Source organism: Dendrobates tinctorius, unplaced genomic scaffold (assembly GCF_039654945.1).
Source record: "Dendrobates tinctorius isolate UK_male_01 unplaced genomic scaffold, ASM3965494v1 ptg000007l, whole genome shotgun sequence".
NCBI classification, from domain to species: domain Eukaryota; kingdom Metazoa; phylum Chordata; class Amphibia; order Anura; family Dendrobatidae; genus Dendrobates; species Dendrobates tinctorius.
In genome coordinates, this window is record NW_027361675.1 from 43,283,265 (window position 1) to 43,355,353 (window position 72,089).

Sequence of the window (72,089 nt, forward strand, 5' to 3'; positions counted from 1 at the left end):
CTGGGGCTCCACACAAGATCTCACAATGTGGGGTCAAAATGATCACAAGAACGGTGAGCAAAAATCCCAGAACCATATGGGGGGACCTAGTGAATGACCTGCATAGAGCAGGGACCACTGTAACAAAGGCTACCATCAGTAACACACTACGCCGCCAGGGTCTCAGATCCTGCAGTGCCAGACGGGTCCCCCTGCTTAAGCCAGTACATGTCCGGGCCCGTCTGAAGTTTGCTAGAGAGCATTTGCATTATCCAGAATAGCATTGGGAGAATGTCATATGGTCTGATGGAACCAAAGTAGAATTGTTTGGTAGAAACGAAACTCGTCGTGTTTGGAGGAGACACAATGCTGAGTTGCATCCAAAGAACACCATAACACAAAGGGACCAGGACGACTGATCCGTGTACATGAAGGAATGAATGGGGCCATGTATCGTGAGATTTTGAGTGCAAACCTCCTTCCATCAGCAAAGGCATTGAAAATGAAACATGGATGGGTCTTTCAGCATAATAATAATCCCAAGAACACTGCCAGGGCAACAAAGGAGTGGCTTCGTAAGAAGCATATGAAGGTCCTGGAGTGGACTAGCCAGTGTCCAGATCTCAACCCCATACAAAACCTTTTTTAGGGATTTGAAAGTCTGTGTTGCCCAGTGACAGGCCCAAAATATCACTGCTCTAGAGGAGATCTGCATGGAGGAACGAGCCAACATACTACCAACAGTATGTGCCAACCTTGGGAAGACTTACAGAAAGCATTTGACCTTGCCAACAAAGGATATACAGTACAGACCAAAAGTTTGGACACACCTTCTTATTCAAAGAGTTTTCCTTATTTTCATGACTATGAAAATTGTAGATTCACTCTGAAGGCATCAAAACTATGAATTAACACATGTGGAATTATGTAATTAATAAAAAGTGTGACACAACTGAAAATATGTCTTATATTCTAGGTTCTTCAAAGTAGCTACCTTTTGCTTTGATTACTGCTTTGCACACTCTTGGCCTTCTCTTGATGAGCTTCAAGAGGTAGTCACCGGAAATGGTTTTCACTTCACAGGTGTGCCCTGTCAGGTATAATAAGTGGGATTTCTTGCCTTATAAATGGGGTTGGGACCATCAGTTGTGTTGTGCAGAAGTCTGGTGGATACACAGCTGATAGTCCTACCGAATAGACTGTTAGAATTTGTATTATGGCAACAAAAAAGCAGCTAAGTAAAGAAAAACGAGTGGCCATCATTACTTTAAGAAATGAAGATCAGTCAGTCCGAAAAATTGGGAAAACTTTGAAAGTGTCCCCAAGTGCAGTGGCAAAAACCATCAAGCACTACAAAGAAACAGGCTCACATGAGGACCGCCCCAGGAAAGGAAGACCAAGAGTCACCTCTGCTGCGGAGGGTAAGTTCATCCGAGTCACCAGCCTCAGAAATCGCAGGTTAACAGCAGCTCAGGTTAGAGACCAGGTCAATGCCACACAGAGTTCTAGCAGCAGACTCATCTCTACAATAACTGTTAAGAGGAGACTTTGTGCAGCAGGCCTTCATGGTAAAATAGCTGCTAGGAAACCACTGCTAAGGACAGGCAACAGGCAGAAGAGACTTGTTTGGGCTAAAGAACACAAGGAATGGACATTAGACCAGTGGAAATCTGTGCCTTGGTCTGATGAGTCCAAATTTGAGATCTTTGGTTCCAAAGCCCGTGTCTTTGTGCGACACAGAAGAGGTGAACGAATGGACGCTACATGCCTGGTTTCCACCGTGAAGCATGGAGGAGGAGGTGTGATGGTGTGGGGGTGTTTTGCTGGTGACACTGTTGGGGATTTATTCAAAATTGAAGGCATACTGAACTAGCATGGCTACCAAAGCATCTTGCAGCGGCATGCTTTTCCATCCGGTTTGCGTTTAGTTGCACCATCATTTATTTTTAAACAGGACAATGACCCCAAACACACCTCCAGGCTGTGTAAGGGCTATTTGACCAAGAAGGAGAGTGATGGGGTGCTACGCCAGATGACCTGGCCTCCACAGTCACCAGACCTGAACCCAATCGAGATGGTTTGGGGTGAGCTGGACCGCAGAGTGAAAGCAAAAGGGCCAACAAGTGCTTAGCATCTCTGGGAACTCCTTCAAGACTGTTGGAAGACCATTTCTGGTGACTACTTCTTGAAGCTCATCAAGAGAATGCCAAGAGTGTGCAAAGCAGTAATCAAAGCAAAATTTGGCTACTTTGAAGAACCTAGAATATAAGACATATTTTCAGTTGTTTCACACTTTTTGTTAATTATATAATTCCACATGTGTTAATTTATAGTTTTGATGCCTTCAGAGTGAATTTATAATTTTCATAGTCATGAAAATAAAGAAAACTCTTTGAGAAGGTGTGTCCAAACTTTTGGTCTGTACTGTATAACAAAATATTGAGATGAACTTTTGTTAATGACCAAATACTTAAGTTCCACCATAATTTTGAAAAATAAATCTTGCCAAATCAGACAAGGCGATTTTCAGGATTTGTTTTCTCATTTTGACTCTCGTAGTTGTGGTCTACCTATGATTTCATATACAGGCCTCTGTCATCTTTTAAAGTGGGAGAACATGCACAATTGGTGGCTGACTAAATACTTTTTTCCCCACTGTAAATCCTTGGTGATATATTGGGGGCAATGACAGTCAGCAAAAGCATACCACGATGAATCCATGCCATGTGAAGTTAGTGTCAGTTGTGCACTTCAGCTGACACTCTGGAACAATGGCTGGGATCAGAAAAGTAACTGATCTTGACCCTTTACCTCTTCACTTCCCCCCCAAGCCTTTTTTACCTTCATGACCAAGTGACATTTTACAATTCTTACCAGTGTCATGTCAATTTATGTGGTAATAACTGTGCAATGCTTCAACCAATCCCATTGATTCTGAAATTGTTTTTTTGTGACATAGTGACATTTCAAGATAGTAGGAAAATTTGTACGATATGACTTGCATTTATTTGTGAAAACATCAGAAATTTGGTGAAAATTTAGCAATTTTCAAACATTTAATTTTTATGCCCTTAAATCAGAGAGTTATTTCACACAAAATAGATAAATAAATAACATTTCCCACATGTCTACTTTACATCACAGACCCAATTTTCTTAATATTTACAAGGGTAACAAGAGAAATGTTGCCCGTTCAGTGAGTTTTTCACTCTATGTTCACCTGCTTATTTATATGCTATTCCAATAAAGGACACTTCTTAGATGGTGAGTGCCATTTTTGCCATAATCTCTCTCAATACTACAGATATTAACAGAGAAAATAGACTCAAAAATCCAGAAACTGTTGTGCAATTTCTTCTGAGTACTGTTTGGGCGCATGGCAGGGCTCAGAAGGGAAGAAGCTTCATTTGACTTTTTAAACGCAAAATTGTCTGGAATCATAAGCGGAGGCCATGTCACGTTTGTAGAGTCTCTGATGGGTCTAAAAAGTGGAAACTTCCCACAAGTGATCCCATTTTGGAAACTAAACCCTTAAAGTAATGTATCTAGATGTGTGGTGAGAACCTTGAACCCCAAGGTGTTTCACAGAAGTTTATGATGTTGACCTGTGAACATATAAAAAAATCATATTTTTCTCACAAAAATGTTTTTAGGCCCAATTTTTTATTTTCACAATGGTAACAGAAGAAAGTGCACCATTCCATTTGTTGTGAAATTTCTCCTGTGTACACTAATATCGTATATGAGGATGAAAACTACTTTTGAGGCACAGTACAGTACAGGTTTTGCTAGAATGGTTTGAGGGTGCCATGTCACATTCGCACTGCCTCCTGAGTTGCCAAAACATTAGAAATCCCTCATAAGTGTCGTCATTTTATAAAATACACTTCTCAATGAATTCATCTAAGAGTGCAGTGAGCATGTTGATCCCACATGTGGCTCACAGAAATTTATAACTGCGGTGGAGAAAGAGTAATTACATTTTTACTGCTAAATTATTTTAGCCCCAAAATGTTTAATTGTTATAAGGGCTAACAGGAAAAAATGGACCTATCAGTTTGTTGTGCAATTTCCCCTGAATACGCCTATATCCTACATGTAATCAGGAACTACTTTTGAGGCACAGAGCTAAACTCAGTAGTAAAGGAGCATAATATTATAGTGAACATTTTTCAATGGTTTGCAGGTGCTATGAAAAACTGGGAAAGCCCCTGAGGTGCCAGAAGAGCAGAACCCCCCATAACTGACCCCATTTTACAAACTCCACCTCTGGAGCAATGAATTAATCTAAGGATCTAGTGATCATATTGACACCATGGGTGTCACAGAATTTTATACCATTAGCGAGTGAAGAAAAAATAATACAATTTTTACCACAAAAAAATTTTTTAGCCACAGATTTGGGTAAAAAATGTCATCAAGATTTGTCACATAATTTCTGCCGAATGTGAAAATATCCCATATGTGGACATCGAGATTGAGGTTTCCAGTGACCTTGGGATCCAGACTGATGTTTATAGAAAAGAGTCATCTGTTAACGCATTGTTGCATGCTTCGTCGGCTCATCCCCGTTCTACAGTGCAGGCTATACTGATTAGTCAGTTCCTGAGGATCAGACGCTTATGTTCTACCATGGAGCGTTTTGAGACTCAGGCTGCTGACCTTCGGTCTAGGTTTCTTGTATGGGGATACAGTAGGCGTTGAATAAAACGCATTTACCAGCGTGCCAAAGCATCTGACCGCGGCCATCTTTTGTCCGGAAACAGGGGGAGACCTGATGACACCCACAATATCAGGTTTATTTCAACCTACAACAATAGGTGGAATACTATTAGAAGTATTTTAAACAAAGATTGGTAAGTTTTAAAGACCGATTCTGTATTGAGTTGGGCATTCCCGGAGAGACCCCTTTTGACAGCCAGAAAAAGTAACAATTTTAAAGATCTATTAGTGAAAATCCACTATGTTTCTCGTCCATCTTTACCTTTTTTATACGGGGAGACAACTTGTGGGTTGTTTTCCCTGTGGCTCGTGCATGTCTTGCAGGAATATTGAGAGCGCCTTTAGTTTTTGTTCTTCAGATGGGTCATATACTTATAAAATTCGCGAGTATATCTCTTGCACGAGTGACTATGTTGTATATTATGCAACTTGTCCATGCAATTTGATATATGTGATTCTGACATCTCGCGAATTGCGGGTACGTGTAAGAGAACACGTGAGGGACATCATGGCGGCTTTAACCATTAATGACGTGGCCTCCTTGAAGATCGTTCCACTCCATTTCAAGCTGAGACATGCATGCAACCCTGATCTACTTAGGGTATGGGGTATTGACCGTATCCATGGGGGTATCAGGGGTGGCAATTTAAAACGGAGACTGTCTCAGCTTGAATGTAAATGGATTGTAAGGTTGGGTGCAATGACCCCTTCTGGACTAAATGAAAAACTTTCTCATCCTTCTTGTGATCCACTATGTGATGCGTCCTTTGTTTTTGCGCTCTATTGTTTTCTATTTGAAAATTATATGTGTAAATTTTTTTTTCACTTTTAGCCTTGCATCTCATCATTTTTCCTGGTGTCTTTTATCCTTGATTTTAATTTTATATATTTTTTGTATTTTATGTTTGTAGTACTGCAGCTGATGATTTGTTCACTTGAACTGTGCCATTGCTGTTTGGATGGATGCCACTTTGACATCGCAGTGCCTGCAGCTTTACATCTTGAGCCGTTTCTGTCATATATATATGTTATTTTATTATTATTACTGTTTTGTCTTCTTTAGAATATTTTTCAGTGCGTCTAGTTATTATTTATCTTTCGTCTTTATTGTCTTATTGTTTTTGTATTGTCATTATTTTTTATTTATATTTTTTATTTTTATTATTTTTTCCTTATTTATTATGTATTTTTGTCATTATTCATTGTACTGTTTATTTTGTTTGTTTTCCCCCTTTTTTGAGGGTGTTAGCCTGAATCTAATTGGGCAAAGAGTTGGAATAGGTATTATTTTATATTTGTACCTGGATAGCCTATATATGATTCTATTTTGCCACAGGCTATATATATGCCCCTGGCTAATATGGCAATATACGGCTCTGCTTACTTTTCCTTTAAATCTGCCACTCTGTGTTGCTCACGTTGTCGGCGTCTCCTAGACGACCCTCGCCTCGGAAGGCGTCGGCACGATGTGATGCGTTCCATTGACGTCATTGGAGCCTTTGCTCCTGGAGCGCATTGCGTCCGTGACACCGGAAGTGACGACGTGCCGCCGGATACTCCACCCCGTGCGCTCTCTCCACACACTGCGGCTGATTGGTTACCTCCACACATGGCAGCCTATTTAAATGAGCTGATCATGAAGGATTACATCGCCCCCCGAGGAAGCAAGGTGCGAAATGCGCATCGGGGTGTTTATGTGGTGTGGGGACATCTTTACTATGGGTAATGGGACTCCTGTGGTTTATATATGTGGTGATTATAAGTGTTAAAGAAGTTTGGATGATTGTGTCCTGGTAGTCTCTCTTTACACAGGAAGCTTCTATTTCTACTCTTCTCCGGGCTTGATTGTATTTGTCCACTTCCATAGCTGGGTGGCACCCTTATGATTGACAATGTATCCACTTTTTTATGTATGTACATGGGAATTTCTGGCCCCTATTTTTTTACATAAGTCCCTGCTCTACTATCACGGCTGCATTACTGTTCGCCTGTTTTCTATGTATTTTACTTCTTGTAATTTTGCATTATCATGTCCTGTCTTTGATTGATTTTTTGAGTATTTAATAAAGTGAATTTTTCTATATATTTGATGGGACATATTTATAGCACTATTCTTCAAAGGGTGTTGTTTCTGATGGATTTAAACTCCCAGCTTTTCTTGATGTTTTGCCTGTGGCTGTACAGTACTGCTTATCCACACGGCGAGACTCGAGAGGGACAGAATGCTTTTTGCCTCTTTGAGCACAGATTTTCTTAGAATAGTTTGCAGACTCCATATACAGAGCCCCTAAGTGCTAGAAAAGTATAATCCCCCCCTCCAGTGCCCATACATTTGTAGTCCCTAGTAGGTTATGCCCCAGCTCATACTTCTGGAGATATGCACCTGTTAATTAAGTGGGCTTGTATTGCTATAGAAATGCCAAACATGTGAATGCTAAATGTGGTTTAGACACATTTTAGGGCTCAGAAAGGAGGGGGAACATTTGGATTTGGGAGAGCAGAATTCACTGGATTCCTTTTGGGGATTGAGAAGCCATAGTGCTTTTTCAGAGCCTTTGTGCTACCAATAACGTGGAAGCTCCCTATATTTTCATTCGCAGATGATAGGTCTTAGTGGAGATTTGCTTTTTTTTGTGGATTTATCCTGCGCTCTACACTAAGCACTTACCATATATCAGGGTTTCTATCTAAATCTCAATGATGTGATACAGCTGAAACCCCTGACGGATCCAATCACTAATGTATAATGAGACAGCAGAGTATATATACCGTATATACTCATGTATAAGCCGACCCCCCTAATTTTGCCACAAAAAACTGAGAAAACTTATTGACTCGCGTATAAGCCTAGAGTGGAAAATTCAGCAGCTACTAGTAAATTTCAAAAATAAAAATAGATACCAATAAAAGTAAAATTAATTAAGACACAGTAGGTTAAATGTTTTTGAATATTCATATTGAATCAAGAGCCCCATATAATGCTCCATACAGTTCATGATGGCCCCATAAGATGCTCCATAGATTATGCCCCCATATGCTGCCCCCATAAGATGCTCCATACATTATGCCCCCATAGGCTGCCCCATACATTATGCCCCCATAGGCTGCCCCATACATTATGCCCCCATAAGATGCTCCATAGATTATGCCCCCATATGCTGCCCCCATAGGATGCTCCTTATATTATGCCCCCATATGCTGCCCCCAGAAAATGCTCCATAGATTATGCCCCCATATGATGCCACTGCTGCAAATAAAATAAATGACATTCTCACCTCTCGTCGCTGGAGGTCAGGTGTCAGGTACTGAGCAGGCGGCGACACCGGCGCGCTATGGGGGGACCGGTGCCGGTGTCACCGCTTGCTCAGGACCCGGCACCTGAGATATTTACCTGTCCTGGGTCCATTGCTGCTCGCCGCTGTCTGCCATGTCATATGTCAGTGATGTTCAGGCAGCAGAGGGCGCAGCGCGCACTAACCACATCACCGCGCCCTCTGCTAGCTGAATGTCACTGACAGAGGATGCAGAAGACAGCGGCGAACAGCGATCGTCCGGGGACAGGTGAATATTGGATATGCTTACCCCCTCCTGGCGCGGTCTCTGCAGCCCCATTCTCCCACGGTCTCCCTTCCTTCCTTCAGCGGTCATGTGGTACCGCTCATTAAACTCATGAAGTTGCGCATATCTCTCTCTCTCCATGCGGTTTCTGCCAAGCGATGCAGATTTTTCCACGGAATCTGCAGAATCCGCAGGTAAAATGACCTGCTTTATACCTGCGGAATTTCTGTGGATTTGGCCAGCATTTTTACACCTGCGTATTCCTATAATGGAATGGGTGTAAAAAAGCTGCAGAATCCGCACAAAGAATTGACATGTTGCAGAAAATAAACCACTGCGTTTCCGCGCTGAATTTTCCGCAGCATGTGCACAGCAGTTTTTAATTTACATAGTCTAACATGGTACTGTACACTGCATGAGAATCTGCAGTGGATCATCAGGGCCAAATCCGCTGCGGATCCGCACACAAATTCGCAATGTGTGCACATACCCTTAGAGGTCGGGTTGTCCTGAATGCGACGATACCAAACTAATTATTTTGTGATTTTTCTTTAATATCTTTACAATTTTTATTGCACTTTTTCACTTAGTCCCACTATTGGACTTTGACTTTCACAGCTCTGATTGCAGTTATAAAGCCTAGCAATGCAGGAACATTGCTATTCTTTATAACTGTCAGTGCTGCACTGACACAGTTTAGTTAGACTATGCACTGCAAATGATCTAACTAACTTGCAAGCCCTGGTGACCCGGATGTAATTATGATGACATCAGGTCACAATGGCAATAATTGGCCCTTCACGATGACGACATGGCGGTACCAATCATAGGACAGATGGAGCCCCATCCCTCTCCATGCCTTTTGAATGTTATAGTAGATAGCTCCTGGCAGTAAGTGTCAGCTAAACACCCAGCGGCGATCACATGTAACAAGGTGGCCCGGGGTGGTAGCCATGGGCGAGTCCACCAAGTAACGGTCAGTGAGCACCCCGGCACCTTGCTCATGAAAAGTTAAACAAAGTTCTTTGAACAGCATGTGTAAGGCCGGTTTCACATTAGCGCTTTTTAAGCGCACGCACGGCCGGGGGTAGCTCCGCCCCCGAGCCGACTCTCTGCCCGGCGTGCCCGCCCCTTGCTTGTAGCGCCGCCTCCTAGCGGACAGCGGCGCCTGCGATCGGCGCACCCTATCTTTAGCATAGAGTGCGCAGATCGTGCGCAGGCCGTGCGCTAGTTGCGCTTTGACCTGCGCTGCGCACTTTTGACGGTGCGCCGTGCGCGCCAAAATCGAACTTTTCGGATTTTGGCGCGCACGGCGCACCGTCAGAAGTGCGCAGCGCAGGTCAAAGCGCAACTAGCGCACGGCCTGCGCACGATCTGCGCACCCTATGCTAAAGATAGGGTGCGCCGATCGCAGGCGCCGCTGTGCGCTAGGAGGCGGCGCTACAAGCAAGGGGCGGGCACGCCGGGCAGAGAGCCGGCTCGGGGGCGGAGCTACCCCCGGCCGTGCGTGCGCTTAAAAAGCGCTAATGTGAAACCGGCCTAACATGCTCCACAGCACACTCACAGTCTCTGTCATATTCTTTTCAGCTGCTACCATGTAGGCTCTGCAAATCACTTCAAAGACGGGGTCTTCCTCCAACAGATGAACTTTAATAAACAGCAATGCATCCACCAAATAAGCAGCACAGTTCACATAGAGCGGCATCTCCTCACTCTCCCTGTCCTTCAGACAGACTTGATTCCTCTTGACTTCTTCCATCTTCTGAACTTACTTTGTTCCTCAAGTGTTCCAGGCTCGCCAGTTCCCCTCAGTCCCAGGTCCGGCTTCCTTAGGAAGAGGTGCTAGGTATGCTCTCTCAGCTCCACCTGCCCGGTCAGAAACCCCAAATCCTCCTTGAATTGACCTCTGTTCACTGGTGGCCATCCCCACTGGTCCCTATCCTGGGACTTCTTTCCTCCATAACAGCTTTCACTCTGTCTGAGGCTGTTCCATAAGCAATATGCCCCTTGCCCTCAGGGCAGGATGCCCAAGGCTGCAACTCAATTTAATTAGGAAGTATCTCTTTCTATATCTCCCCCTGCTGAGTGATGCCTACCTCTGTGCCCCTCCCATCAACTTAACTCCTTTGCTGCCTGATTCTTCCTACTCTTACATCTATCCTATATTCTAACTCTAATGTGCCCCACTCTATTCTATTTCCCTATAATCATACACTACCTACTAATCAATCTCTAAGCTAAGGCACAATACACAACACATTACAAGGCATGGCAAATACATTACAGTGCACATTAATAAACAGCAGAATACCTCACATAACATTAGCATTACAGTATATGAACATTGCATTACCTCAACATGAATAACCGTCAAGGTGCCGCATGTACTACAATATGCACAGCAATCAAAGGAGGGGCAGCACGTGACATACCAAGTCACCCCCTTACACACGCGTGCACAACCCCTGTGCACGCAAAATCTTCTGGACATATCCATACGTCCAAGATCGAGAAGTACTTCCCAACCTGGATGTGTGGATGAGGTCATGAAGGGGATAAAGAGGACCTGTCACCAGGTAAAAAGTGGCCAAGAGAAGAATACTAGCACACCTGTCGAATAAAATAAAAAAACGTAATTTAGCTATTCATAAAATTTGTTCCGGTGATGCATTGGCCATTCCGGATTTTGATGCATACCTTAATACCAATGAATACAATTTTCGGTTTAGTCCCAGACCTCTCAAAATTCAAATACCTTTCCTTGACATTTTGTTAACAGGCATTCCTGAAAAAGGCAGAGTAGATACTTCTCTTTATAGTAAGGATGTGGATGGGAACGCCATTTTACAATCTACCAGTTGCCATCCACATTGGGCCATCCCATATGGTGAATTTTTACGTGCCAGACGTACCTGTTCTGATGGTGCTGCTTTCCTTTGTGAGGGTATCATCATTAATAACAGACTCCATGATAGGGGTTATGGCAAACATTTAATCTAAGAAACATTTGACAGCGTTGGAGGCAAACTCAAAAATATGGTTTTATATGGTGATCCAGAAAATGCCAAACCAAAACCACATTTTTCTGTTACTTTCACTATGCCTTTGAGCCCCAATATGGCCAAATAAAAAATATTTTCCTAAAACACATACCTGTGGTAAACCCGGATGATGTTCTTAGGAGGATTATGGAAGGTGGATGTAGATGTGGGGTGAGGAGGGGTTGGTCTCTGGGCAACATTCTCTCACTCAATCTTTTCCGCTGGATCTCCTCTGAATCTACTTGGTTATGCATCAAAGGACTTTTGAAGTGGCAGTCGTCATAGCATGTGTTCTTGTGCTCAAAACAGTAAATCTAATTTGTTGAGTCAGAAATATGTCAGTGTTTATGCTCCTATGTGGTTCCACTTGTTTTTATGGATATCTACAGGTTTTTTATTTTAATGGAGAGACGTGCTGGTATTTATCCCTTGGCTTTTTCTGTTACTTTTCTGTGACTTAATAAAAATGTCTTGGTGTGCTGCCATTAGGAATATATGTACTGATCTGATCAGGTACGCTGATGAAGGCTCCAGTCTTGAGCCAAAAAAATGGTTTGTGATTTTTAAAACTCAATAAAAGGTACTTATTTTAATTACCGCATCATCAACATTTCAAGTGGCAGCACACCAACAAGATGTTTTTATTGTGTTCATCTCTACGGTTTATACCTCGGATTCGGTTGGTGCTGCACCACACACCTTCATTGCAATGTGCAAAAACTGCACTTTGTAGGATTTACCTCCAAACAGTTTGATTTGACACCCTACCTTCAAGATTCCAGTGCATTACTTTTTGTAACAAGCTTGGTGAGCTACAAACTTTCCTTTTCCTCCTAAAAGTGGCCAGTTCACATTCTTATTTTATTCCATTTGCTTCCCTGAGGATCCTTTTTTAACTCTCTCATATGGTTTCAGGAATGCAAACCTTTGGTGATATTTTTAGGGTCTTCCAAGGTTACGTTGCTCAAATAGGAAATTATTCAAATACTTTAACCCCTTCACGCCGCAGCCCATTTTCGTTTTTGCATTTCTGTTTTTTGCTCCCCTGCTTCCCAGAGCCTTAACTTAGCTTTTCCATCAATATGGCCATGTGAGGGCTTGATTTTTGTGGGCCGACTTTTACTTTTGAACGACACCACTGGTTTTACAATATCGTGCACTGGAAAACAAGAAAAAAATTCCAAATGCAGCAAAATTGCAAGAAAAGTGCAATTCCACAACTGTTTTTCATTTTTATCTTTTGCCATATTCACCAAATGCTAAATCTGTCCTCTCATTATGAATCTCCAGGTCATTACGAGTTCGTAGATATCAAATATGTATAGGTTCTTTTTTATTTAAGCGCTGAAAAAAAAAATCCAAATAAAAAAAAAATGGCATCATTTCCCGAGACCCGTAGCGTCTCCATTTTTCGTGATCTGTGTCTGGGTGAGGGTTTATTTTTTGCGTGCCAAGCTGACGTTTTTAATGATACCATTTTGGTGTTGCAGCGACCAAAAAAATGTAATTCTGGCGTTTTGACTTTTTTATTTACTACGCTGTTTACCGATTTCATTAATTCTTCTTATATCTTTATAGATTGGGTGATTATGAACGCGGCAATACCAAACATGTGTATTTTTATTTTTTTATTTCTTTTATTTTGAATGAGGCAAAAGCAGGTGATTTGAACTTTTATTTTTTTTATTTTTTAAATATTTTTAAAAACATTTTTTCTACACTTTTCACTTGCTTCAATAGTCTCCATGGAAGTCTAGAAGATGCGATCTTCTGATGGTCTCTGCGACACACAGGTGGTGATCACATCGCTTGTGTGTAGCATAAATGCTCACTTGTTATGAGCACCAACCACTGGGCAGCACACATAGCAATCTGGCAATGACAACTTCAGGGGTCTGCTGCAGACCTCGGGTTGTCATGCCACCCCATTGTCGGCCCGCTCTCATGTGACAATGGGTGGGATTAGTGACTCGCTTCCAGCACGATCACATTAAATTCTCCTGTCAGAGATTGACAGCGGCATTTAACAGGTTAATAGCCACCCGCGGCTGTTGGAGGCACATGTTAGCTGTTCGAGACACATGTCAGCTGTTCAAAACAGCTGACATGTGCCAGGAAAGATGTGGAGCCCACATGTGGATGCAGGTCCACCCAAAGCACTGCTCCTTTTGTACGCTCGGTGATTCCGCATGTGTTCTTTGAACACATGCGGAATCACCTCATCCTATACATAGACTGTGTAATTTATCTTGCGGAGACTGAGCGTCTCCGCAAGATAAATAGACTTGCTGCGGTCTATAAACACACGCCGCTTGTGCGTATATGCAAGTCTGCCACCTGCGTCTTTGAACGCATAGTGGAGATGGGATTTCATAAAGTCCCCTCCACTATGTTGTAACATCTGGCTGCTGCACGCAGTGTCCAATCTGCAGCATTTTCTGACCGTGGAAATATACCCTTACTGTGGCAGGTCTTTTGGAGTACGTTTCTACCAGCTTTGCACATCTAGAGCCTGAATTTTTGCACATTCCTTGCAATATAGCAATAGCTCAGTGAACAGCAATTTTCAAGTCTTGCCACAGATTCTTAAAGGGATTTAGGTCTGGGCTTTGACTGGGTCATTCAAACACATGAATATGCTTTGGTCTAAACCATCTATTGTAGCTCTGGCAGTACATTTAGAGCCATTGTCCTGCTGGAAAGTGAACCTACATCACAGTCTCAAGTCTTTTTCAGCCTCTAACAGGTTTTCTTTCAGATTGCCATGTGTTTAGCTCTATCCCTCTTTCCACCAACTCTGACCAGTTGCATTGTTTCTGTGGAAGGAAAGCATCCCCACAACATGATTCTGCCACCATCATGTTTGATGGTGGGGATGGTGTTTTTAGTGTGATGTGCAGTGTTAGTTTTCTGCCACACATAGCACTTTGCCCAAAAAGTTCTACTTTGGTCTCATCTGACCAAAGCACCTTCTTCCACATGTTAGCTATGTCCCCTACATGGATTTTTGCAAACTGAAAATGGGACTTGCTTGCTTTCAAAAAGGCTTTCTTCATGCTACTGTTCCATAAAGGCTAGATTTGTGAGTATACAGCTAATTGTTTTCCTATGGACAGATTTATTTATGTTTTTTATTCACTTATATAGCGTCGTTAATTCCACAGCGCTTTACATACATTATCAGCACTGACCCCGATGGTACTCATAATTTATAATCCCTATGAGTATGTCATTGGAATATGGGAGGAAACTGGAGAACCCGGAGGAAACCAGCCCAAACACGGGGAGAACATACAAACTCCTTGCAGATGTTGTCCTGCGTGGAATTTTAACCCAGGACCTCAGCGTGCAAGGCTGCAGTGTTAACCATTGATCCACCGAGATTCTCCCCTACCTAATTTGTGGGTCTATACTGCTCTTCAAGAGTGACCGTGGGCCTCTTGGCGGCTTCTCTAATAAGTGCTTTCCTTGCTTGAGATGTCAGTTTAGATGGACAGCCAAGTCTTGGTAAGTTTGTAGTTGTGCTATACTCCGGCCATTTTTGGATGATGGATTGAACAGCGCTCTGTGAGATGTTCAGAGCTTGTGCTATTTTTTCTTATAAACTAACCTTGCTTTACTACTTTCAACAACCTGTTTGATGTGTTCATTAGTTTTTCATAATGCTGTTTGATCCCTAATGTTCTCAATCAAGCCTCTGAGGCCTTCAAAGAACAGCTGTAGTTATACTGAGAATAAATTACACACAGGTGAACTCAATTTACTAAATATGTAACTTCTGGAGGCAATTGGTAACTCATGATTTTATTTAGGGTTATCAGACAACAGGGGGCTGGATGCAAATGCACTTGACAATTTTCTGATTTATGGTATATTTAGAAAACCAGCTATCATTTCCTTTACACTTCACAAATACTTGCTGAGAGATCACATAAAATACATTTATGGGTGTGACTTGAAAAAATGTGGAAAAATTGATGGGGTATGAATAATTTTTCAAGGCAAGTGATTTTTTTTCCACACAGACTCTGGATCCATGTGAAAAAACTGTCATCTGAACAGCCCTATTGAATCACACCGGTCAGTGTGCTGTCCGATATTTACTTGGACAGCAAAGATACTTATTTTAAACTTGACTAAATGAGCCTTTAGAGTGAATCGTTTCCTACAAATCTAACAAATATATCAATCTGTTCTGCCTCTCCTGCTCCATAACAGTATATGCTGGTAGATCAGAGTGCATGTGTAACCTAACAGGTTCCCTTTAAGGGGATAATAATAATAATGTATTCTGATCAGCCAGAAAAAGGAGAACACTGACTTAAAGACAGAGAAACTGGTCAAGAGTTTTGTCCTGGAACGAAAACAAAAGTTTCACATATTTTCTAGAGAGATATCTCAGATGACTGGACAGGTTTGGTGACATTTCAATGGAGACAAAACAATGAGCAGATGCAAGCCCCTTGCTAACAGAGCACTGTTACAATGGCTTCAAGAGCAGAAACAAGTAGAACACGTTTAGTATCAGCATGAATGGTAGGAATGCAGATATTTCAGGCATTTCAATAAATATGCAGAGCTCTTTTGCACTGAATGGTGTTTTCAGAAAAACTTGACTTTAGTGGCTGTTACTTTAGTGAACTGTTCATCTGCACCTCAAGCTCCGAAGAGAGAACATCATCATGATGTCTTTAAAGAGGCAACTGTGGCTGCTTGTTACATTATCGGCTGTTGCTGCAGGTAAGTGTATGATTATCATATTCCTGTTTGACTGCTTGATGAATGAATATTGGATAGAAATATATATAAAGTGGTTGACCAGGTAAAGCAACGTATCACCTATCCAAAGAAAAGACGAAAGCATGTTATCAGTTATCCAAACGAGAGGAGATAACTTATTAATCATGGGGGTTCGATGGTGGTTGAACAACAGTTAATTTTTATCCCCATCGGAGAATTTTTATCCCTTTGTAAAATGGAGTGGCAGGTCAGATACTCAAGGAATTTAAATGGATGATATGGAAAATGGATAAATATAATATAGGGAATGACTGGAGTGGCGGTCAGGTCATGCGCACTCCTGGTCCCTTCTATAACGGAAATGAAAGTACTCGTTCTGCTGCTCAGTGTGGGTCCCAGAGGTTGGGCCCCCACGAACAATATGGGCATGTTCACAAACAAAATAAAAATCCCCAATTACTGCATTGTAAATGAGATTTTATGACATCTTATATTCAGGCATGGAAAGAACCTGTGCCTAATTGACTGACACTGCAGATTTGTCATTTGTTATTTTTATGCTGTGGATTTTGATTCCCCCCCCCCCCCCCCCCCACATATTTTCCCCATTGAAATGCAAAGCAAAATCTGCACAATTTGTTGTACATTTTGTAGCTGTGGATTCATTGTGAAATTCAGCTGCGGAAGGATTGCGGAGAATGTGTCCCATGTGGACATACCCAGTCATGAGACAGATTACATCCACGATACATTAAGAGACGGCAATATCAACATGTGCACATGTAAAATGCGTCAAATTCATTAAGAGGCGCACACACTGCCCAAAACTGACATAAAATCGTGAACAGTCAAAATAATTGCGCAACTTTGCACTGCGCAAAAATTTGGGTACTTTTCAAAGTGTCTTATGACTGGTTTTCTGGCAGAAACACTCTGACATATCGGCCCCTAATTTTTTTTTTTTTAGAAGCAGGTACAGTAGTAGGGGCTGCGATACTGTACAACTAGCATTTGGGAGCACATCAAGCTAGAAAGGGCAGTAAAAAAACAGATGCACTTGTAGATCTTATAGCACCTACTCAAAGGGTTGAGTCCATTGAGGATGCTTAGTTTAAACCAAAGCTCTTTGCAGACCATAAAGCCCAACTACCCAAGTTAATCCAACTCTTCCTACCCATTTTCACTGGGAAGCCTGGGATGACCCAGCTAGCCATCCACCATGTGGACACTGGGCAACAGCCTCCTATTACGTAGCATACCTACTACATTTCCTTAGAGGTGAAGGCAGATATTAAATGAAAGCTAGACAAAATTCTTACTTTGGGTGTAACCTGGAAATTGCAGAGTGAATGGGCCTCCCCTGTAGTCCTTGGACTATAAGAAACTAAATGCCATCACTGTCTATGACACATACCTGATGCTTTGCATGAGCTTTTGGACCAATTGGTCAAAGCCCAGTAACTAACTAGAATGGATTTTAATCAGAATTGTTGGAAAATCCCTATGTGAACGCAAGCTCTGGAACAGTCTGCATTAATTACGCCTTTGGATTGTGTTAATACAGGCTCATGTCTTTTGTCATAAAAAATGTCCCTGCCACTTTCCAGTGCTTGGTTAGCCAGCTACTTGAAGGACCCTTCAAGGTTTGCAGCTATATACCTGGAAGACATAGCAGTGTTTAGTCTAACTTGGGAGGAACACCTGCCCAATCTGTCTCGGGTTCTCCTAACTTCTGGTCTGACCATCACACCTGGAAAGTGTCAGATAGGCATGATGGAGATGAAGTACCTAAACCACTGAGTGTATGGGGGAACTCTGAAGCCAGAGGCTGGGAAGGTAGATGCCATTGCAGCCTGCACTCCCCCACCCTAAAAAAAATAGGTTATGTAATTTTTGGGTACAGCTGAATAATTTAGGAACTTTTGGCTACCTATAGTGCCTGTGTGCTTCGACTTAGCAGTCTTTGTGACAATCCAATTGATCTAAAATACATGAAAAAGTAAACTATAATGGCATCTTATCGTACATCTGGAATAGAATGCTGATATGAACGCATTAGAAGCAGCAATGGAAACTATAAAACAATGTTTCTTACCAACAAACTTACCAGTACAATCACCCACAGTTTAAAATTAAAAAAGCTTGGACACATAAAAAATATATATTTTTATCAACCATGGGAAAAAGTTCCCTATTTTTACGTACGGTTCAGGAATTTACAGAATATTGGTAACCATGATTATGGCTTCATTTTGTATGGTGGTCTATTAGGTATTCAGCTATAACAGAGGCATAAAGAAGAGTCATACAGTTTACATACAGATAAATACTCAGATTTGGGCAAAAACCTTAACTAATAGAGTAATTGTGTTTTAAATTATGATATGTCTTTATAATAGGAGGTAAGGTGTTTACATGTGTTTTGTTCTTTCTAGATTTTACTAGCTATATCCCACAACTGGCTAGTACATCTTTGCAAGGAAGGTTGACGGCTACAACATTTATTCTGTCTAAACCAAAGTGCATCTTTAACTCGGGCACAACTAACAATGTATGGATAGTTATTGCTAACAATACAGGTAAATAATTATTGCACTCCTCAACAGAAATTGCAATGTTGTCATGAAAAAGGTTTTTTTTTTAATTATAGTTGCTTTCTTATTGTTGTGTTTCCTTCCTTGTAGTACAATTGAGTAACAATAACTTGATAAACAAAGGTGCTACCTATTCTACATTTGAAACTTTGGGCTATTATCACACCCTTACCGCCACGGAGAATTCATATTCCTGTGATAACATAGCTGAATACATTCAAATTGGTACGGACACATCCTGTTTTGACAACTTCGACAGCTGCAACAAACCTTTAACTTCTCCTGGCCCATACCGGTAAGTACAGACTGTTTAAGGGTACCTGTCATTTCAGGTAACTTTTTGTAATAAGCTGTTGTGTATACAAGAACAATAACACTATTCCCGGCCATTATATCACTTGTATCCTGTATTTTTTTTCAACAGGTTTCCCCTCTTCAGGCTCTATATCCAAATTTTAGTTGCCTCTGTAGAATTAGGTGAAGGCTAGCTGTTGTGATACCACCCAAATACACACACTGAGAAATATAGTCCTGCTTTTCTATTTCTGTAGCACTCAAACAGAAGCAGGAGAAAGATGGAAAAATATACAGCATTACTGAGCATTGTAGCTGAGAATCCAGCATCAGCACAATTTGTATTTCTGCATTTGTCAATGCCTTTCACTGCACCTCTTTAATAATCCCCTCACCAATCCATACACTATAATAGGAGATATAACCTGACACCTCACTGTTTTGACAGTCCATCTTGATTTGACCAATACAGATTTGATCTTTTGTTTCTGAGGATATTGAGTTCAGGAAACGGAATTGGAAGAAGCAGATTTTATCTAAAAAGATATATTACAAAGTTTATATATTTGCCTACACCATTGATTTATGAAAGTTTTTTTGAAATGACAGTGGGTGATCTAAATAATGAACACATCACCAATTTTCTAAGTAAATATATTTTTAAAGGTGCAATTGACATTGAAATACTTACCAGACGTCGGTAACAACCCATCCAATCCACACAGGCAAAGAAATCAAACCATAGACGTCCATAAATATATTTATGGGTAATAATGAGAAATTACACAGGGAAAAAGTATTGAACATGTTTAATGAAATTTATTAATACTTCGTACAAAAACCTTTGTTGGTGATGACAGCATCAAGATGCCTCCTTATTATATAGCTTCCTCTACTATTATGTACAGTGCTGTCTCTTACATAGTGCATTCTTGTTATTTTTGTTTTTCACAGCGCCCTCCTTTATTACATAGTCCGCTCTCTTGTTAGATGTAAAATGACTGCTGATCGAGGAGCCGGTGACCAGACTACCAGTCCATCAGCTCATCCATTAGAAAGGATGCTTTCCCATGCTCCATCAGCCATCATTGCATTATACAGCTAATAAGACGAGACGGTATATAATAAAAAACAGGGCTATATATAATCCAATATGTAAGGGACGGTGCTGTACATAACAAGAGAGGACCCTGCATAATAAGGGATGGCAAAATACATTATAAAAAGGAGACCATGTAATATATATACATGTATGTGTGTGTGTGGCTATATACTAATTATATACTGCTCAAAAAAATAAATGGAACACTAAAATACCACATCCTATGTTATATTGTTCCCATTATTTTTGAGCAGTATACCTATATATTTTATATATATATATTTATATAAAACTTCCTTCTCACCCCCACTGGGGGTGGTCTTTGTTGTCTTTTCTCATTCTCGGGTCCTCCACCACAGGCCTGGGAGTTTGAGGGTTCTGCACCGGATCTTAGTTGTTCCCAATATTGCACATTTTTGAACAGAGAGCTCAGATGTTGCTCCTGGGATCTGTTGAAGCCATTCTTCCAACTTAGGAGTCACTGTTCCAAGTGCTCCTATCACCACTGGAATTACTGTTGCCTTCACCTTCCACATCTTCTCCAGTTCTCCTTTGAGGCCTTGGTATTTATCCAGCTTCTCATATTCCTTCTTTCTGATGTTGCTGTCACTTGGCACTGCCACATCTGTCATCATTGCTGTCTTCTGATCCTTGTCTACTATGACAACGTCTGGTTGGCTAGCCAACACTTGCTTAACCATCTGGATCTTGAAGTCCCACAGGATTTTAGCCCTTTCATTCTCCACTACTTTTTCTGGGGTCTCCCACCTGTACTTTGGAGGACTTAGAACATATGCTGTGCATATGTTCCTGTATACAATTCCCGTTACTTGGTTGTGGTGTTCATTATATGCTGTTCCTGCCTGCATTTTGCATCCTGATATTATGAGTTGGACGGTTTCTGAGGTTTCTTTGCATAGTCTGCACCTTGGGTCTTGTCTTGTGTGGTATATTCCTGCTTCTATGGATCTGGTATTTAGTGCTTGCTCTTGTGCTGCTATGATTAGTGCCTCTGTGCTGTCTCGGAGTCCAGCTTTCTCCAGCCATTGGTAGGGTTTCTTATTGTAAGCCACCTCCATTATCTGTTGATGGTACGTCCCATGCAGCGGCTTGTCTTGCCATGGCACTTCATGTTCCTGTTCTTCCTTCCAGATCTGTTGTTGTTGCTGCCTTATGCTTTCTCTCAGCATCTCATCTTTTGGGGCCATTCTTCTGATGTATTCCTGGATACTCCTTGTTTCATCCGTGATGGTGGCTTGGATGCTTATCAAGCCTCGACCACCCTCCTTTCTGTTGGTATACAATCTTTGGGTGCTAGACTTAGGGTGGTGACCTCCATGTATTGTGAGGAGCTTTGGTGTCTTCACATATGCATCTTCCATCTCTTCTTTTGGCCAGCACACTATGCCAGCAGAGTATCTGATAACTGGCAAGGCATATGTATTGATGGTGCATATTTTATTCTTCCCATTAAGCTGGCTCTTCAGAACCTGTCTTACCCTTTGATGGTATATGGATGTTGCTGCTTTCCTTGCCTCCTCATCATGGTTACCGTATCCCTGTAGCATGTCTTTACATCTGCTATGTGCCCTGCTGGCAATTCCACTCCATTGGTCCTGACTTCCTTGCCTCTCTTTATTACCAATCGGCTGCACTTCTCCAGTCTGAAGGATATCCCGATGTCTTCACTATAGATCCTTGTCAGGTGGATCAGTGAATCAATGACTCGTTCATTTTTTGCACACAGCTTGAAGTCATCCATGTAGAAGAGGTGGCTGATGGTGCTTCCACTCTTGAACTTGTATCCATAGCCAGACTCTGTAATTATCTGACTAAGGGGGTTCAAGCCTATGCAGAACAGCAATGGGGACTGTGCATCACCTTAGTATATGCTGCATTTAATGGTCACTTGTGCTAGTTGTCTTGAGTTGACTTCCAGTGTTGTTCTCCATAGCCCCATTGAGTTTCTGTGGAAGGTTCTTAATTTCCTGTTGACATTGTAGAGAGCCAAGCATTCACAGATCCATGTGTGTGGCACTGTATTAGCCAAGCTGGGTGGTGGCCTTTGTCACCATAGAAGGAAGTGGGGCTGGGGCCCAGACACATTTCTTGCACAGGGGCTCCAAGCTGTCATTGTCTAGCTAAGGTGTAACCTTGGCCCATCCTTCGACACAAACACTCTTCTAATTGTGAAGGTTCAGTGGTCTCCTTCTATGAACTCTGAGTTTTGGGTCCTTCCATAAATTGTCTATTGGTTTCAGTTCAGGTGTATGCCATTCTAGCAGGTTTATTTTCTTTCTCTGAAACCACCTGAGAGTTGCCTTGGCTGTGTGATCAATGTCTTGCTGAAAGGTCCTCCCTTGTTTCAGCTTTATCGTCCTTGTAGATAGCATATTTTTATGAAAATGTCTTGATTCATTTGTCCATTCATTCTTCCTTCTTGTATTTGAAGTTTACCAGTGCTATTTGCTGATAAAGCCACATACCATGAAGTTCCCACCGCCAAACTTCACAGTTGGCATGGTACTTTTGGAGTAATATGTAGTGCCTTTTGATCTCCAAACATGGTGTGTATTATGGAGTCTAAAGAATTAAATTCTGGTTTTATCTGATCAGACTATATTGTCCCAGTGTTTCACAGGCTTGTTGTTGAGCAAACTGTAAACATGCTTGAATATGCTTTTTGTTCAGCAATGGAGTCTTGCATGGTGATCGTGCATACAGGCCATGGAAGTTGAGTGCATTACTTATAGTTTTCTTTGAAACAATTGTAACTGCTGATTCCAGGTCTTTCTGTAGCTCTCAATAGGTGGTCCCTGACTCTTGGACAATGCTACTGATAATTCTTTTCACTCCTCTGTCTGAAATCTTGCAGGCAGCTACGGGCCATGGTTTATCGTGAAATGATGTTCTTTCCACTTCTGGATTATGGCCCCACCAGTGTCCACTGGAACCTACAGTAGTTTAGAAATTCTTTTGTAATCAATGCCATCAGTATGTTTTGCAACAATAAGGTTGCAAAGGTCTTAAGACATCTCACTGGTTTTACCCATCATTAGATGTTTCTTGTGTGGCACCTTGGTAATGAGACACCTTTTTATAGGCCATCAGTTGAACCAGCTGATATTATTTTTCACTAAGTAGCAGGATTGCTTTCTAATTACTGCCACGCTGTCATGTGCATGGTCTTTCGGCACCAGCAGACTTTAAATAAATAAATAATATTAACCCCTTCCTGTCATGTGACGTACTATACCGTCCATGTGCCCTGGGCCTTAATGCCCATAGACCGTATAGTACCTCTTACGTGATCAGACACGCTCACTAGGTGAGCGCAGCTGATCGCAGTCGGGTGTAAGCTGATTATCACATGGACCGCTCCCGGCACATTAACTCCCAGCAAACATGATCGCAGTGTTTCGGGGGCACAGGGAAGATTTGCGCAGAGAGGGGGCTCCTTGCGTGCTTCCCTGTGACCCTCAGGACAGCGAAATGTGCTCGCGTTGTTCCAAGGGCCTCCCCTTGCAGGCCTCCAGATCCAAGATGGCTGCAGGGGCCTTTGGGGTCCTGCAGGGAGGTGGCTTCTCAGTGCCTGCTGAGAGCAGGCGCTGAGAAGTCAACTGCACTGCCTGTCAGATCGCTGATCTGACACAGTACATTGCAAAGTGTCAGATCAGTGATCTGACTTAATATAGTGATGTCCCACACTGAGTCAATATATAAAAAAAGTGTAAAAATAATTTTTTAAAAATTCCTAAATAAAGAAAAAAAATGCCCTAATAAATTCATTTTTTTTGTAAATAAAGAAAAAAAAAAATAAAAGTACACATATTTAGCATTGCCGCGTCTGTAATGACCTGCCCTATAAAACTCTCACTAGTTAACCCCTGTAGTGAACCCATTCAAAAAACAAACAAACAAGGCAAAATACAATGCTTTATCATCATACTGCTGAACAAAAAGTGCAATAACACGGGATCAAAAAGACAGATATAAATAAACATGGTACTGCTGAAAACGTCATCTTGTCGTGCAAAAAACAGGCCACCATAGAGTGTCATCAGCGAAAAATTAAAAAAGTTATAGCTCGCAGAATAAAGCAATGCAAAAATAACTATTTTTTATATAAAATTGTTTTTATTGTATAAAAGCGCCAAAGCATAAAAAAATTATATAAATGCGGTATCGCTGTCATCTTACAGACCCGAAGAATAAAACCGCTTTATCAATTTTACCATACGCAAAACGGTGTAAGCGCACCCCCCAAAAGAAATTCGGGAATTGCTGTTTTTTTGCTAATTCTGCGTCCCAAAAATCGGAATAAAAAGCGATAAAAAAAGTCATGTGCCCGACAATGGTACCAATAAAAATGTCAACTTGTCCCGCAAAAAATAAGGCCTCATATGACTCCGTGGGTCAAAATATGGAAAAATTATAGCTCTCAAAATGTGGTGATGCAAAAGCTATTTTTTGCAATAAAAAGCATCTTTTAGCCTGTGACAGCTGCCAAACATAAAAACCCGCTATAAATAGTAAATCAAATCCCCTTTTATCACCGCCTTAGTTAGGGAAAAATAATAAAATTAAAAAAAAGTGTTCATTTCCATTTTCCCATTAGGGTTAGTGTTAGGGCTAGGGTTGGGGTTGGGATGAGGGTTAGGGGTGTGTTGGGGTTAGGGTTGGAGTTAGAATTGGGGGGTTTCCACTGTTCTGGCACATCAGGGGCTCTCCAAACGCGACATGGCGTCTGATCTCAATTCCAGCCAATTCTGCGTTGAAAAAGTCAAACGGTGCTCAAAGAATTCTTTGGCCCTGAGGAAGTGGCAGATCTGCCACGAAAGGCGTCGACACAATAAAGCTATGAAGAACATTTCTGTCCTTGTGTGGCCAGTGTGGATACATTGAAAAACCCGGTCTTTTTCTTCCTCCTTTGTGACATTGGTATCCACGGGAGTCTGCGTGACCACTGGTTCCTTTCACATTCTGCAAGGGGTTGTGACTGTTCACAACCTGTAAAGGTGAGTGCACTAACCGTGTATTGTTACCCAAAAAAAATCACTTTTATTGCCCTATGTGTGCTCTCTTTCCTTAATTACGAGAAAAACAATGTCAGAATCACCAGGATCCATGGAAGCGTTCCAGAGTTATTACCTCATGAAGGGACATTGGTCAGAATTGTAAAAACTGGCCCGGTCATTAACGTGCAAACCACCCTTGGGGGTAAAGGGGTTAAAAAAGGCATGAGTTCCCATCTTTTTGATAACCAGCCAGGAAACAAGGAAAAACTGACAGCTGGGGACTGCAATCCTCAGCTGTCAGCTTTAGCAAGGCTGGTTATGAAGAATAGAGGGTTCCCCATCCCATACCTTTTTTTTAATTATTTAAATAAATAATTTTAAAAATGGCATGGGATCCCAATCATTTTTGACAACGAGCCAAACTAAAGCAGACAGCTGGGGGCTGGTATTCTCAGGCTGGTAAGGGGCTATGGATATTGCACCTCCAGCCTAAAAATACCAGCCCACAGCCACCCAGAAAAGGTGCACATCTATTAGATGCACCAATTATGGCGCTTTGACTGGCTCTTCCTACTTGTTCTGTGGTGGTGGTAAGTGGGGTTCATATTTGTGGGGTTGATGTATTGTATAAAAATAATGGCAGATTAAGGTATCAAAAGAAATCAAATGATATCTAAAATTATAATAGATAAAACTGTTTGTGTTTTTCAGGGTTATATTTGTTGTTATGGATTCGACAGGTGCATTCGTGGATAAAACTGGCTGGTCTGGCCCAATCACACTTCGCCAAGGTAATACAACTTAAAGATTTTCGATAAATGTCATATTCAATGTAAGGTTTTGTTTACATCACAATAAAACCCTATATTTGGCAAAATGCTGCCAAAACATTTTTACCATGTGCTCAGGCAATAACGTAAGCTAGGGTATACCTATAAAATGTCATATATCCAAGCCTTCTAGAGGAGGTATATATCAGAAAATACCTACAAAATCCTAATATAATGTAGAAATGACTACCCACTATGAGCACTAAAATGCTTTTTACATGTGGCACAAGATAAGGCTATTTTAAAGGGATCCTCAGATGTCTCATCAAAGAAATTCTCTACTGTGCGCAGACATATCTTTATTTTATAGAATACAATGATGTAAGGGTGCAAAATCTTTGGTTGGAGGGCCACATTGCCATATTAATCTACACCAATGTCTGATGGGTGCAGGTTCTACTCATAGAACTCCTACCTATCAAGATAATGGGGATTCTTGACTTTCCAAATCAACTCTTTAAAGGGAAAGGCTACCAGGTTTTTGATATGTAATCTAAAGACAGCAGGCGATAAGGGCTGAAACACAGATTTCAACTATGTGACTCTTATTAGGCTGTGTGCTGCTATTTACATACAATAAAAATTTTATCACTAGGACATTATCATTGCCCTGACTAGCTGCCTTGTGTCAAGTCCTCCTCTGATAAGCAGCCCACTGTCAATGGATAATGTACATAGAGAACTGTTGTGTGGCGTTATTGGGGGTTAGCTTTCTGAGCTCTGCTACACTACAGTTAAGCACTTGAGTGCAGTAATTGTGACACAAAGTGATACATCATTGTATTCAGGGACTATTTTCCTACATTATGCTGATTTCAGATGAGGTAGCAAGAACCTGGTGGCAGATTCCCTTTAAGGAGGAGGAGACCATGCATGCACATTCCTCTTTCTAATAATGAATATGAACATTGTGCTAACAGCCCAGAATTTCACAACTCCCATAAACTACAGTTTAAAGAGCTGTTGGCATAGACTGCCAGCTCTCTAATTCTCATACTCCTTTTCTGGTGTGAACAATTGGGGCTCAAAATAACCTATTCTCCTTGTATATGGGAAACCAGAGATGTCTGCACAGTATACCATTAGTACTTGCCTGTCTTTCCTCTTAGTTGTGTGCAACTACTCTTCTCAGAGTGTGTGACTGTTCCATGTGGTTTCCTTGCGAGATAAGCATTATGAGTCTATATGGTTAGGTCCCGCATAGAATGGCATTGTGTGCTGCATGGACCTTCCAGGCCACATGCTTTGTACCCTTGCCTTGATTGCTTGTACACAGGCACAACACACTAAGCTTCTGGGGCCCAGAGCCAAAACTGTTCAATTGAAAATATTGGTGTCTTCTTATGTGGCAGAGTGCCCTCAGGCACATGGACCCAGGCGCACACAGAAGAGCACTTCTCAGATGAGCTGTATATGAGGGGTGCCCGAAAACTTTGAGGCCCACCCATGAAATCTTTTTTGCATGGTCTTGTTTTGCAATGCAATATGTTATTTAGTTAGTTGAATAGTCTCATGAGCAATCTGGATTTATTTTGATTTTTTTTGTTTCCGTTACAGCATTTTAAAGTTGGGTCGCAAGGCTGAAATATGGAAATGGAGAAGTTGGCAAAGTTCACACATCGGCGGCTGCAATGGCTGCAATTCCACCTTCCACCAAGGTGCTTTTTCATCTGTGGGAATAGGTGATAGTCCGAGGGAGCCAAATCAGGGGAATAGGGTGGGTGCTGAAGCAGTTGGAAACCACAGGAGTGAATTGCAGTAGCCGATGTGTGAACTTTGCCAACTTCTCCATTTCCATATTTCAGCCTTGCGACCCAACTTTAAAATGCTGTAACGGAAACAAAAAAAATCAAAATAAATCCAGATTGCTCATGAGGCCATTCAACTAACTAAATAACATATTGCATTGCAAAACAAGACCATGCAAAAAAGATTTCATGGGTGGGCCTTGTTTTCAGGCGCCTCTCGTACAAGTTCTGTTATGTGGACCCTCAGTTCTCCTACCACTTCCCTTAATTAGCCTCAGTTCCACCTTCTAAAAAACACAGATGCATATTTTTGTTAACTGTAAACTGACTATTGGAAATCATGGAAATTAGTTTAGGTCAGGTAACATTTATAAGAGTGTAATGTGTGATGTATAAGCTTCGCTAAGTGGCAGAATTCATTTTTGCCTTCTTAAAGGGGTCGCCCCCTTTGGGTACAATTTATTTTCTTACTTAAATTTATGCAGTTGGGGCTAAAAATTATTTTTGCATTTGTGTTTTATTTTAAATTTTGCACTTTGCCTTCTATAGTCTCTGTATTACACTGTCTATTATTGACTGCAGAATAAGTTACTGGGATCAACCACGTTATCTTTATTTTCACAAATGTGTTGGGGAGATGATTTTGTAGTACTTACTATTATATTGGTACGTCAGGTTCTCCTCCTGGTTAGTGCCGCTAACCTCACAGACTGCACAGCTCTCTGACCCATAAAATGGCAGCTGGTGGAGGAACATGTGACCAGACCTGTCCGTCAGTCTTGTCTGACTGATAAGCTCACATTAGAAAAATACTTTTCTGTAGGAGGAGACTGACGGACAGGTCTGGTCGCATGTTCCTCCGCCAGCAGCCATTGTATGGGCTGGAGAGTAGAAATGAGCGAATTTGTTTGGATTTTGTCTACAATTCTGATTTTGGCATATTTGAGCCATATTCGAAAAATATTCGTGCCGAGTGTATGTCTTATGATCGGTTCCGAACATAATCAGTAATTTTTACTCCCATTGACTCTAATGACGTTTGGCTGTGTTCAACGAATACTGCAAAATCATTATTTGAGTCCGATCGTATTTGGAATCGAATCCGAACAAATTTGCTCATCTCTACTGGCGAGCAGTACAGTCTGTGAGAAAAGCTGCACTAACAAGAACTGGAGGAGCTCCTGTCATATAATAGTAAGTACTATTATTATTATTTATTGATTGATTGATTCCATGGTGCTGCAGATGAGAAGGGGTTGCATACAAATTACAGATATCACTTACAGTTAACAAACTAACAATCACAGACTGATACAGGGGGGAGATGACCCTGCCCTTGCGGGCTTACATTCTACAGGATGTTGGGGAAGGAGACAGTAGGTTGGGTGGTTGCTGCTGCTCTGGTGATGGTGAGACAGTAGCTCTGGTAGTGGTGAGGAGGCAGAGGGGTCATTGCAGGCTGTAAGCTTTCCTGAAGAGGTGGGTTTTCAGGTTCCGTCTGAAGGATCCGAATGTAGTTTATAGTCGGACGTGTTGGGGCAAAGAATTACAGAGGATGGGGATATTCTGGAGAAGTCTTGGAGGCGGTTGGGTGAGGAGCGAATAAGTGTGGAGGAGATAATTAGGTCTTGAGACGACCAGAGATTACGTGAGGGAAGATCTCGGGAGATTAGTTCAGAGATATATGGAGGAGACAAGTTATAGATGGCCTTGTAGGTCAGCATTAGTAATTTGAATTGGATATACTGAGGGAATGGGAGCCAGTGAAGAGATTCGCAGTGGGGAGAAGCAGAGGAGCAGTGAGGAGAGAGATGAATTAGTAGGGCAGCAGAGTTAAGGATGGACTGGAGACGTGCAAGGGTGTTGGCAGAGAGGCCACAGAAAAGAATGTTGCAGTAGTCGAGGCGGGAGATGATGAGGGCATGCACAAGCATTTTAGTAGATTGAGGGTTGGGGAAAGGACGGATTCTGGAAATATTTTTGAGTTGGAGGCAACAGAAGGTGGAAACAGCTTAGATGTGCAGTGTGAAGGACAGGGCAGAGTCAAGGTTTACTCCAAGGCAGCGGACTTCCGGTATGGGGGAATGCGTGATGTCATTAATTGTGATAGATAGGTCAGGTAAGGAAAATCTGTGAGATGGAGGAAAGATGATGAGTTTTGATTTGTCCACATTGAGTTTGAGGAAGCGAGAGAAGAACAAGGAGGATATGGCTGATAGACACTCGGGAATTCTGGACAGCAGAGAGGTGATGTCTGGGCCAGAGAGGTAGATCTGAGTGTTGTCAGCATACAGATGGTACTGGAATTCATGGGACTTTATGAGTCATCTCAGGCCAAGTGTATAGATTGAGAAGAGTAGGGGTCCTAGAACAGAGCCTTGGGTAAGTCCAACAGAGAGAGGGTGGGGTGAGGAGGTAGTGTGGGATGGGAAGAGGATGAATATGCGATTGAAAAGGTATGAGGAGATCCAGGATAGGGCGTAGTCTTTGATGCCAAAGGAGGAGAGAATCTGTAGCAGGAGGCAGTGGTCAACTGTGTCGAAAGCAGAGGACAGGTCTAGAAGGAGGAGTATAGAGTATTGTCCATTAGCTTTGGCTGTAAGTAGGTCATTATTAATTTTGGTTAGGGCTTCCAAACTTTCCACCACTTTCTCAGTGGAGTGATGGGGGTGGAAACCAGATTGTAGATGGTCAAAGAGCAAGTTAGATGAGAGGTGGGAGGAAAGTTCAGCGTGTACGTGCTGCTCCAGGAGTATGGAAGCGAATGGGAGCAGCGATATGGGGTGACAGCTGGACATAGAGCTTGGGTCGAGGGTTGGCATTTTAAGGATAGGTGTGATTGTGGCATGTTTGAAAGCAGAAGGGAAGGTACCAGAAGTTAGTGATCGGTTGAAGAGGTGGGTTAGGGATGGGATAAGAGTGGTGGTGAGGTTGGGGAGAAGGTGAGATGGGGTCGAGTGCTCAGGTGGTGAGGTGCGATTTGGAGAGAAGACAGTTAAGCTCCCCTTCAGTGATGTTGGGGAGGGAGGTTATGGGGTTTGGGCATTGGTCTGGTATACAAAGGGGTAATGGTGGTTGAACAATGAAGACTTGCCGTGTTTGGTCGATCTTACTTTTTAAAGTGTGTGGCAAAGTCCTCAGCAGAGATGAGGGAGGTTGGAGGGGGCAGTGGTGGGCAGAGGAGGGAGTTAAAAGTTTGAATAACTGTTTGGGATTGTAGGATAGGAAAGATATGAGGGTTGCGAAGTAGACTGTTTAGCAGAGGTGAGGGCAGATTTGAAAGCAAGTGTTGCCTGTTTGAATGCAGTGAAGTCGTTTTGCATTTGTTTTCTTCCAACGCCGCTCTGCAGCCCTGAGCATTTGCCAGAGCTTTTTAGTGGTGTAATTGTGCCAGGTTATTAGTCTGTTGATACTTCGCTTTCTGCCATGAACGAGAGGGGCGACTGCGTTAATAGCTGATGTGAGATGTGAGAGTGGAATTATAGAACGCAGTGGCATTGTCTGTGTCCTGGAATGAGGATATAGATGCCAGTGGTAGAATAAAGTCAGAGAGCATGTGGGTGTCTAGGTGTGTAAGATTTCTGCGGGGATGCGCATATTGTTGGACAGGGGTGACAGTTGAGGAGGACAGGGATGAGAAAGTGAGTAGATGGTGGTCAGAGAGAGGGAGAGGAGAGGTGGTGAAGTTAGAGAGCAGAGACAGGTGAAGACCAGGTCTAATGTGTGTCCGTCTGTGTGGGTGGCTGAGGAGTACTACTGAGCAAGTCCAAAAGATGAAGTAAGGGACAGGAGTTTGGAGGCTGTTGACTGAAGGGTATCAGTGGGGATGTTGAAGTCACCCATGATGATAGTGGGGATATCAATTGAAAGAAAGTGAAGAAGCCACGTAGAGAATTGGTTAATAAAGGCAGTGGTCGGGCCCGGAGGTCGGTATATGACGGCCACTTGGAGGTTGGAGGGAGAGTAGATGCGGACAGAGTGGACTTCAAAAGAGGGGAGGATTAGGGAGGGTAGAGGTGGGATTGGGTTAAAGGTGCAGTTAGAAGAAAGGAGCAGACCCACTCCTCCACCGTGTTTGTTGCCGGGACAAGGACTGTGGGTGTAATGGAGGCCGCCGTAACACAGCGCAGCAGGGGAGACGGTGTCAGAGGGTGTCAGCCATGTTTCTGTGAGGCCAAGGAAGGCAATATTGTGAGAAAGAGGCCATGAATCACATGAAGCTTATTGCAGATGGAGCGGGCATTCCAGAGTGCTCCAGAGAGAGGGAGCAGGGGGCTGGGCATCAAGGGCATGGGTTTTACGTTGGAAAGATTGCGGTAGTTCATATTAGATAGGGAGCAGTAGAAGGGGTAGTAATGGGAGGTATGAGCTGTGGGGGTTCAGGATTGGGAGATATGTCGCCAGCAGTGAGGAGAAGCAGAGAGAGGGAGAGCAGGTGGGAGAAGGAGAGTGGCCGGCTTGTTTTATGTTTTAGTAGGACAGGTCTGAGGTTGAGAAGCAGGTTAGCAGAGGAGGTCAGGTGGGGAGGAAAAAGGGAAGGGGAGATGATAATTAGTTTGGAAGGTGCTGGGGTCTGGGGATAGCAAAGGAGAGTGAGGATTAATGGAGCAAACACTATAAAATCATGTGACCAACACGTCTGTTAGAAGAAAGATAATGTGACTGACAGTAACTCATTCTGCAGCTAGATATAGACAATGCCATACAGAGGCTAGATGAGGTAAACGGTGCAACACATCTTTCCCTGCACATGACAGTTGATCTGATCAGTTGCTATGTGCCTCTAACCAGTTAAACCAGTGCCTGTTAACCAGATAAATGTCACTATCAATCACTGAAAGCAACATTTAACACGTATCTACCTGAAGAGCGTCACAAGTCCCACCCATCAGCACCCCTGTCACGTGATCGTGGGGCGCCAATGGGTTGTCATGACAGCCGGGGGCCTACAGAAGACCCACATACCAGTCATTGTGAATCTCATATGAACATTAGCTCGTGGGGGGCATTCATAGGAGATTGTGATGTTTGCTACACATAACAGGTCTGGAGCACTGCTATGTGTAGAATAGGCAATCGGATGATCGCAGCTTCAAGTCTCCTAAGGGGACTATGGAAAAAAATTAAAAAGTAAAAAAAAAAAAGTTTTAAAAATTAAAACACAAAATTTCAAATCACCCCTCTTTTGCACCATTGAAAATCAAACAGTTCAAAAGAAAAATACACATATTTTGCATCGCTGCATTCAGAAATGTCAGATCCATCAAAATAAAGTAAATTAATCTGATCGGTAAATGATGTAATGAAAAAAATAAAAATCGAAACTCCAGAATTGTTTTTTGGCACCCCCATTGCAATAAAATGCAATAACAGGCAATTAAAACAATATATCTACCCCTAAATGGTATCAATAAGAAAAGTCAGTTCAGCGCAAAAAATAAGGCCGCACCCCGCCCCAGATCACGAAAAATGGAGACACTACAGGTCTTGGAATATAGCAGCATAAGCAAAATTTTTTTGTCTTACAAATTTGATTTTTTTTGTCACCACTAAATAAACAAGAACATGTACATGTTTGGTATCTGCGTATTCATGCTGAACTGAGGAATTATATTGGCAGTACAGTTTTAGCATTTAATGAACCCAAACAACTATTGAGGAATTACACTTTTTTTTGCAATTTCACAGCAGTTGGAATTTTTTTTCCTGCTTTACGGTTCACTATATGGTAAAATCAATGGTGTCATTCAAAATTACAACTCGTCCCGAAAAACACAGCTCTCATACTACTACATTGATGAAAAAATAAAAAGCTCTGGGAAGAAGGGCAGCAAAAAATGAATGCGCAAAAATGAAAAATTGCAAGGCTGTGAAGAGGTTAAAGTAAGAAAAAAAAAGTTGTACTGAAAGAAGATAACCTCCTTAATGTGATTTTATCAAAAACATATGTCTAATCAATATCACTTTTAATTTCTTTGTGTACTGAACAGGAAAGGCATCATCAGTAATTGATACATGGCCGGGAGGACGGAGCGGTGGAATGATTGTCATTACCTCCATCCTTTCAATCCTATTGGCTACCTTTCTGGTTTGTCTTATTGGGACACTTATTATGGGAAGGTAAAGAACAACTTCATACTCAATAACATATTTTATCTTTATATAGTGATATTATGTTTCATGTATATGGTGTCACACTTTTGTAGCTATGAACATGATTCAAACTATAGATAGATGGAAAAGCATTTCATGTCGAAGAAAGGCCTGTAAATCCCTCAAAACTGGAAGTAGAATCTGACAAGAATTTGAGATTAAAACAAAAGAAAAAATTATCTGTGTTAGGCCGGAGTCACACTAGACGTATAAAAAATCGGTCCATTTTTCACGGACGAGAATAGCACAAATGTTCCATGAACAGTGATCCGTATGTCATCCGTGTGCAATGCGAGGATGTGACATCCGTATGGCATCCGTACGGCGAGATTTTCTTGCCGGCTTGCAAAATGGACATATAATGGGTTTATAGCCTCAAATATTTGTGAAAACATATATACAGTATATATATATATATATATATATATATATATATATATGTGTCAGTGAGACACACACATATATATATATTTATATTTCACACGGAGGTAGAATAGCTGATAATTCAATTGTCAGTTTCTGTAAAATCATTACAGAACCCGACAGGATATGAGACATGGTTTACATACAGTAAACTGTTACATATCCGCTAGATTAATATATGTCCCTCACTAATAATGTTAGTAGTGAATGTGTGTTAAATTTTGGAGCTGTAGGTGTTGAATTAAAGGATTAATTCACGGAAAAAACTGGCGTGGGCTCACACGCAATTTTCTCCGCCAGAGATGGCAAGCCAGTGACTGAGGGCAGAAATTATTAGCCTAGAGCGGGACCATTGTTTCTGGGCCCCCCTGGCTAAAAAAAAATCTGCCCACAGCCGCCCCAGAAAAGGCGCATCTGTAAGATGCGCCAATTCCGGCACTTACCCGCTCTCTTCCTATTGCCCTGTAGTGGGTGGCATATGGGGTAATAAGGGGTTAATGTCACCTTGCTATTCTAAGGTGATATTAAGCCTGGTTAATAATGGAGAGGTGTCAATAAGACACCTCTCCATTATTAATCCACTAGTCTGAAAGGGTTAAAAAACACACACATTAAGAAAAAAGACTTTTAATGAAATAAACACATTTTTTCCATCTTTATTTAACTCCCAATCCATTCAAAGCCATTGTTCTCCTGTAAAAAATCCAAAAAAAAGCAACAATTTCCCATACCTGTTGGCCGTACAGTTAAGTTCCACGCCGCAATCCATCTGAAGAGGTTAAATAGTTTACAACCGGGATCGGTGCTAATGCGACCGGCCCGGCTGTAAACCACGGAGGAATGACTGAGAAGCTGCCTGCGCAGCCTCCCCGCCTGACATACGGATCACTGTTCATGAAACATTTGTGAGATTCTCGTTGATGAAAATCAGACCAATTTTTTATACGTTGTGTGTGACTCCAGCCATAGTCTATTTGCATCAGCACAATTTTGGAAAAAAAATTTTTTTTGTTAGGAACTTATAAGGGTTAAAAGTTGACCAGCGATTTCTCGTTTTTACAACAAAATTTACAAAACAATTATTTTTTAGGGGCCATATCACATTTGAAGTTACTTTGAGGGGTCAATATGACAGAAAATACGCAAAAGTTACACCATTTCTAAAAACTGCATCCTTCAAGGTGCTCCAAACCATATTCAATAAGTTTATTAACCCTTTATGTGCTTCACAGGAACTGAAGCAATGTGGAAGGAAAAAATTAACATTTCCCTTTTTTTTTACAAACATTTTAATTCAGAACCAATTTTTTTTATTTTCACAAGTGTAAAAAGAGAAAATGAACCACAAAATTTGTTGTGCAATTTCTCCTGAATACGCCGATATCCCATATGTGGGGGTAAACCACTGTGTGCACGCCAGGGCTTGCAATGGAAGGAGCGCCGTTTGACTTTTGCAATGCAGAATTGGCTGGAATTGCGATCGGATGCCATGTCGCGTTTGGAGAGCCCCTGATGTGCCTAAACAGTGGAAACCCGCAACAAATGACACCATTTTGGAAACTAGACCCCTAAAGGAACTTATCTAGATGTGTGGTGAGCACGTTGAACCAAGTGCTTCTAGATGTTTATAAAGTAGAGCCGTGAAAAAAAAATCATATTTTTTCCACAAAAATGATCTTTTCGCCCCCAAATTTTTATTTTCACAAGGGTAACAGGAGAAATTAAACCCGCAAAGTTGTTGTCCAATTTGTCCTGAGCATGCCAATATGTGGTGGTAAACCACTGTTTGGGCGCACGGCAGAGCTCAGAAGGGAAGGAGCGCCGTTTGCCTTTTTCAATGCAGAATTGGCTGGAATTGAGATCGGACGCCATGTCGCGTTTGGAGAGCCCCTGATGTGCCTAACCAGTGAAAAAACCCCACAAGTGAAACCAATTTGGAAACTAGACCCCTTAAGGAACTTATCTAGATGTGTGGTGAGCACTTTGAACCCCTAATTGCTTCACAGAAGTTTATAACACAGAGCATTGAAAAAAAAAAAAAATTTTCCTCAAAAATTATTTTTAGCCCGCTATTTTTTATTTTCACAAGGGTAACAGGAGAAATTGGTCAACAAAAGTTGTGCAATTTGTCCTCAGTACGCTGATGCCCCATATGTGGGGAGGAACCACTGTTTGGGCACATGGCAGAGCTCGGATGGGAAGGAGCACCGTTTTGGAATGCAGACTTTGATGTGATGGTCTGTGGACGTCATAATGCGTTTGCAGAGCCCCTGATGTGGCTAAACAGTAGAAACCACCACAAGTGACATCATTTTGGAAATTAGACCCCGAATGGAGCTTATCTAGATGTGTGGTGAGCACTTTTAAACCCCAAGTGCTTCACAGAAGTTTATAACGTAGAGCCGTGAAAATAAAAAATATTTTTTTTCCACAAAAATGATTTTTTAGCCCGCAATTTTTTATTTTCACTAGCGTAACAGGAGAAATTAGACCCCAAAAATTGGTGTCCAATTTGTCCTGAGCACCCTGGTACCCCACATGTGGGGAAAAAACACTGTTTGGGCACACGTCGGGGCTCGAAAGGGAAGTGGTGATATTTTGGAATGCAGACTTTGATGGAATGGTCTGCGGGTGTCATGTTCCGTTTGCAGAGCCCTTGATGTGCCTAAACAGTAGAAACCCCCCCACATGTGACCCCATTTTGGAAACTAGACCCCTAAGGAGCTTATCTAGATGTGTGGTGAGCACTTTGAACCGCTAAGTGCTTCACAGAAGTTTATAACGTAGAGCCGTGAAAATAAAAATCATATTTTTTCCACAAAAATGATGCTTTCTCCCCAAAATTTTTACTTTTACAAGGGTAACAGGAGAAATTGGACCACAAAAGTTGTTGTGCAATTTGTCCAGAGTACGCTGATTCACCATATGTGCGGGTAAACCACTGTTTGGGCACACTTCAAGGCTCGGAAGGGAGGGAGCACTGTTTGACTTTTAGAATGCAAAATTGTCTGGAATCAATGGTGGCGCCATGTTGCTTTTGGAGACCCCCTGATGTGCCTAAACAATGGAATCCACTCAATTCTAATGCTAATCCTAATCCCAACACACCTCTATTCCTAATCCCAACCATAACTCTAACCACAAACCTAACCCCAACACACCCCTAACCCTAACCACAACCCTAACCACAACCCTAACCCTAATCCCAACCCTAGCCATAACCCTAATCACAAACTTAACCCCAATACACCCTTATCGCTATTCCCAACCTTAACCCTAATCCCAACCCTAACCGTATTCCCAACCGTAATTCCAAACCTAACCCTAATCCCAATCCTAATTCCAGCCCTAACCCTAATTCCTACCCTAACCCTAATTCCAACCCTAACCCTAATCCCAACCGTAATCCCAACCCTAGGCATAACCCTAACCACAAACCTAACCCCAACACACCTCTTATCCCAACCCTAACACTTATCCCAATCCTAAACCTAACCCTAATCCCAACCCTAACCCTAATCCCAACCCTAATTCCAGCCCTAACTCTAATTCCAACCCTAACCCTAATTCCAACCATAATACTAACCCTAACCCTAATCCCAACCCTAACCCTAATCCCAACCCTAGCCATAACACTAACCACAAACCTAACCCCAACACATCCCTATCCCAAATCCCAACCCTAACCCTAATCTCGACCATAACCACAACCCTAACCCTAACCACAACCCTAACCCTAATCCCAACCCTAGCCATAACCCTAACCACAAACCTAACCCTAATCCCAACCGTAATCCCAACCCTAACCCTAATCCCAACCCTAATTCCAGCCCTAACTTTAATTCCAACCCTAACCCTAATTCCAACCCTAATGGAAAAATGAATGAAAATAAATATATTTTCTTTATTTCATTATTTTTCCCTAACTTTAAGGGTGCTAAAGGGGGGTTATTTACTATTTTTTATTTTGACCATTGTGATAGGGTCTATCACAATTACAAAAATGAACCAATAGGAAAAATCTTCCCATTGTTGCCGGGTGCTGTCCGGCAGATCTCCCATTTTTTTCCCGGAAGAAGATGGCGGCACCCATGGGGAGAAGCCCACAGACTGAGGACCACTGGTAGGTACCAGGAGGGGATCAGGGACCCTATTTCTCTCTCCTCTGATGCGCAATGATCATATCAGAGGAGAGAGAAATTAAATGGCAGATCGGACTTTTTTTTTGCGGTTGCCGTTATACGGTTAATAATAGCGATTACAAAACCAGGGTCGGTAAAAACCAACCCAAATCATGTTCTCAGGGGTCTCGGCTAACTCCAGCAGCCGAGACCCTGGAGAAAATCAGACTCTGGGGGGCGCTATACACTTTTTTCACAGCACTGCTAATTAACGGCGCTGTGGTTTAAGTACCCTCAACTACCGCCGTTAAAAGGTGTATCGGCGGTCGTTAAGGGGTTAAAGGGGTTGTCTGGTACAAATTGATAAATCTAAAGTCACTCTATGTGACTGCAGACTTATGAATCCTCCCAGCACAGGCACTCTGATTTGTGGGTTTCTAACCCGGGACCGAAGGGTATCTATGTGTTATACATACTTCCGGCCAAGGCCCATATAGTGGGCATGGCCTCGCTCCATGCAAACATATGGAAGCAAGGCCATGCCCTCTGGCCAGGAGTATGTATAACGCATACAAATGGGTCACCCTCCCAGGGCTGTGGGGTACTCGGTACCGGGCTGGTCCTTCAGAGGAGAATGTCACAGCAGCGGTGACCCAGTCTGTGGCCTGGGCACCCATGGAAAGAGGGGATTGAGTGGTGCAATAAAGTTTATGAGTGATTCGTGACGCCACCTGTGGTGCTCAGCAACGAAGGTGTCAAGCCGATGCTGCAGACAGATCCTCTGGGACAGATGGTGTAGTGCAGCAAAGATGTTGCAGCCCTCCACAGGCATGGCTGTTGGTCCCAGGGCAGTGTAGACAGGTGTTGGGGAAGAGGGTGCAGTGTCTGGCACAGAGATGTAGCAGTACTGAAGAAGTTGCAGGAAGAAGGCAAGGACACAGCGGAATGTAGTTTCTTTACCTTTACTTGTAAGTGCAGTCCAGGGTCCAGATTACAGATGGCACAGGAGATTATTAGCCTGGAAGCAACTTAGGATCTCTCTGTCAGATGGTTTGTGTAGACTCCTCTCTAGCGCTTACTCCTTCTTCCCTTTTGGGTCTACCTCGTATGGCAGACAGCTGTAGCCTTCTATCTCTCTTGGCTCACCCTTCGCTGTTGTGCCTCCGAGTCTTAGGTGGGAATAGAGCATTTACAGCTTCCTATTCCTCTGGTTTCTGTTGCAGGACCTTCAGTATCCATACAACCGTGGAGACCAGGCTCCAGATCATGCGCTATCACTGGGAGGGAGCTCTCTATCCTCAGCTCAACCTCCAGCTTCTCTCCACACATCTACACTCTTTGCCCTCCTCACACTAACTGACTAATTTCCCTTCCTGGCCCTCAGAGAGCACTCCTCCCCCAATTCTGGTTCAGAGCTCCCTCTACTGGCCTGGAGTGGGAACTGTGTTGCATGACATGGTTAACTGCTAGAGAGACCCTTCATCGCTTCCAAGCCTGACATCACCATCCCTGGAGGAAAGCAATGCCAGTGTGGCAACCATACTCCTGGGGGCGCCACATTCCCCCTTAGTGCAATCCAGCACTCCTGGGCTGATGAAAAACATACACAACATATAAACAAATAACAAATATAATTGTACAAGATTTAGAAAAATGAAAAATTACAAAAACCAAAGGCTCCAAAAATAGTCCTGTGATGATAAGTCCATGCATCAACGTCCATGGTCCATTCTTGGGCAAATGGTGAACTATGTACAAAAGTAGTGACCACACCTAGTCCAGTGGCCAAAATGTTCATATCACAAATGGGGAAACTCAAAAAGGAAATTTCTTACAGAATATCTGTAGGCACAAAATTTGAACAATTACGTACAGTGGGGAAAAAAAGTATTTAGTCAGTCAGCAATAGTGCAAGTTCCACCACTTAAAAAGATGAGAGGCATCTGTAATTTACATCATAGGTAGACCTCAACTATGGGAGACAAACTGAGAAAAAAAAATCCAGAAAATCACATTGTCTGTTTTTTCTTTCATTTTATTTGCATATTATGGTGGAAAATAAGTATTTGGTCAGAAACAAAATTTCATCTCAATACTTTGTGATATATTCTTTGTTGGCAATGACAGAGGTCAAACGTTTTCTGTAAGTCTTCACAAGGTTGCCACACACTGTTGTTGGTATGTTGGCCCATTCCTCCATGCAGATCTCCTCTAGAGCAGTGATGTTTTTGGCTTTTCGCTTGGCAACACGGACTTTCAACTCCCTCCAAAGGTTTTCTATAGGGTTGAGATCTGGAGACTGGCTAGGCCACTCCAGGACCTTGAAATGCTTCTTACGAAGCCACTCCTTCGTTGCCCTGGCGGTGTGCTTTGGATCATTGTCATGTTGAAAGACCCAGCCACGTTTCATCTTCAATGCCCTTGCTGATGGAAGGAGGTTTGCACTCAAAATCTCACGATACATGGCCCCATTCATTCTTTCATGTACCCGTATCAGTCGTCCTGGCCCCTTTGCAGAGAAACAGCCCCAACGCATGATGTTTCCACCACCATGCTTTACAGTAGGTATGGTGTTTGATGGATGCAACTCAGTATTCTTTTTCCTCCAAACACGACAAGTTGTGTTTCTACCAAACAGTTCCAGTTTGGTTTCATCAGACCATAGGACATTCTCCCAAAACTCCTCTGGATCATCCAAATGCTCTCTAGCAAACTTCAGACGGGCCCGGACATGTACAGGCTTAAGCAGTGGGACACGTCTGGCACTGCAGGATCTGAGTCCATGGTGGCGTAGTGTGTTACTTATGGTAGGCCTTGTTACATTGGTCCCAGCTCTCTGCAGTTCATTCACTAGGTCCCCCCGCGTGGTTCTGGGATTTTTGCTCACCGTTCTTGTGATCATTCTGACCCCACGGGGTGGGATTTTGCGTGGAGCACCAGATCGAGGGAGATTATCTGTGGACTTGTATGTCTTCCATTTTCTAATTATTGCTCCCACAGTTGATTTCTTCACTCCAAGCTGGTTGGCTATTGCAGATTCAGTCTTCCCAGCCTGGTGCAGGGCTACAATTTTGTTTCTGGTGTCCTTTGACAGCTCTTTGGTCTTCACCATAGTGGAGTTTGGAGTCAGACTGTTTGAGGGTGTGCACAGGTGTCTTTTTATACTGATAACAAGTTTAAACAGGTGCCATTACTACAGGTAATGAGTGGAGGAAAGAGGAGACTCTTAAAGAAGAAGTTACAGGTCTGTTAGAGCCAGAAATCTTGATTGCTTGTTTCTGACCAAATACTTATTTTCCACCATAATATGCAAATAAAATGAAAAAAAAACAGACAATGTGATTTTCTGGATTTTTTTTCTCAGTTTGTGTCCCATAGTTGAGGTCTACCTATGATGTAAATTACAGACGCCTCTCATCTTTTTAAGTGGTGGAACTTGCACTATTGCTGACTGACTAAATACTTTTTTCCCCACTGTATATACATGTTAACACTTACATTGCTTTAACTCATTCATATGCGGAATGTAAGGGGTGGTATACCTTGAGTAGTACGGGTAGATCTACGTAATACTGGCGTGGTTGAGGATCTTACTGGTTGCCTGATGCTAACTACTGGTGTAGCGTGTGATGTACTGGATACACTACTGGTGGTTCTGCGTAGCACAGGGATACTAGATTTCCTAGGACCACTTCTACTCACCGTGGGCATGACAGATTCACCACTGGCAAGGCGAGGATTCTCTGGCTCCACTGCTGGTGTGGCATCCGCTGCCTGAATTTCCTGATTTTCAGGATTTTCTTGAGTCACTTCTTCTTGTACTACCAGTTGGGGAAATGTCAATACTGGCACCACTATGGTATCATTTACTTTAGTCCAATTTGCAGGGAATTCTCCAAGTATAGTGCTGACCTTTTCTTCTTCTATGGGTTGGATGTTATTTTGTTCTTCCATTCTTTCCTTTAGCTGGTTAGGGCATGATTTCAAATGATCCCTTGATATTGCTGCTGAGGTTTCTCCTCCATCTTTACTAATAAGGCACACCTTGGTATTGTCAAAGTTTGAGGGTAGAATGGTGTAGGGTTCAGCTTCCCATTGGTCATCCAACTTATGCATCCTTCTTTTCCTCTTTAGGACTTGTTCTTCTGGTGACAAGGGAACTGCAGGTGCATGCTGATTGTAGTTCCTCTCTTGTTTTTGTCTTGCCTGAGCTAGACTCTTTTCCACACACTCTTGTACTCTTCTGTACTGTTGCTGCCTCTCTGTATCCCAGTCAGCATCTGGTGATGTCACTTCAGGTGTCAGGACTCCCATATCCAAATCAACAGCTTACCAGGCCTTGCTCTCATTAGGTAGGCTGGAGTGCAGTTGGTGGAATTCACAGGAATGTGGTTGTAGAGGTCAACCAGATCTGGCAACTTTTCTGGTCACAGATTCCTCTCTTCCAAAGGCAAGGTCTTCAGTAGATCGATCACTACTTGGTTCATCTTCTCACACATGCCATTGGTCTGTGGATGGTACGGTGTTGTCCTGATCTTCCTGCACCCATACAAGTTACAGAATTCCTGGAACACTTCTGCCTCAAAAGCTGGACCTTGATCTGTTAGCACTCGCTCAGGATATCCGTGTGGTCGACAAAAGTGCTGTTGGAATGCTCTGGCTGCTGTCCTGGCTGTTTGATCCTTGACAGGCACAACTACCAGGAATCTTCAGTAGAGGTCAATGATGGTAAGAGCATAAACGTAGCCTGAACAGCTTGGGACCAGCCTCACATGATCCAGGGCGACCAACTCAAGTGGTTGTTTGGTTATTATTGGCTGCAGAGGAGCTTTCTGGCTGTTACGGTCCTTTCTGCACAGGTTACATAGTCCACACTCTCGGCACCAGTTTTCAATGCCTTTCCTCATACAGCCCAGTAGAATCTCTCCTGGAGCAAGACCTCCAACTGCTTCCATCCGAAGTGTCCAGCTCCATTGTGGTATGCTTCCAGGACCATTGATGCCTCTCTCTTTGGGACTACCACCTGCCAGACCAACTCATGAGTGCGGGAATTGATACTCCTCCGACACAGCTTTCCTTCATAGATGAACGGTCTGCCTCTTTCCTTCCACAACTGCTAGGTTTCTTCAGGAGCATCTGAATCCGGGCGTGAGTCAGCTTGTGACAGTAGCTCCTTCACCAGGCGGACTGCGGGGTCGCTATCCTGGGTTTCTGCCCAGTCATGGTGAGGCAATGGATTTAGGGTAGCTTCTTTCAGGATAGACCGTCTGTTTTTCACTCCCTGGGCACGATGGGCTGTAATTGGCTGGTGGAAGGGAGGTAACTCTACTTCTTCGAGTGCCTCAGGGTCTTCTCCTGCATCTGGCAGATTAGGCATCCTAGACAGCACATCAGCATTGGCATTCTTGTGCCCTGCTCGGTACTTGATGGTAAATTCATAGTTAGACAGCCGAGCCATCCATCGCTGCTCCAGTGCACCTAGCTTTGCAGCTTCCAAGTGAGTCAATGGGTTGTTATCCGTGAAGATGGTAAACTTGGCTGAAGCTAGGTAATGCTTGAATCGTTCAGTCACAGCCCAGACTATGGCAAGGAACTCCAGCTTGAAGGAACTGTAGTTGTCAGAGTTCCTTTCAGTGGGACGAAGCTTCCTGCTGGCGTAGGGGATCACTCTTTCTTTGCCGTTCTGGACCTGTGATAGTACTGCTCCCAGTCCCACGTTGCTGGCATCAGTATACAGAACAAATGGTTGGTCATAATCTGGGTAGGCCAGAACTTCATCTCCTGTGAGAGCCATCTTCAGTCGGGTGAAGGACCTCTCCAACTCCTCAGTCCATTCAAATATGGAACTTTTCTGTTTGGCTTTCTTGGACTTCCCCACCGGAAGATTTTGCATAGGAGTGGCTATTTCATTGAAGCCCTTGATGAACCTTCGGTAGTAGCCTACCAACCCGAGGAATTGGCATACCTCATGGAAGTTGCTGGGCTTTGGCCAGTCCCGGATTACTGTGACTTTGTCAGGATCCGGTGCCACACCTTCTGCACTCACTACATGTCCGAGGTACTGTACCTTTGGCTTCAGGAGGTGGCACTTGGAAGGCTTCACCTTCAAGCCAAAGTTGGACAAGGCTTCAAACACTTCAGCCAGGTGCTTCAGGTGGTCTTAATACATCTTGGAGAAAACAATGACATCATCCAGGTATAACAGGACTGTCTCGAAGTTCTTGTGTCCCAGACAGCACTCCATTAGCCGTTGGAATGTCCCTGAGGCGGTGCAGAGCCCGAATGGCATATAGTTGAACTCACAGAGACCCATTGGGGTGGTAAATGCTGTTTTCTCCTTGTCTGTCTCTGCCACGGGAACCTGCCAATACCCACTAGTGAGATCTAAGGTGGAAAAATAGTTAGCAGTTTTAAGTGCAGCCAATGATTCCTCAATTCTGGGTAATGGGTAGGCATCCTTATGTGTAATGCTGTTAATTTTTCTGTAATCAACACACATTCTCATGGTACCATCCTTTTTTTTTTACAAAAACTATTGAAGATGCCCAGGGGCTACAACTGTCTCTGATCACCCCAGCTTCCTTAATTTCTCTCAACATACCTTTGGCACATTGGTATTGCGTTGGGGGTATAGGCCGGTACCTTTCTTTTATGGGTGGATGATCTCCAGTGGGGATATGATGTTGAACCCCTTTTGCTTTCCCAAAATCTAGAGGGTGTTTACTGAATACCCGCTCATACTCCTGGGTCACTCTGTAAACCCCATTCTTTTGGTATGAAGGGGTGGTGTCAGTTCTCACCTGCAGTTGCTGACACCACTGCTCCCGCTGCTTCACAGAGCCATTGTCCTCCACCTGGTCGGATGAGACCAAGGGCTCTGCTGCCTGCATTGCATTATTACTGACAGTAAGCAGCTTAGCCACTGTGGCATACCGAGGTATTGTGGCCTCTTCCTCCCCACAATTCAAAAGGTGTACAGGTACTCTCCCTTTACGTACAGTACATCAACTACCCCTCTGGCTGTCAGGACAGTGGGCCTTCTATCAGAGTATACTGGCTCTGCCAATGCCTGGTAATCTTTTCCTCTGAGGCCCATGGCTGCCCGACACCAAATCAACATTTCACATCTGGTGGGTATTGCAATGGGGAAAGCATCACTCACTCTGACGCTGCCAATTTCTCCGCCAGAGAGTTTTACCTGTTGTCTTTGCATCAAGACCTTGATCTCCTTCTGCAGGACTCGTTGTTCACTGGAACCAGCAGTCTCAGCCACCTGTTGCAACAAGACAATAACCTCGGAAAGACAATTTTCAAATACATTTGTACCAAGAGTCATCATGGGATTACATTCTCGTCGATCAATATCCACAACTATCAGACCTTGAGATTTTAACTCTACTCTACCCACTTTAACAGTAATTTCTTTGCATCCCACTTGCGGTAAAGACTGACCATTACTGGCAACTACTGTCAGTTCATCACTTGGGCCACGGGTAAATTCAGAGTCAGCCCAATACCGCTTGTAGAGGATATAGGGCATAGTGGTCACCTGGGAGCCAGTGTCCAGCAAAGCGTTCATGGGGATGCCTTCAATCACCACTGGAAGGATCGGTCTCCCTCCAGCATACTTGGCTCGCCAGTTCCTTGGGCCTTGTGGTCCTACTCCTGGGGGTTGGCCCTCTGCCCCAGGGGTTGCTCGTTTAAATAGCAGAATCTTGCAAGGTGACCTGCCTTGCGGCAGTGACAACAGATGGGACGTCCGTCCTGGTCATAGCGATCGTTGTTCCTCTTTCGGAGTGACGGGGTTCTCCTCTCCCGGAGCCACGGGACATCCTCTGGACTGGAAGCAAGCTGGATCTTCTCCTTGGAGGACACCTGCAGGAACTGCACGGTTTTAGTATGTGCAGCCATCCCTTTGGTCACCTCCTGGCCCTGAAGACGCAGCTCTTCTGTCGAATCTTTATCCAGAGTCTGTGCATCAGCCTCCACACGGATGGAAGGGAAAGATGTTGCTTCCTGGTGGTAGGTGATCGCTTGGCGCCTAGAGGGCGCTGGACGGCTGACAGTTGATTCCTGCAGCACCCGGATAGCCCTGTCCTTGAAATCAGCAAAGTCTAGATCAGGGTTCTGTAGGGCTATGATGCGCAGCTGTGCTCTGTGGGTACTGGATAGGAGTCCCTAAATTAATTGCTCCTTTAACAGTCCGTCTCCATCTTTCACACTGTCAGAGTCAATCTGCTTGACGGCTCGCAGCGCCTCCTGCAGGTTAAGAGCATAGTCCCTTATATTGTCCTGCGCTTTCTGTTTACATCCAAAGAGCCTCATCTTTATTTCAGCTGCAGTGTGGGTGTCATAGGTGCTTCTTAGCTTGGCCAAAATCTTTTTAACAGTCTCTTTGTCAGTGTCCTGCCAGGCTTTTACTTCTCTCTGTGCTGCACCTGTTAGCTGCCCAATCAGGATGTTCACCTTCTGGCTTTCACTCAGGGTATGTGACTCCCCTGAATACTGCGGTAGCCATGCTGCTCCCGGTATGTAAGGCATAGACAGCGGCATCATGGGGACCGCTGCGGTGGGTGCTATTGGAGCCGCAGCCACGTTGGGCACTGCATCTTGCGACGCTGAGGGGCAGGCGGGGGCATCCACCGCTGCATCAGTGCGTGCCTCAGACATTCTCCTTCCCCCCCTAGTTAACGGTTGCCAGGTCCCGGGGTTGAGCGGCTTACCGGCTGTAGGCCACAGCTCCTCCCCTTCTCACGCGCTGTCCTCTCTTCCCGTGCGGCACTTCACTTCCTTGCGCTCTTTGGCAGGCTCTGCCCATGACGTCCCGCCTCTCTGGTTTCCCACGCGCGCCAAGCAGCGGGATAATGGCGGCAATGGAGCCAACAGTCCACAGTACACAAAAGAGTCTCTGGCACACAGGACCCGGGGATACTGGGCTCCATAATCCTGTTCGTGACGCCAAAATGGGTCGCCCTCCCAGGGCTGTGGGGTACTCGGTACCGGGCCGGTCCTTCAGAGGGGAATGTCACAGCAGTGAGTGATTCGTGACGCCACCTGTGGTGCTCGGTAACGAAGGTGTCAAGCCGATGCTGCAGACAGATCCTCAGGGACAGATGGTGTAGTGCAGCAAAGATGTTGCAGCCCTCCATAGGCAGGGCTGTTGGTCCCAGGGCAGTGTAGACAGGTGTTGAGGAAGAGGGTGCAGTGTCTGGCACAGAGATGTAGCAGTGCTAAAGAAGTTGCAGGAAGAAGGCAAGGACACAGCGGAATGTAGTTTCTTTACCTTTACTTGTAAGTGCAGTCCAGGGTCCAGATTTCAGATGGCACAGGAGATGATTAGCCTGGAAGCAACTTAGGAATCTCTTCTGTCAGATGGGTTGTGTAGTCTCCTCTCTAGCGCTTACTCGAGGTACATGCAATACAGTGTTACACTGAAGTTCCTCCTTCTTCTTCCCTTTTGGATCTACCTCGTATGGCAGACAGCTGTAGCCTTCTATCTCTCTTGGCTCACCCTTCGCTGTTGTGCCGCCGAGTCTTAGGTGGGAATAGAGCATTTACAGCTTCCTATTTCTCTGGTTTCTGTTGCAGGACCTTCAGTATCCATACAACCGTGGAGACCAGGCTCCAGATCATGCGCTATCACTGGGAGGGAGCTCTCTATCCTCAGCTCAACCTCCAGCTTCTCTCCACACGTCTACACTCTTTGCCCTCCTCACACTAACTGACTAATTTCCCTTCCTGGCCCTCAGAGAGCACTCCTCCCCCAATCCTGGTTCAGAGCTCCCTCTGCTGGCCTGGAGTGGGAACTGTGTTGCATGACATGGTTAACTGCTAGAGAGACCCTTCATCGCTTCCAAGCCTGACATCACCCTCCCTGGAGGAAGGCAATGCTAGTGTGGCGACCATACTCCTGGGGGCGCCACACATACCCTCCAGTCCCAGCTCAGAAACTGGCAAATCCACACAGTGCATGCACTGGAGGGATTCGTAAGTCTGCAGTCACACAGAGAGAAATTAAATGACACATCGATTTGGACAGGAAAATCCATTTAACCCCTTCCTGACTAGTGCTGTATATAGCACCATGATCACACGGGCTCATGCTTAGTGCCACCGCGATCAAATGTAGGGTCAGCTCCATATGAGAGCAGACACCCTGCGGCAATGCCCATGATCGATGCTAGCACCAATAGTAGCATTTAACTCCTGTGATGCCACAGTCAATAGTGACAGCGACATCACGGGGCATCGCAGGAGGAGGGAGCTCCCACTGTGCTCCCATCAGCACAATGTGATGCAAGTGCATTAAGTTGATGGTCTCCATGGTGACCTTGAGATGAAAGATGGCCCCTGGGTCACCCAGGAACTGTGACCTATCAGCTCATGTACAGAGCACGAGCTGACAAGCCTCATCCCAGCATGCCAGACACTGATCTAATGCTCTGTAATGCATTGCAGACTTTTAGATCACCAATCTGTCAGTTTGATGTTGATGTCCCATCCTGGGATAATAACAAGAAATTAAAAAAAGTTAGTAAAAATTATAAAAAATATTCTCAAAAGATCACGAAATAAAGAGCAAAAAAAAATTAATCCAATAAATACATTTATTTATGTAAACAAACAAACAAACAAACAAACACATATTTGGTATCACCGCATCAGAAACGACCAGACCTATAAAACTGTCTCACTATTTAACCCCTTCAGGGAACACTGCAAAAAAAGGCAAAAAACAATGCTTTATTCATCATACCACCAAACATAAAGCGGAATAAAACGCGATTAAAAAGATGAATGTAAATAAAAATTATACAGCTGAAAACAACATCTTGTCAGCAAAAAGTAAGCCACCATACAGCTCCACCAGCGGAAAAATAAAAAAGTTATAGCTCTCAGAATATCAGAATAAAGCGATGCAAGAATAATAATTTTTTCTATAAAATAGTTATAATTGTGTAAAAGCGCCAAAACATTAAACAATGTATAAATGTGGCATGTTGTAATCATACTGACCTAAAAAGTAAAGTTGCCTTAGCAATTTTACCACATTTGGAAAAAACAATACCCGAATTGCTGGTTTTTGTTAATTCTGCCTCCCAAAAATCAGAAAAGAAAGCGAACAAAAAATGTAATGTGCCTGAAAATGGTACCAATAAAAACATCAATTCGTCCTGCAAAAAAACAAGCCATCACATGACTCTGTCCACTGAAATATGGAAAAGTTATAGCTCTCAAAATATGGAGATGCAAAAACTTTTTTATGCAATAGAAAGAGTCTTTCACTGTGTGACAGCAGCCAAACATAAAAACAGATATAAATCTGGTATCACTGTAATTGCACCGACCCGATAAAGTCATCAAATACTGCACAAGGGACGGCATAAAAAATATAACCAATTTCTCACCTGCTGTTGATTTGTTCATTCTATCTCCCAAAGATCGCAGTAAGGCTTGACTCACTTTTATCCTGCACTCTAAGCTGAACGCTTACACAGGAGTTTCCGTGTAAATCTCTGAAATACATGATTCAGACGGAACCCCTGATTGAAGACTTCCTATAATGAGGCAGATGGAAGCACTGTGGATGCTATCTGGCTACCTATGATCCGTCAGTGTCCGTCTTTTTAGGTGTGCATAAAAGCGCGGTCCTCCACAGTTTTGTGCACCTCAAAAAAGAAGTACAATGCTGAATAGAGGACAGAAAGAGTCCAGAGTAACTCTGCTGCCGCATTATAGTGAATGGATCCTTTGGGGGTTTCATCTGAATCCCGTCACTCAGAGATTTAAATGTAAACCTTCATGTAAGCGCTCAGGGTAGAGCGCCAGATTAATGTGATCCCAAATGTTATGTAAAATGTTCCCAACAAAAGCTTCAACTTAATCCTTGAAAAAGCAAGTTCCCGCTCAGCTCAATCCCCAAATAACAGAAATATACACTCACTGGCCACTTTATTAGGTACACCATGCTAGTAAGGGGTTGGACCCCCTTTTGCCTTCAGAACTGCCTCAATTCTTCGTGGCAGAGATTCAACAAGGTGCTGGAAGCATTCCTCAGAGATTTTGGACCATATTGACATGATGGCATCACACAGTTGGCGCAGATTTGTCGGCTGCACATCCCTGATGCGAATCTCCCGTTCCACCACATCCCAAAGATGCTCTATTGGATTGAGATCTGGTGACTGAGGAGGCCATTTGAGTACAGTAAACTCATTGTCATGTTCAAGAAACCAATCTGAGATGATTCGAGCTTTATGACATGGCGCATTATCCTGCTGAAAGTAGCCATCAGATGTTGGGTACATTGTGGTCATAAAGGGATGGACATGGTCAGCAACAATACTCAGGTAGGCTGTGGCGTTGCAACGATGCTCAATTGGTACCAAGGGGCCCAAAGAGTGCCCAGAAAAAATTCCCCACACCATGACACCACCACCACCAGCCTGAACCGTTGATACAAGGCAGGATGGATCCATGCTTTCATGTTGTTTACGCCAAATTCTGACCCTACCATCCGAATGTCGCAGCAGAAATCGAGACTCATCAGACCAGGCAACGTTTTTCCAATCTTCTACTGTCCAATTTCGATGAGCTTGTGCAAATTGTAGCCTCAGTTTCCTGTTCTTAGCTGAGAGGAGTGGTACCCAGTGTGGTCTTCTGCTGCTGTAGCCCATCTGCCTCAAAGTTCGACGCACTGTGCGTTCAGAGATGCTCTTCTGCCTACCTTGGTTGTAACGGGTGGCAATTTGAGTCACTGTTGCCTTTCTATCAGCTCGAACCAGTCTGCCCATTCTCCTCTGACCTCTGGCATCAACATGGCATTTCCGGCCACAGAACTGCCGCTCACTGGATTTTTTTTTCTTTTTCGGACCATTCTCTGTAAACCCTAGAGATGGTTGTGCGTGAAAATCCCAGTAGATCAGCAGTTTCTGAAATTCTCAGACCAGCCCTTCTGGCACCAACAATCATGCCACGTTCAAAGGCACTCAAATCACCTTTCTTCCCCATACTGATGCTCGGTTTGAACTGCAGGAGATTGTCTTGACCATGTCTACATGCCTAAATGCACTGAGTTGCCGCCATGTGATTGGCTGATTAGAAATTAAGTCTTAACACACAGTTGGACAGGTGTACCTAATAAAGTGGCCAGTGAGTGTAGGTGGCTTCCACGTTACTGGTCGTACAAAGGCTCTGGAAAAGCACTATAGCTCCTTGCTCCCCAAAAGAAATTCAGCAAATTCTGCATTCCCAAATCCAAATGTCCTTTCCCTTCTGAGCCCCAGTGTGCCTGAACCACATTCAGCATCCACATGTTTACATTTTTGTAGCGATGAGAGCTCACCTAATTTACAGGTTTGTGTCTCCAGAAGCATGAGCTGGACACCACAATGAACTGGGCACTACAACGTACAGGTAACTATAACGTACTAGGCACTGAAATAGCAGTTTGCAATTTTCACTCAGCAGCATCCACTGCTGCTTGTTTCCGGAAAACACCTATGGAGTCAAAATCGTCACAACACCTGCAGATAAATTCCCAAAGGGGTATAATTTCCAAAATGGGGTCACTTGAGGGGGGATTCTGTTCTTCTAGCACTTAGGGGCTCTGTATATGGAGTCTGCAAACTAATCTATCAAAATCTGCACTCCAGGAAGAAAATAGCTCTCCATCCCTCCCGAGTCTTGCCATGTGGCTAAGCAGTACTGTACAGTCACATATGGGGTACTATCACATTCAGAAAAAATCACTAATTCATGGAGATTGGAAAAAACTTAGTGTACATAAAAATCCCCTTAAAAAACACAATTTTATTAATGATCATAAAACACACCTTCCCAGTGACGTTGAAAAAATGTCAAAAATTAGACCTAGTATAAGGTGCTGCATAGCCCTACATTAAGGCCTGACTGATACCTTCCTATCCGTGGAGGTTGGCACCCTAATAGTACGATATTGGCGCCCCCACTCAACGAGGACTATCCCTCGCTTCCCTAGTGATCCCTAATATCACAGAGGGGAAAACAATTTCCAGGATAGAACAGTAATGAAAAAATCAGAATGCCCTAGGACTTATGCAGATGGTCTACCAATGTGACACGGCACTGATAAACCAGTCCAGCAAAATGTGAACTCCAATATGGTGCCTGTTCCCTTCTGAGCTTTGCACTGTGCTTCAAAAGTAGTTTTTGATCACATATGGGGTATTGGGGTACTCAGGAGAAATTGCTCAAGAAATTATATTGTGCATTTTCTCCTGTTACCCTTGTCAAAATAAAAATATTGGGGTTAAAATACATTTTTTGTGTGATAAATGTGATTTTTTTTTTTAACCTTTCATGGCTTAACGTTATAAACTTCTGTTAAGCACTTGGGGGTTCAAGGTGCTCACCACACATCCAGATAAGTTCCCTGTTCCATAAGGGGTCTAGTTTTCAAAATTGTGTGAATTTTTACTGTTTAGGCTTATCACGTTCTCCAAACGCGACATGGCATCTGTTAGTTATTCCAGCAAATTTTACATTCAAAAAGTCAAATGGCTCTCCTCTTCTGAGCCCTGATGTGCACCAAAACAGTAGTTTTCTCTCACATATGGGGTATCAGCATACTCAATTGCACAACAAATTGTATGGTGCAATTTCTCCTGTTATCCCTGTGAAAAGCTAAAATTTGGGCTTAAAAAACATTTTTGTGTGAAAAATATTTTTTTTTATCTTCACTGCTCAACGTAATAAACTTCTGTGAAGTATCTGGGGGCTCATGGTGCTCAGCACACATCTAGATAAGTTCCCTGAGGGGTCTAGTTTCCAAAATGGTGTCACTTATGAGAGGTTTTCACATCAGGTGCTCTCCAAACGTGACATGGCGTCTGCTAATTATTCCAGGAAATTTTACATTCAAACAAGTCAAATGGCGCTCCTTCTCTTCTGAGCTCTGCTGTGTGCTTAAACAGTGGCTTTCCCTCACATATGGGGTATTGGCATACTCAGTAGATATTGCAGAACAAATTTTGGGGTCCATTTTTTCCAGTTACCATTGCAAAAAATAAAGAAAATTGGGTCTAAAATAACATTTTTGTGAAAAAAATTAATGTTCATTTTTTTCTTCCATATTCCGTTAATTTCTGCGAAGCATCTGAAGCTTTAATATACTTCTTGAATGTGGTTTTGAGCACCTTGAGGGGTGCAGTTTTTAGAATGGTGTCACTTTTGGTCACATAGACCCCTCAAAATCACTTCAAATGTGAGGTGGTCCCTAAAAAATGTTTTTTGTAAATTTTGTTGTAAAAATGAGAAATCGCTGGTCAACTTCTGTTCTAACCCTTCTAACTTCGCAACAAAAAAAAATTATGTTTCAAAAATTATGCTGATGTAAAGTAGACATGTGGTAAATGTTATTTATTAACTATTTTGTGTGACATAACCCTCTGATCTAAGGGCATAAAAATGAAAAGTTTGAAAATTGCTAAATTTTCTAAATTTTCACCAATTTTCACCAAATTTACGATATTTTCACAAATAAACGCAAGTCATATCGAATAAGTTTTACCACTACCATGAAGTACAATATATCTTGAGAAAACAATCTGAGAATTGGTGGTGGAGGTGGGGTTACACAGATTAGCTGGACTGGCTTGCATGGGACGCAGTGATAATCTACTGCTAATAAGCACCAAACGTATTGAAATTACAGCAAGTGACACATCGCGGGAGCCCTACTCGATGTTACTCTCAGACTGAATAATAAAAATCTGAAGACAGATTTTATTTAAGTTATACAGGGCATAAATGGAGAGAGCACCGACAAGATAATATACTTCCCCAAAATGGTACCAATAGGAACTACTGATCGCCCAGCAAGAAACAAGCTTTTTGACAGCTCCATAGAAGAAAGATTTTTTTTTAAGTTGTGGCACTTAGGATGTGGTGGAAAAAGCCAAAGTTTTTTTTCCCTATAAAAACTATTACAATATAAAAAGATACAACATAATTGCATTGCTGCAATTGTACTGAGCGGCAAAATATAGTTAATATGCCAGTGAAAGTTGAAAAAAAATCTAGTTAAAAGTTTATTTAAATTCCCTAATTAATTCATAAAATATTATTTACTGATATCTCCATTTATGTTTTTTAGGCAAAACATAATTTGTTGTAAGAAGACTGAAAAAATTGAACACCCCGTTCCTCAACCACAGAATCTGAAGAATTATAAGACACATCATGCACCTGAACATGCTGAAATATACTCTCAGCCAAAGGTCTAATCTGCAGCTCTACTGACAATCCCAGAACTGGCAATATTTGCTTCTACCTGTATATAATGTTATTTCTTTACTATACTCAGTATATAATGTCACTTCATTATTACTGTGCAGTATATAATGTTATTTCACTATTATACCCAGTATAAAATGTAAGTTCTTTATTGTACTCAGTATATAATGTAATTTCATTGCTTGCTATGATTCTGCATATCTTACAAAAGTATGAATTAGTGTTGGAGGATTTGTAAAGCAAAACTTATTTTTTATTTTTTGCTTGTGTTGATCTGTGTGTTCTAGTACATGACAGGAATATATATACATATTGTGTTTTTTATTGTTTTTTATATTGTGGAAATACCAGATGTGATTTTGTGCCATTCTTGTTACTTCGGGAAGCTAAACACATGACAAAGTAGGCTGGTGGATGGCTGTCCTTCTATAGTGCCAGCTCAATACATTAGTTCTAAGTCATTTATGTGAAAAAAGTGTGACGCCATTAATTGTCTTGGCAACACAAGCTGCTCTCATTTCCAAATAACAATTTAGACTTGAAGATTTAATAGCTTGAAAAAGTATAAAGTGAATCTGTCATCACTAATATTACGTTGTGATAATAAAGTTGTACTCCTTAGTCGAGAATCCATCTGCTGTATGTAAAATCTAAAAAAACAGTCTGAATCACGGAGACATTTTTAGAATCAAGTTACAGAATTGTGTTTGTCATTGGGCACAGCACTTCGTGATATCTCATTGTGGGAATAAAGAAATATGCACGAGGTTAATTCAAAGTTGGTGTTGGCTTCTAAACTAGTAACTAGTAAAATGTGATGATCTCCACTACCATAGAAATTATCACACAGTGATTAATTATCATAACCTAGTCATGCGCATAACATTATCTTTGGCATATTCTGCCATTGTCGTCATCATTTTATGAGAATCTAACTAGTGATGAGTGAGTATGCTCGTTACTTGGGTTTCCCCGAGCATGCTCGAGTGTCCTCCGAGTATTTTGGCGTGCGCGGAGATGTAGTTTCTGCCACCGTAGCAGCATGATTTGCGACTGCTGGACAGGCTGAAAACAAGTGTGGATTGCCTATTTGTTAGGTAATTCCCACATGTATTCAGGTTGTTCAGCAGCCGAAAATCATGCTGCTACGGCGGCAGAAACTACATCTCCGAGCACGGCATTATACTCGGAGGTCACCCGAGCATGCTCGGAAAAACCCGAGCAACGAGTATACTCGCTCATCAGTAATGAGTGATTGTGTTCTGATAAGGTGTTATCCGAGCACGCACATGTCCTAATCGAGTGTCTTCGGTGTTCTCGGAAAGTATGCTCGAGTCTCCGCTGCTGCTTGCCTTGCGGCTGTTTGACAGCCCTAACACATGCAGGGTTTGCCTGTTTGTTAGCATATTTTTTCAAGCATGACGAAAATACTCGATCAGGACATGCGCGCTCGGATAACACCTTATCCGAGCACGATCGCTCATCACTAAATTTCATATACTGTATATGTCTCCCGATTTCCATAAGGATCCACAGCTAGACGTGAGCAGAACAACAGTCGTCTTGCTGTCATACCCCCTGTAATACAAAATATAACCCATGTTAGACAGCTTTTTTAATACCCATTACATCAAACGTACCCTGTGTGAATGTGTGCTCAACAGGAGATAATTAGTGGCATACCTAGCATATGTACTAGTCCATCACCTGTGGGTAATAATGGATACAATGCAGTATAAATGATTACTCAGAGATTATCTTTATAAACTACAACAATAAAATTATTGATGTCATTATCAAAATAGCATTCACAGCAGTAATTGCTCTGTTCACAATGTGGCAGCATAACTATTGGGATACTCTTGTAAGGAATGCACAGTGTAGAGAAATATAACGTAATCCATTAAGTTTATGATCCAAAGCTCTAGATGAGACCATGGATTGAGATAAGGACACCAGGAGAGCCATCTGTTTGATAAAGCAATGTACAAGTCATTTGTAAAGAGAACTGTGACAAACAGTAGACATTTCATTGGAGAAGTAGATATGAAAATTAGTTTTAAATTTAGGAAGAAGCAAGTTTTTCCAGGGCCGCCTTCTACAACAGGTGAATCTGTGCAAGTGACAGTGCCTACGGTGCCCAGTGAAATCATTCTGCCCATGTTACATCTGCTGTACATGTACAGAGCAGGCTCAAGAGCTGATCCCGCTTCAAACAGCATGGGTGCCGGCTGTGTTATAAACCTGGCACCTGAGTCTATCTGCTACATTCGGAGCTTATTCTGATCACAGAATTTTAACCTCTTACATTTTGCATTCAATTGTGACAGCAGCATTGAAGAGGTTGGAAATGGTTGAAGATGTCCTTTCACAACTCCATTGATCCCAACACGACATGATTTTCATGGCAGCTGGGGCCCTTCTGATGACCTCCGTATTGGTCATGTTCTCTGTAAGGCAAACATTTACAAAACTGAACATGAGATTATTAGTTTAACATTCTTGATAAGACTGTATGAAGCCCACTACAACGTCATGTTGAAACTCTTACTGGGTCCCCAGCCCAGAAGGTGAGGTGCCATGCGCCAACCACAGCCAACGTGACAGTGCACCAGCAGAGGGAGTGATATCTTTGCAATTTTTCATGAAGTATATCTGTAAAGGTCGGCCAGGGCTGTAGTTGTGGCTGAGCTTTCCGGGCCTTGCATGCCCTGGCCTTCCAATACATAAAAATCATGCTTCACTGTCAACTTACTTACCTCTCTATCCTCTGCGTCGTCAGGGACTTTTCTTCGTTCCTTAAGGTCACTTCTGGCCGCTTGTGAATTAGCAGACACACAGTCCAGTTGCAACTCAAAACGTAAAACTTTAGTCTCATGTCTTCGCTGCACATTCAGATTTGTTACAGCATTGCTTGACAGATGTTACATTATATGTTACTTCGTCTTTCCCTGTACTCCTCTCCTTGCCACATGGTACGTACCCCGGATCGGACCATATCATATGACTTCCCTGTCCAGTCTCACTACATTTAAGAGTTCACTCAGCCGTTTTGCTCCAGATATGAGGGCATCAGCCCACGCAATGACCTTCCACATGGTGGACTACCTGCCCTAATGTGCTGTGGTGACTTCTCCTGTAGCACAAGTTCCTGTAGCTGCTGCCACTACTGTATCTGTAGCTATGGTGGCCCACTGACTCTGGATGGCTGGGCTCCTCCTTAAATGTTGCCGGGTGCTGAATACCTCGAGCATCTAGCCCACCCGAGCCCACCCTATGACAGCTAGGGGGCACTGTATGGGCTGCCTGGGACATGCATGCAGGCATTCCCTTTGTTATGATGGGAAAATGGTGAGCAGCAGGATTATAAATGGCCGATATGTATCACAGGGGTGGGTGCTCTGTGATGGAAGCTGGAATATGTATTAATCAGCAGAGATATCCTGCTGAGGATTTGTTGCTGTGTATCAGGGAAGCATCCAGGTGACTTGGTGAGATGGGTGGGACCAGTCACCTACAAACCCACCCAGGGGCGTGTGTCTGAATGCCCAATGTAAAGCCTGTGTGTATGGCTGAGTGTGCTGAAAGGACCTGCAATGAGGTGATGAGCCATGTGATCCATACCTCACCTGTGGATGTGGCTACGGTCCATATAATGTGCTTGAGATCTGGTCACATGAGAGAGAGTGTGTACCTGAATGGTTCAGGGTGCAAGGTCCTGGAGCGCCAGTGTTGGGAAATTCTGGGAGAAGGATCGGATCGCTGGAGCACGTGCTGCGACCTTGAACCTGGTGAGGCATGAGTGTTGGACAAACTCAGGAGGCGACGTACATCCTGAATAGCACCCGCTGAGGCCCTGGGCCTGGTGGCCGGTGTGTTGGGAGACCCTGGGAGGAGGGTTGGATCCCTGAATAGCACCCGGTGAGGCGTGTGTTGGAAGGTTCCAAAGTGGGGACGGACGTGCTGAATAGCACACAGACAGGCCACGCGTGTTTGCAGAGTCAGTGACGGCACTGCATTGAGGGAGTTACTGTCCGTCTGTGGATCTGGACTGTCAGGTGGCCTGGTGAGCAAGGCGTTGTCCGGGACAGTGATCCCAGTTCGGCAGCTTCCCTGAGAGAGGACTACCAAAGAGTTAGCATCCGAAGCAGGAGCTCCTGCGAGGTAATCCCGGACATGGAGATATAACTGTTGGTGCCCGTGATATTCTATGGACACTAATGAACTGTTCGGCGTGCAGTCACCCACGGTAACTGGACAAAAAGATCCAGCATGTTTAGTGACAGCATGTTAAAGCCGTATACCAAGGATTGTGATGGAATTTGTGTAAGCATGTGATGTGTAACATGTTCCTCAGCGGTTTATGAAGGCATAATAAACTGCTTTAGACTGTTTAAGTAGAATGTGTTCCTGTACGCATTAATATCGTAGCCAAGTGAGTGTTCCCCAACGTCCTCAGTGAGCGCTACCTTATAATATATAAAATTGAATGTATGTGTGTATCACCAACCAATCACAAAACATCTTTCATTTCACCAGAGCTGTTTAAAAGAAGCTGAGCTATGATTGTTTGCTATGAGCAACAGTTTTCCCACTCCACAACGCCTCAGCAGACACTGACCGGGAGTGAGAAATCTAGTATCCCCAGTAACATAAGCTTCCTGCCATTGTCTGCCCCCCCAGAAAGGAGCAGAGAGCACATGACAGAAATGAATCACCCCCTCCCGTGCCCATATACCCATCACACATCCTCCATCCCATAGGCACATCTTCCTTCTTAACGGGATATCCGGTATGGAAGTTAGGGCAAATCCCTCAGAGCTCTGATTCTGACCCCAGACATCTATTAAAGGGATCATTGGTATGGAAGTCAGCGAAAATCCATCCAGCGCTTTGGTTTTGACCCCATGCCTCTTATGTATGGAAGTTAGGACTGTTCCACTCAGCACTGTGGTTCTGACCCCAGGGTCTCTTAAAGGGATCATTGGTATGGAAGTTAGGACTGTTCCACTCAGCACTGTGGTTCTGACCCCAGGGTCTCTTAAAGGGATCATTGGTATGGAAGTTAGCGCAATTCCACTAAGCGCTCTGGTTCTGACCCAGGCCTCTCTTAAAGGGATCCCCGGTATGGAAGTTAGGACCGTTCCACTCAGCTCTGTGGTTCTGACCCCAGGGTCTCTTAAAGGGATCATTGATATGGAAGTTAGGGCAATTCCATTAAGCACACTGTTTCTGACCCCAGGCCCCTCTTAAAGGGATCCCCGGTATGGAAGTGAGGGCAAATTCACTCAGCACTCTGGTTCTGGTACTGAACCCAGGCCTCTCTAAAAGGGATCTCCTGTATGGAAGTTAGTGGAAATCCCTCAAAAACTCTGATTCTGACTCCAGGATTCTATTAAAGGGATCATTGGTATGGAAGTGAGGGCAAATCCTCTCTGCGCTCTGGTTCTGACCCCAGGCCCCTCTTAAAGCGATCTCCAGTATGGAAGTTAGGGTAAATCCCTCAGCGCTCTGATTCTCACCCAGGCTTCTATTAAAGGAATCATTGGTATAGAAGTCAGGCTAAATCCACTCAGCGCTCAGGTTATGATGCCAGGCCTCTCTTAAAGGGATACCCGATATGGAAGTTAGGATCGTTCCACTCAGCGCTCTGGTTCTGACCCCAGGCTGACGGGATAATGTGGGATATTAGGGGTAGTAGTCCGATCGCTCTGGCTGATGGGATGATGTGGGATATTAGGGGTAGTAGTCCGGTGGCTTTGACGGGATGAAGTGGGATATTAGGGGTAGTAGTCCGGTGGCTCTGACGGGATGATGTGGGATATTAGTGGTAGTTGTCCTGTGGCTCTTGCTGATGGGATGATGTGGGATATTAATGGTAGTAGTCCGGTGGCTCTGACAAGATGATGTGGGATATTAGGAGTAGTAGTCCGGTAGCTCTGGCTGACAGGATGATGTGGGATATTATAGTGAATGTGGCTATGTGGAGTGGGAGGGGCTCTACACTCAGGTCTATATATACAGTATATATATATATACACTGTAGATATAATCATTAAATTTGTTATAACTAACCGTAGTTAGTTACAATGCCCGGGCAACGCCGGGCTCTTCAGCTAGTTACCGTATATTTATATTTTAAAAATCTATTTTCATTTTACTTGAAATGTTTATATGTCAATTTCAAGCTTAACCTGTAAGGAAACAAGCCATTTTGTAGGTTAATGACCAGGCCATAATTTTGAATTTTGACCACTGTCACTTTATGTGGTTATAACTCTGGAACGCTTCAACAGATTCCACTGATTCGGAGACTGTTTTTTCGTGACATATTGTACCTTATGATAGTGGTAACATTTCTTCAAAATTTCTTGTATTTATTTGTGAAAAAAATGTACATTTGGCAAATATTTCAAACTTTTAATTTTTCTGCCCCTAATATATAACATTTCCCATCAGCACAGTTTTTGAAACATAATTTTTTTGTTAGGAAGAGATAAGGGTTAAAACTTGACCAGCAATTTCTCATTTTTCCTTAAAATTTTCAAAGCCATATTTTTCGGGACCACCTCACATTTGAAGTGAATTTGGGGGCCTATATGACAGAAAATACCCAAAAGTGACACCATTCTAAAAAGTGCACCCCTCAAAGTGTTCAAAACCACATTCAAGAAGTTTATTAACTTTTCAGGTCCTTCACAAGAACTGAAGCAATGTGGAAGGAAAAAATGAACATTTAACTTTTTTTTCACATAAATTTTACTACCGGGCACAATTTTTCTTATTTTCTAACTGGTATCAGGAGAAAATGAACCACAATATTTGTTGTGCAATTTCTCCTCAGCACGACGATACCCCATGTGTGGAGGAAGATCTCTTTAGGAGCATGGCAGGGCTTGAAAGGAAAGGAGCAATTTTTGAACGATTTTGAATGTAAAATTGGCTGGAATGAGAGCGGACGTCACGTCGCATTTGGAGATGGAAAACCCCCACAAGTGACCCCATCTTGGAAACTAGAAACCTCAAGAACTTATCTAGATGTTTGATGCGCGCCTTGAACCCCCAGGTGCTTCACATAAGTTTAGAACGTAGAGCCATGAAAATTAAAAATCATATTTTTTCCACAAAAATCATCTTTCAGCACCAAATTTTTGATTTTAATAAAAGGTAGCAGGAGAAAAAATGGCCCCAAAACTTGTTGTGCAATCTCTCCTGAGTACGCTGATACCCCATGTGTGGAAGAAGACCACTGTTTGGGCGCATGGCAGGGGTTGGAAGGGAAGAAGCGCGGTTTCATGTTTTGAATACAAAATTGGCTGGAATCAAGAGCGGACGCCAGGTCGTGTTTGGAGACCCCCTAATGTGCTTAAACAGTACAAAGCCCTCGACAAGTGATCCCATTTTGTAAACAAGACCCCATCAAAGGACAAATCTAGATGTTTGGTGAGCACCTTGAACCCCCAGGTGCTTAACATAAGTTCATAACGCAGAGCCGTGAAAATTAAAGATAATTTTTTCCACAAAAATCATTTTTAGCACATTTTTTTTTTATTTTAACAAAGGTTGTAGGAGAAAATGGACCCCAAATATTATTGTACAATTTCTCCTGAGTATGCTGATACCCCATGTGTGGAGAAAGACCACTGTTTGGGCGCACAGCAGGACCCAAAAGGGAAGGAGCAAGGTTTGACTTTTTGAACACAAAATTGTTCTGGAATCGAGAGCAGATTCCATGTCACTGTTGGAGGGCCCCTGATGTGCCTAAAAAGATGAAACCCCCCACAAGTGATACCATTTTGGAAACTAGACCTCTCAAAGAACATATCTAGATGTGAGGTGAGCATCTTGAACCACCAGGTGCTTTGTAGAAGTTTATAACAGAGCTAAGAAAATTTAAATATTTTTCCTGCAAATTTTTTTTTTAGCCCCAATTTTTTATTTTCTCAATTGTAACAGGATAAAATGGACCCCAAAACTTGCTGTGCAATTTTTCCTGAGTGTGCTAATACCCCAAATGTGGGTGACTACTACTTTTGAGGCACAATGCAATGCTCAAAAGGGAAGGAGCGGCATATTATAGTGCAGATTTTACTATTATGGTTTGAGGGTGCCAGAACAGCAGGACTTCTCATAAGTGACCACATTTTACAAAATACACCTCTTGATGAACTAATCTAGGGGTACAGTGATAATTTTTACACCAATGTTGAGTCACATAAATTTATACCATTGGACAGTGAATTACATTTACATTTTTACCTCAAAAATTTAGTTTTAGCCCCAGATTTAACATTTTTTACACTAGAAGTGGATAAAATTGGCACCAGAATTTGGCCCACAATTTCTGCTGAATGTAGAAATACACCATATGTGGTTGTACAGTAGTGCTTAGCCATTTGGAGAGCCTAGGTAGGGATGGAGCGCTATTTGCCTCCTGGAGCGCAGATTTTCCTAGAATAGTTTGCAGACTCCATATACAAGTGCTAGGTGCACACTGGGGCGCAAAAGGGAGGGGGGCCTTTTGATTTGGGAGTGGAGAATTTGCTGAATTTTTTTGGGGGGGCGAGGAGCCATTTCGCTTTTCCAGAACATTTGTACTACCAGTAACGTGGAAGCCCCCTATATTTCCGTTAACAGGTGACATAAAAATGTGTATTTATCAGTGGATTATTATTATTATTATTATTATTTTGTAATTTTTTTTTATTTTTTCCTTTTTACCTAGTCCCTTTATGTGACTTTCACTTTTCTTTTTACTTTGATTGAAGGTATAATGCAGTGCAATGCATTAGCATTGCGCTTCATTATGCCTATACTGAAAGCTTCTGATACCGGTCTTAGAAGATTTCTGTAGCTTGGTGACCTAGGGGATGTCAATCTGAAGGCAGAGGGAGCTCCTGTACCTCTGCCTCCCTCCTGAATGCTCCGATTGTGCTCACATTTAGGGGGTTAACAGCCAGGGGCGGCACTCACAACGCTCCTAGCCATTCGTGCAGATGCTCGGCCACTAGCAGAGCTGAGCTGCTGCACTGATCGGGCTCCTCTGTTGATGGGGCGTGACTGCAGACATCAGGCTGATTGATAGCCGACTCCCTGCAGTTAGTCAATGAGAGCAGCTGTCAAGCAGTATGACATTGACAGTCACAGAGCAGAGCGGAAGAAAAGTAGCTTCATTGTTGATATGGCATCAGCGAAAGCAGCAGAATTGCTGGTAGGAGCGGTTTGTGATTGATCGGCAGCAGGCACAACAAGCAGATGCCTGTCTGTTAGATCTTATGTAAATAATTAGTCTCGGATACCCCTTTAATGCTGTCTAACTATATCAATTTCATAACATGAGACTATCCTTTTATTGCACACATAGAAATGGTATATTGTAATTTCACAGTAAAGGAATAATTAAAGGAATTGTGCAGGATTTAAAAAAATATAGCTTCTTTCCTTTAGAAACAGCATCACACTTGTTCGTGGGTTGTAATTGGGATTGTGGTCTTGTTTCAAGAAGAATGGAGCTAATTCTGGCCAACTCCTTTAAAATTATGCAGTCGTTTAAAGGGGTTTTTCAGGACTATTTTTTTCCTATTGGGCTAAGCACGGACAGGCAGGTAGTTGCTAACTACCTGCCTGTTCTGCTCACCGCCAGCTAAGAGTGATCACAGACTGCTCCTGCTAGTGATTCTGCTCCATCACCTCAACAGATCAACTCTGCCTCTTTTGAGCTGCCCTGTCGATTGGGAGAGACTACCGATAGTGTGGGGAGGAGGATTTCCAGACAGTGAAAGGACAGGTACCCAGGGGATCGCCATCAGGGTTCCTGAGGGAACGATACTGGGAAGACAGTAAAAGGAAAGACTTGACTGAAGTTGTCAGGGAAACAGGGGGCGGGGCAAGCTTTAAAGGAGCAGGGGGCGTGCTGAAGTGGCAGTTGACAGAGAGCAGGACAACAGACAGGAAGCCGTGTGAGACAGAGAGGACCGAGGGAGCAGACGGTGTGTTGTGGAGAGACCCACAGGGGCCTGTGAAAGGAAAGCTGCGGACTCATCAACTAGTGACACGTGAGAGACTTGCACCGGCGGCCGCTACCCGCATACGGTCCCATACAGCGACTCCCGCTGCTTCCCACCCTGTTGTGGCAAGGTGGCGACCGCAGCGACGACAGACCATTCCTTTACAGCGGTCAGGACACTGCCCCCCTGCCTTCTCCCACAGCTGCGGCCCTGTCATCACCGGCCCCAGGGGGCGCCACCTCGCTACAGGCGGTAGTAGAGGCCCCCATCCGGTTTGCTCAGGGACCCTGAGCAGAGGTTGGTGAACGGTTATATTTTGAGACTGCGTCATAACCCCGCGGTGAGACGAGAGCCACAAGGAGACGCCTGTTGCGCCCATCAGCATAGTTTCTTCAGGGCCTGTTGCGCCTCACCATCACAGTTTCTTCAGGGCCTGTTGCGCCCCACCGTCATCGTTTCTTCAGGGCCTGTTGCACCCCACCGTCATCGTTTCTTCAGGGCCTGTTGCGCCCCACTGTCATCGTTTCTTAAGGGCCTGTTGCGCCCCTCCATCATCGTTTCTTCAGGGCCTGTTGCACCCCACCTTCATCGTTTCTTCCGGGCCTGTTGCACCCCACCGTCATCGTTTCTTCAGGGCCTGTTGCACCCAGCTCCAACCCGGAATATCGAGGTGTCAAGGCAGCTGCATCAGCGACCTCTATGCAGCCACACCTGTGAACCTGACAGACCCCTGGAAGGATAAGTTTATTATAAGGGATAAGGACCCCCCAGTTTGGTAATACGTGGCCTATAGTACCCGGGCCAACCGGGTTAGTCGCATTACCCATAAGAAAGTGTTGTTAGCTTTGTTGAGTCCCTGCGTGGACTGGTTGCTGTTAATACTTTTTTTTTGGTTGCTCAATATAGCCCCAGCGGCTACAGTTTATAAAAGTTATTTCCACAAACCACACTCAGTCTCGTGTCTCGTCACTGCATCTTGCGAACCTGCTAGAACCCTTTACTTGGCGTAGTCGGCAGGATGCAGTCTCCGAGCACAGACAGTGGTGCCCCAGGTCAGGGTAGAGCTGTAAACTCTACAAATGATGAGGGTCCCCATACCAGCATATCATTGGGGGCCATGCTGAACAACCTGCCTAGATTTTCCGGCTCCAATACTATGTTATGGAGCTGGACAGAGCGGATGCGGGGGCTCTTTCAGATGCACCCAATGACCCCTGATCTGGAGGCTGAGGTGGCACTCATGGCACTGGACGGGGAGGCGCAGAGGTCAGTGATGTTGAAACCTCCGGGTCACCGTAACACTTTTGAAAAAGTGTTACAGATAGTAGAACAGACCCATGGGGACCCTACTGATGTGGGAGAGTTAAGAACCGGTTTGTTTAGTCGGATGCAAGTAGAGGGGGAGACGATCACAGTGTATATGAATGTCCTCCAAGAATTGCATACGGCTATAGAAAGAAAGGACGGGGTAGGGGCAGGACCTGTTGACATTACCCTACGTGACCTACTGGTGACTGGTTTGCAAGATCCATTAGTCAAACAGGCACTGCGGGAACAGATCGGGATGAATCCCCGAATAGATTTTACAGAGGTAGGAAGTCAGGCACGTGCTCGAGAGCAGGAGCAGGGGATGGCAGTCCCCGTGGGGAAAGTCCGAGGTGTGGAGGCCTCCGTGAATGTAGTCAAAGAGCCTCAGTGGGTGGAAGAGATGAAGCAAGAGCTGAAAAGTATTAAGGGCGAGTTGGCCGAAGTAAAGAGAAGAACCGAGACCGGGACTGGACGACCTGGCCTTAACCCCAGCTTCTGGGGATCACGCTCCCCGCAGGGTGGTCAACCTACACAGGCCCGGTGTTTTGAGTGTGGAGAACCAGGCCACTTTGCCCGAGAGTGTCCGCGGCATGGGAGATACCCACCCCGGCCGCCATTAAACTAATTAAACCACAACTAGGGGTGGTGGAATTCCCGAAGATTTGGTAGCAAAATGCCTGGTGGTTTGGGCAGAAGTGGAGGGCCGGGCCGTCCGGTGCCTGGTGGACACGGGGTCACAAGTAACCACTATGCCCGCAACGTATTTTCAACAGAACTTCCCGGAAGCAGCAAGGCCTCAGTGGGGGCCCGTGATCAGACTAGTAGCTGCCAACCAACTGCTGGTCCCAGTTGCCGGGGTGGTGTGGGTGCAAGTGACACTGTGCAGTAAATCCCTTGGTCGCAGAGGGGTGGTACTGACTCAAGGAGAAGCTGATAAGCAACACCCCGTCACCCTAGGCATGAATGTTCTACGAGAGTTCGGCAACCTACTGCTCAATGACCCTACACAGAGGATTCTGAAGCAGTGGGGTTCTCGCACGGCCCAGGGACAGGTATTCCAGCAGCTGGTGCGGGGAGCACGGGTACATCAGGACCGCCAGGAAGGCTCTGGGTAAGATCATCACGCCAGCGACTCCCCTGCTTGTGTTACCTCCTGGACAGACTGTGGTGGCCCTGCCCATTCGAGCCCCGATACCCTTGGAGGGCGTGGAGGTGCACGTGGAGCCGTGTCACTCGGAGCGCTTACCTCCTGGCATACTGGTGGCCCGTTCCCTGGCTACCGTGCAAAAAGGAGCCGTCCTGGTGCGCTGCGTTAACCTTGAAGACCAAGACACCGTTCTGAAAGCATGGACTGTGCTGGCCAAACTAGTAAGGCCTTTAGAAGAAGTGCTGCCAGCTCCTGCGGTTCAATTACAAGTACACCCCGAGGATCCTTGGGAAGTAACAATACGAACCTTACAGGCCCACGAAGTCTCGGCACAAGAGAAGGGCCGAAAGATTTTGGAGCAGATGCAGACCGAGCTTTCTGGATTAACTGCAGCCCAACTCTCACAGATAAAAACATTGCTGGGACAGTTCCATGGAGTATTTGCTAGTCATGAGGACGATTTTGGGTGTACCACCGCCATCACTCATGAAATCCCCACAGCAGGAGCGGCCCCTATCTGGGAACGATATCGACAGATTCCGCCACAACTCTATCAAGAGGTGAAAACTTTGCTGGCCCAAATGTTGCGAATAGGGGTGATACGGGAAAGTCAAAGCCCCTGGGCGGCCCCAATTGTGTTGGTCCGGAAGAAAGATGGTACACTACGATTTTGTGTGGATTATCGTAAACTGAATGCTTGCACTATTAAAGACTCATATCCACTGCCACGCATAGAAGAATCCCTGTCCGCCTTGGGAAAAGCTATATATTTTTCAACCCTGGACTTGGCCAGTGGGTACTGGCAGGTGCCCATTTCAGAAGAAGCTAGAGCCAAGACGGTGTTCATATTGCCCATGGGACTGTTTGAGTTTAATCAGATGCCGTTTGGGCTCGCCAACGCCCCCGGGACCTTTCAGCAATTTACGGAGCGGTGTCTGGGAGATCTCAATTTTGAGGCTACGTTGATCTATCTGGACTACATCATCGTCTATGCCGCCACCTTTGAGGAACACCTGAAGAGGTTGGGACAGGTACTCAGCTGGTTGCAAAAGTACGGGTTGAAGGTGAAGCCTCAGAAATGCCACCTATTTCGCTCTCAGATTTAGTATCTGGGTCATGTTGTTTCGGCAGAGGGTGTGAGGCCATCCCGGGAGAAGGTTGCTGCTATCCAGGAATGGCCTACCCCCAAGACGGTGAAAGATGTGCGAGCTTTTCTGGGGTTAGCCGGATATTACAGTCGCTTCGTAAAGAATTTTGCATGTCGAGCTCGAGCCCTGCACGACCTGCTGAAGGGGGCTCCCACTGGGGCCAATGGGTGAAAAATCCAGTGGCAACATCCTCAGGAAGAGGCCTTCCGAGACCTCAAGGCTGCACTCTTGGATGCCCAAGTGTTGGCTTTTGCGGAGTTCTCACAACCGTTCATCCTGCACACTGATGTGAGTCTTCACGGGCTGGGGTGTTGTGAGGTCATTTTCCCCTTCACCATTGAGGTCTGATGAACTCCCTCTTCTGGTGAAGGAAGGTAGTGAGGCTGATTACCAAGCACCTGTGCAGGATGATGATGACTGGGTGACTGGAATTGCTGACTGGATATAAGGCAGCCGACGCCCTTCTGCCTTGCTGGTGATCTCTCTGAGGGATTCTAGGAGACCAGTCTGATTCCTGCTCCTCAAAAGCTAAGTTTTCTGCTCTACTTTTTCCATTTGTGTTTTGGTTTTGTTTTGCCTTGTTTTTCTGGATTTCTGCCATTCCCTGCTGGGGTGAGCTGAATTCCTTTTTGCTCTGTCTTCAGAAAATACCTGAGTACTGATATAGTCTTTTTGAAGCCTAGCGTCTTCAGGGCTTTTTTCCCTATCAGTCTGTTGGCTCTTGTTTTGATAGGATTTTGGCGGATTGCAGACAGCAGCTTTCTATCCTTTCCTATTTAGTTAGCTTGGGCCCCATCATTTGCTCAGCCTATCTTTTTATCTGTGTGAGTGTTTTTTCATCTTGCTTCACCGTCATTATATGTTGGGGGCTGCCTATTGCTTTGGGATCTGCTCTGGGGCAGTTTAGATTTCCCTTTCTGTCTTTAGGCTATTTAGTTCTCCGGCTGTGATCGAGGGGTCTAGGGCACCGTAGGAACCCCCCACGGCTACTGCTAGTTGTTGTTGATAGGTTCAGGGGTCTGCAATCCGATAGCTGCCAACTTCTCTGGTTTTCTGGACTTAGCTAGTATTTCTGTTTTTGCCTCCTACGGTGACTCATTCATAACAGAATTACCAGCCATACCGCAGATCCTAGGGTACTCAATAGCAGGAAAGAATTATAAAAATAATTAAAAAAAAAGTGTGTATATTTTTTCCTCTATATCTCTGAGGCCGTAGGGGGAATTTTTTTTTCTCTCAATGGAGATAAAGCAATTGTCTGATCATGTGGAGCAGCTTGCTGCAGAAGTGCGGGGAATTTCCGCCTACCTTGCTCATTCACAAGCTGCTGAACCAAAGATCCCTACTCCTGATGTGTTTTTTGGGATCGGTCTAAATTTTTGAATTTCAAAAATAATTGTAAATTATTTTTTGTCTTGAAGCCTAACTCGTCAGGGAGCTCCGCACAGCAGGTTAAAATTGTCATCTCTTTGCTGCATGGCGATCCCCAGGATTGGGCGTTTTCTTTGAAACCAGATGATCCTATTCTGACTAATGTGACCGCATTTTTTCAAGCCTTGGGGTTGTTGTATGACGAACCTAATGCTATTGATCAGGCTGAAAAGACCCCGTTGGCATTGAGCCAGGGTCGAGATTCTGCAGAATTGTACTGTCAAAAAATCAGAAAGTGGGCGGTCCTTACTACCTGGAATGATAATGCCTTGGCAGCTCTCTTTCGGAAGGGTTTGTCAGAAGCCGTAAAAGATACTATGGTGGGATTTCCTGTTCCCTCTGGTCTTGACGATTCTATGTCATTAGCCATTCAGGTTGATCGGCGTTTACGTGAACGCAGGACTGCACGAGAGGTGTTGCCACCTGTTGTACAAGTGTCTGAACCTATGCAATGTGATAGAGTTTTGTCCAGGGAGCAACGTCAGGAGTTCATAAGGCGTAATAAGCTGTGTTTTTTGTGTGGAGATGCCTCGCATATTATTTCTGTCTGTCCTAAACGAGAGAAATGTTTTGCACACACGTTTTCTGTGGGTGGTGTTCAACCTAAGTTTCTTCTGGCAATTACTCTGATCTGCTCCCTGTCCACATTTTCCGCCAAGGCTTTTGTGGATTTGGGAGCAGCCCTGAACCTAATGGACTTGGATTTTGCTAAACGTTGTGGATTTCCGATGACACCACTGCAGACGCCTATCCCGTTGAGGGGGATTGATGCTACTCCTTTGGCGAAAAATAAATCTCAGTTTTGGACCCAGGTGGTAATGCGGGTCGCCCCAGACCATCATGAAAATTGCAGATTTTTGGTGTTGCATAATTTGCATGATAGCTTTGTTCTGGGGTTTCCCTGGTTGCAAATTCATAATCCAGTTTTGGATTGGAAATCTCTGTCTGTGGTGAGTTGGGGTTGTCGGTGTGCCCTTAGTGAGGCTCCGGTTTTTTCTACCTCTCCTCAGTCGCATGATGTTCCTGACTATTTGGCGGACTTTTATGATGTATTTAGTGAGAATGAGTCTGCGCCTTTGCCTCCTCATAGGAGTTATGATTGTGCAATTGAACTGAGCCCGGGGTGTAAATTTCCCAAGGGTCGGCTCTTCAATTTATCTGTACCCGAGCACGAGGCTATGCGATCCTATATTAAGGAGGTGTTGGAGAAGGGTCATATTAGACCATCCTCTTCACCCTTAGGTGCCGGTTTCTTTTTCGTGGCCAAAAAGGATGGTTCTTTAAGGCCTTGTATTGATTATCGTGCCCTCAACAAAATTACTATTAAATATCAGTATCCATTACCTCTGATTTCGGATCTATTCTCCAGAGTTAAAGGTGCTTGCTGGTTTACCAAGCTTGACCTCAGGGGGCGTATAATCTTATCCGCATTAAGCATGCGGATGAATGGAAGACGGTGTTTAATACTCCGGAGGGACATTTTGAGTACCTGGTGATGCCTTTTGGGCTCACTAATGCCCCTTCTGTCTTCCAGTGCTTCATGAACGACATTTTCCGAGACTTTGTGGATAAATTTTTGATTATCTATCTGGATGATATTTTGATCTTCTCCAAGGATTGGGATTCTCATGTGGAACATGTTCGGACTGTGTTCCGGATCTTGAGGGAGAATTCCCTGTATGTCAAAGGATCGAAATGCCTTTTTGGGGTACAGAGGATTTCATTTTTGGGATTTATTTTGTCTCCGTCAACTATTGAAATGGACCCGGCCAAGGTACAGGCCATTTATGATTGGGTTCAGCCCACTTCTTTGAAGGCCCTCCAGAAGTTTTGGGGTTTTGCTAATTTTTATCGGAAATTTATGGCAAAATTTTCTAGTATTGCCAAGCCATTGACTGATCTGACTAAGAAGGGTGCTGATGTGTTGAATTGGTCTCCGGAGGCTGTTTCTTCCTTTCAGGAGCTGAAGCGAAGATTCACTTCTGCCCCGGTTTTGCGGCAACCTGATGTCTCACTCCCGTTCCAGGTAGAGGTGGACGCTTCTGAGATTGGTGCAGGAGCTGTTTTGTCCCAAAAGGATCCTGTAACATCTAAAATGAATCCCTGTGCTTTCTTTTCCCGAAAGGTCTCTCCATCTGAACGTAACTATGATGTGGGGAACCGGGAACTGTTAGCCATGAAATGGGCATTTGACGAGTGGAGATATTGGTTGGAGGGAGCTAAACATCAAGTCGTGGTCCTCACTGACCACAAGAATTTGATTTACCTGGAGTCGGCCAAACGCTTGAACCCTAGACAGGCTAGGTGGGCCTTGTTTTTTACACGTTTTGATTTTGTGGTCTCTTTTCTTCCTGGCACTAAGAATGTCAAGGCTGACACTCTCTCTATGAGCTTCTTTGCTGATTCTCCTGTGGTGACCAAGCCTGCTACCATCTTAGGCAAAGGGGTAG

At 43.8% G+C, this 72,089-nt stretch overlaps 1 protein-coding gene across 1 annotated transcript; it reads left to right on the forward strand.

The window, feature by feature from the left end:
- Positions 1–15,985: 15,985 nt before the first annotated feature.
- Positions 15,986–54,703, forward strand: LOC141085899 (uroplakin-3b-like). Its single transcript, XM_073571520.1, has 6 exons — positions 15,986–16,040; positions 18,476–18,619; positions 18,725–18,929; positions 25,760–25,839; positions 33,617–33,746; positions 54,459–54,703. The coding sequence occupies exons 1-6, from the start codon at positions 15,986–15,988 to the stop codon at positions 54,586–54,588; spliced, it is 744 nt and encodes a 247-aa protein (XP_073427621.1). The 3' UTR covers positions 54,589–54,703.
- The last annotated feature ends 17,386 nt before the right edge of the window (positions 54,704–72,089 follow it).

Excerpts from the sequence above, each read along its gene's own strand:
- LOC141085899 (XM_073571520.1), top strand. The coding sequence starts at position 15,986 with ATGTCTTTAAAGAGGCAACTGTGGCTGCTTGTTACATTATCGGCTGTT. Across the intron at positions 16,041-18,475 it reads ATTATCGGCTGTTGCTGCAG|ATTTTACTAGCTATATCCCA; the intron begins GTAAGTGTATGA and ends TGTTCTTTCTAG. Across the intron at positions 18,930-25,759 it reads ACTTCTCCTGGCCCATACCG|GGTTATATTTGTTGTTATGG; the intron begins GTAAGTACAGAC and ends TGTGTTTTTCAG.